The sequence below is a fragment of the Paramormyrops kingsleyae genome, chromosome 4, assembly GCF_048594095.1.
Source record: "Paramormyrops kingsleyae isolate MSU_618 chromosome 4, PKINGS_0.4, whole genome shotgun sequence".
In the NCBI taxonomy this organism is placed as follows: domain Eukaryota; kingdom Metazoa; phylum Chordata; class Actinopteri; order Osteoglossiformes; family Mormyridae; genus Paramormyrops; species Paramormyrops kingsleyae.
In genome coordinates this window covers 20,291,366-20,344,497 of record NC_132800.1, presented here as the reverse complement: position 1 = coordinate 20,344,497, position 53,132 = coordinate 20,291,366, and the positions used below count along the sequence as shown (strand labels likewise).

Here is a 53,132-nt window from a genome sequence, read left to right as displayed (position 1 = left end):
AAATCGAATACTACCAACCAGCTGAAATAAATTAGTAAAGAAAAGGCTACGTAGTTTAAACTAACTGTGAAAGACTCTCCATTTTGGCAAAATTCGCCCAAATACTGATATGCTTCTTTGCAACCATCTGTTTAAAATTGTTTCATTTTTCTACAATTCTTTAAAGCTTAGATTTTCCCTTTCATTAATATTCTAGCATACGTATATTCCCAAATATTTAACTACAGTTTTAACTATGATTTGACATACTGTTTCCTTTGAATGCTCCAGAATAGGTACGTCCATTAGTTTTTAGTATTAAAACGTAATCCTGCAGCCTATGAAAAATCAGGCGTAGCCTTCAAAGCCGTTGGTCATAAAAAAGCCGTGCTGTAGCAACACTACTTTCTGTGCCGTAAAATATTTGCGCATACGCAGTACAGACCGACGTGACGTTATGTGTTGCGGTGTACGCATGCGTGAAGCTGACGTTCACGCTCGGCAGCTGTGTATTGTAGTGTAGCGTACGCATGCGCGAAGACCTTGCGCATGTGTGTTGCAATTTGGGCAGGAGCTGTTGATCGAATGGTGAGAACGCCGGTTGCACGCATTTTCACCAGGGCTGTCATCCGCTTTGAGGGGCTTTTCTCCAAAGGATCTACTTTCAGGTTGGAACCTTACTGAGAATGTCAGTTGCTGAAACGGAACGATTCTAAAACGGGCCAAACTTGTAATTTCAACACTTAAAATGAAATGCTTTTTAAGCTATACTTTCGTTATCTTTCATTTTCACTGCAGATTTATTATTTTTCGTGATACATGCACAATAGCGATAATAAGATATACATGTTATATTTTACACGAATGCGCGATATGCACACGTATAGAATGCATGGAGAATGTGTAGGTATTGTTTATGCATGTATTTACTCAAAAGTTCAGTTTGTACTTGTACCTGTTTTTTAAGTTGAGCATAATAGATCTTGGGAAAACAAGCTGGATCAGCCTTTAACCATTTACATTATGACCCATAGTCGGCGGTTTGCATCTCCTGCTCTTATGGGGGAAAAAATCAAACGTGTACTCGTATAACTGTGAGCAAGACAAAGTTTCTTCCAAACACTTAATGTTTGATGTTTAGCTGTCGAATAACATCGTGCGTACAGTATCTTGCCCCGTCAGTTCCCTTTTTCACTGAGTGCTGTTTTCAGACATGGGGCTGCTGTCAGACCCCAATCGGAGGAGGGCGCTGACCACGCTTCTCACCCGCCTCAACACGCCTCTCTGGTGAGTCTCTGCAATTTTAGTAACTAATGGATACCTCATAGTGTAAAATAAATGATAAATGAAATCTCTAACATGTGTGGCTCTACATGGCTGGGGATGATGTGATGTTTCTCTCCTCCTCTTTGGTTTTTAGTGTAGTGTGCTACCTGGCAGGTGTGGCCTGGTTCATGGGCCTGGCTTTTCAGCCTTTCACGCTGCGCACGTACATGTCTGAGAACGCCATGGGCTCCACCATGGTGGAGGAGCATTTCCCCGCCGGGGAGAGGGCCCTGGCCATGGGCAGAGAATTTTCCGCTCACAAGAAGCAGGCAGGGTGAGTGCCGCTGGGGCCCAGTGTCGAGCTCCGCCTTGCTGGAGTTCCCTGCTGCTCACGTTCCCGTCGCTCTCTCCCCGTCTCTGCTTCACAGCGGGATGCCTGTGGACTGGCTGGTGAAAGCGATGCAGGCTAAGGGCCTGGAGGTGTTCACGCAGAGCTTCTCACGTACTCTGCCCTTCCCAGATGAGAACAAAGAGCGCTACGTGAGTGTAACACTTACTTAGGTCTCAAAGGAGAACAGCATGACATGGCAGTGAGAGGATGTGACAAAGACATTATGGGGAATAGGAATGGAGACAAAAGTGATGTGGATGAACAGAAACAAAATACGGGAGTTGTAGTTTCAGTGTGGGGAAAGCACTCTGCCAGAATGGGCGTCGGCTCCTAGAACGGCTACATCTGTTTGGCATCGTGGTCTGGTTGTGGTTACTATGGGCCAGAGTAAACAAACTCGCGCTATGTACTGATTAAGGAATCAGCGAACATGGAATGGGTAAACTGAGTGGACTGTAACCTGATTTCGGCACCGCCTCCCCTCCATCTTGCAGAGTTGTTACAATGCATGGTCACCCAAGCTTGTGTAGTAAAAATTCCTGTGTTTGTTTCCAGAGGTGGAAAGTTCAGGTCCAAAAAGTTTTGTTTCAACTGACCAGTTGAGTATAAAGAGTCACAGTTACAGAGCACTCAACTGGTTGGTAGAAACAAAATCTTGGTCTTGATTTCTACTTTCTGGACCTGAACGTTCCACCTATTTCATTGCTGTTTAGTCTGTTGCCTTAATCACCGTGTTACTCTCTCCCATCTGTTTTGCAGTACAATGACAGATAGTTTTCTGCTTATTCCTCTTATTGGGTCTATATTTCCTTGTGCTCCCTGTCCAGATGGTACGTGGCACTAATGTCTACGGCATCCTCCGAGCCCCTCGGGCCCCCCGTACAGAGTCCCTGGTGTTTAGTGCCCCCTGCAGTCCACAGGGCAATGACCAGGCTGTGGGTCTCCTGCTGGGCTTGGCGCAGTACTTCAGAGGTGAGGTGCAGGAGACAGGCACACATCCATTCTCTGACACAGGCACACATCCATTCTCTGACACAGGCACACATCCATTCTCCGACACAGGCACACGTCCATTCTCTGACACAGGCACACGTCCATTCTCCGACACAGGCACATGTCCATTCTCCGACACAGGCGCACGTCCGTTCTCCGACACAGGCGCACGTCCATTCTCCGACACAGGCACACGTCCATTCTCTGACACAGGCACACGTCCGTTCTCCGACACAGGCGCACGTCCGTTCTCCGACACAGGCGCACGTCCATTCTCCGACACAGGCACACGTCCATTCTCCGACACAGGCACACGTCCGTTCTCCGACACAGGCGCACGTCCATTCTCCGACACAGGCACACGTCCATTCCCTGATACAGTTCCATATGTATAGAGCTTAGTTTATATGTCACTTATCCATGTGCGCTTTTGGCCCGTGGACAGCCATGTTCTTGTGTTTGTTTCTACATGCAGCAATGATATTCCACCAGACCAGGAGAGGTCAGATGTAGTGTGAGAAACACAAATACAAGCAGTGTAGTGCTACAAGTAAATATTATAAACAGTTTAAAGTTAGGCTTTGGCAAAGTTAAGGTAATACGGCATACTGTGGTATTTTGAATTCCTTACGACAAAATTAGCTGGGACACCCCCACACTATCACGCTAGGTGAATTTTTTTGCCAAGATTTAAAAATGCCGGAATACTGTTGCTTCTGAAAATACCATATGTACCGCAGTATGATGTCTGGACAGTATGCAAAATTAGATATGCGGGTACCTCTGACCCTCCTACAACAATCCTTCTGCTCTTTCTTGGTTGACCTCTGTTCTGTAAGTCGCTGCTGCCACCTACAGCAAATGCCTGGTCAGTTTCCTTACACACGCGCAGTTAATACGCAACGACACACATGTTCTCTGCCAGACATAAAAAGAATCTGGATTATGCACGCATTGTATGGCACAAACCCCTGATGACAAAATTCACAAAAGCGCATGTGGAAAAGTGAAGTATGAATTGGCCTTAAGGGATCTGCAGTATTTAGACAATTTTATACAAAATAAATGCTGTGCTGTGTTTGTCTTTAGTTTTGTTTTTCATTCCCAGTGAAAACACACATAAACATGCGTCCTCCTACACACACTGATACAGCTACGTTGTGATGATCTTGGCCGTATATGCACGCATTCTGTGATCAAAGCATTTATTCCGATTCACACCAGGCAAAGCTTCATTCTTGAGTTTAAATGCTCTGTGTATTTGCTGTTGCCAGGTCAGATCTACTGGGCCAAGGACATCATATTCCTGGTGAATGAGCACGACCTGATTGGCATGCAGGCTTGGCTGGAGGGCTATCATCACACTAACAGCACAGGTAGCCATCCAGGTCGGGCGCCCGGCCAAAGTCCTGCCGATTGCCGGCTCATGCGGTGGCTGATGACTTTCCGTGTGTGTAGGGATGAGCTGGACGCCCCTGCACGGCAGAGGCGGCTCCATCCAGGCCGCCCTCACGCTGGAGCTCAGCAGTGACGTCATCACCAGCCTGGATCTGGTGCTTGAGGGCCTCAATGGTCAGCTGCCCAATTTGGACCTGGCCAACCTCTTTTATGCTTTCTGTCAGAAGATCAATGTGCTGTGCACCATCCAGGGCAAGGTAGGCTCGGGTGGGGAGGCGTCATGCAGAGTGGTATTACGCAGCACAGTGTCATGCAGAGCGGTATTACGCAGCACAGTGTCATGCAGAGCGGTATTACGCAGCACAGTCCACGGCGTAGATCTGGATCCAGGGCTTTGCACTGAGCTGTTATGAGCACCTATAATTCTGTTAGCTATTCTTGGTCTTTGTTCCAGTCTCTCTGGCTCAGGTGTGATATCTTAGCTGGAACTCACGGGAGACCACCAGAGTTTCCTCATAATGTACAGCTCAGATTTTAAAAAGGGATTTTTTAAATCAAATATGACAATCTGAGACACCAGGGCAGAAATCTGTCTCAGAGGACTTCTGCTGTTGCATAGATTTCAGCAGCAACCAGCCCTATAGTTACAGAGAATGTGTTTACACTGTAAGAAGATCGTCTGCACAAACTATGTGAGCTAGGTGCAGGCGAGAAAGTGATGACTTACTGATTCCTGAATAATCTAAGCGGGACTAAATCAGGACATGAATAACTTTCTCAAGATCTGGAGGTGATAAAAAACGATTAACTTTTGAGATTTCTAAGATGAGCGAAAATAAAGATCTACGAAAACTACAGAATTAATTTGCTGATCAGATTTAAAATCAGTCAAAGATGACACCCAGATTTAGTGCACAATCTTTCACAAAAGTAGAAGGTTGACCCACATTCTCAGAGACAGGGTTAATACAAATTTATCTTATTATTATTTAGTTGTAAACAGTTTTGAAACATCCAAGCCTTAATGTCTGCCAGAGTGTGGGCCTCGGGGTTCCAGTGAATGATGAGAGTATGTTGGCTGAACCAGCTGCAGAGGAACGACTGGGACAGTGTGGCAGGATACAGCCACGCAGTGCAGACCATGCTGCTGATGGTGCTGAAGCAGGCTAGCGGGAGGCCCTGGGGAGACCACGGCCTCTTTCTGCGCTACCACGTCGAGGCGGCGACCATCCGGGGGATCAACAGCTTCCGGCAGTACAAGACCGACGCCACCACTGTGGGCAGGTAAGCTGCCCCCCCCCCCTGTAATCCACACCGGTACTGAGGCCATGTACCTGGGTCTCATTTATAACTTTATAAACACATGTCTATATAATAAATACAGACGCTCCTCTGCTTACGAATGAGTTGCGTTCCGAACGGCCGTTCATAACTTGAAATGTTCGTAAGTCAAAAGTCAACATTTTAAGGGTATACTCAAGTACAAAGAACTGGGATGCTGGGAGTTTGCACGCTACGCTGCTGCGCGGCGGGAGTAGCGACCAGGAGTCGTACTAGGCGGAATTGGCGTGCAGAGAAATAAATCGATGTTGCGGACAGGAAACGGGAGGCCAACAAACACAATTTGGACTTACAGTCCTCTTCGTTCGTATGTTTGAAAGTTCGTTAATTGAAAGTTTGTAAGTAGAGGAGCGTCTGTATATCAACTGATAAACAGCTGATGGATTATGCTGATTGGGCAGCCGTGCTTTGGAGGACCAATAGGCAGGGTTGCCAAATCTCACACATCTGGCGTGACGCTTGCGCTTTCAGTCTTTCACTGTCACGGCAAGTCTGTATTATTCCATTATAAACCTAAAATTAGGTACATCAAAAGTGCTGGGGTAGTTTGGAAACCCTGCAGACTATTTACAAGGTAATGAATCTGTTACACACATATAAATGTGTGTGCAGACTTGTTTGTAATTGAAAAGCTCACTCCAGCCAGCAGACCAAAGCTGGCAACCCCGCGTAGGGTCTGGATTGAAAAGTATCTGATGTTGCAATGAAGTATAGCTAATTTTCATCAGAAAAAGGCAGATTAATTTTTTTTTCTACATATATTTTCTATATAAGAATGTACTCCAGTTGGGCTCCTATGAATTATTTATGCAGATCCAGTATCAATCAATCATTCAATCCATCAATTTATTTTTGTATTGCATTGACATATAAAGTTTACATTGTCTCAAAGTGCTTTACAATATCTCTGTCCAATGCCCTGAAAGAGCAAGCTGGAGCAAAACTCCCTCATAGGAAGAAACCTGGGGAAGAATCAGACTCAAAGGGGAAGCCCATCCTCCAGGGACCGGCAGAGGAAGTCCGAAATAACAAAGTCCAGATATAAAGTAGTATTACATAAATGCTGATGGTCCAGTAGTTATGAAATAAAAAATTTCTGCAACGCTTGGGTGTTCGGTATAAAATCAGAGTATTAAAAATAGCTTTAGTAGGATGATTCCAAAAGAAATATCCATATCCAGTAAACCTTGTAATTTATCTGCTTTATTCCCCCCCCCCCAGGCTCATAGAGGGAATGTACCGTAAGCTGAATAATCTCCTGGAACGTCTTCACCAGTCCTATTTCTTTTACCTGCTGCCCTCCCTGTCGCACTTTGTGTCCATCGGATACTACATGCCAGCTTTCGGCCTGCTGATACTCATCCCGTTACTCCGGATATCCTGACGAGGCACTGGGGCGCAATGTTGGTGGTGGGGGGTGCAGGGAAGGAACAGCGGGGAGGGGGGTGGTGCGGCCGCAGGGAGAGACCGGCGGGGATGGGGGTGGTGCGGGCACAGGGAGAGACCGGCGGGGATGGGGGTGGTGCGGGCACAGGGAGAGACCGGCGGGGATGGGGGTGGTGCGGCCGCAGGGAGGGAGCGGCCTTTAGGACTGTGATTGAATTGCCCTGATGTATATAATCATTTATCTGATGTTTTGTAGATGAATTAGGTTTGAAAACAAATGGTGCTAATATGCAAAACTAAGACTTTTTTTTGCTTCAGCCAAGATGCTAACCGTGGAATTTCTATCTTTATGGAACAAACGGGTAATTATGTATGTGGATGTATAATCTGTGTAATTTTTGTTTTGGTTGAAATGTTTACTGGGAAAGTACCTTTAAGAGAGGCAATAACCATGTAAGAGGTCTACATAAAGGGCCAGTCTTCCACTGGGTGGCGCTAGCGAGCAGCTGTTTGCAGGTTGCTTGGTCCTTGACCCCCCCATTTCACGCTCTTGACCTGTGGGTTCAGCTGGAGGGTGCAGCACCAGCAGCCGTGGATGGCTTGGTGGACGGAGAGCAGGTCAGTCTGAATGGCGTCAGCTCCAGCACAAGCTGATCTGTAGCCTGGTCACAGATGCAGGTTTTTGTAGGTGATGATCAGCCCTGACTGTAAGGTCGTCACTGCATCTGATGAACACTAACATTATAACTGCTTTAAGTTCATAGCTGCACACGTTGTATGGTCATTTGCAGGCATCGCGGGCTTTAAATGGTCAGGAATCTCCCCCTGCATATCTAATGACTGTCTGAATTTTTAAAAACAGTTTTACTCTCATGCTCTGTGTAATAACTAAAATATTTCACTTTTTGATGCACAGAAGTAGTCTCCATGCTTCCAGTCCATTTCACAGTGTTGTGGGTTTTGTCTCTCGTCCCCCCAGCCTTCCAGCCCTGGGTTCCTGTCAGTCATGACCCCGGTGGTCATCAGCCACCTCACAGGGGTGGCTTTGTACACGCTGCCTGTTCTGGCCCAGCAGGCTGCTGTGGAGCACTTCCCCGTGTCGGAGACCGAGGCTGTGGTGCTGACGGCCATCGCCATCTACACTGCGGGCCTGGCGCTGCCACACAACACGCACAGGTACACACTCCGCATGCAGAGGAAGCTGGCGTGTCCTGAAGCTGGTTTCTGTGTGTGTGTGTGTGTGTACAGAGCTGGAAACGTAGGCTAGATGGCTGAACTGATAGCCAAATCGCAAGTCTGTGTGTCGGAGTGCTGTCTGGTCAGGGCACAGAGGAAGGCTGGCGTGTGCTGAAGCTGGTTTCTCTGTGTGTGTGTGTGTGTGCGTCAGGGTGCTGTCTGGTCAGGGCACAGAGGAAGGCTGGCGTGTGCTGAAGCTGGTTGCGGTTCTCTACATGGCTGTTCTGTTGGCCTGCACTGCCCTCATCAACTTCTCCCTGGGCTTCATCCTGGCCCTCACGCTAGTTCCTGTAGCAGCCTTCATCACTCCCCACGTGCCCAGGTAAGCCGAGCCATCGCCATGACGCCCTTGACTTTTGTGGTCAAGTATGAAATTGATCCTCCTTCTGACTATGTAAAGCAATACTTGTAACTATCTTTAGTCTGTCATTTTTTATAACTGGAGTATGTGGACAGGGAATGTCGATGCAAATACTGAGAACAGTCCATGCTTATTGCTGATGAATGGTATGTAGCAACTTGTGCTTAATGTAGGTTAAGCAAACAGCATTCATGTCCCATAGTAATTTTAATCAAGGCTCTTGGATAAATTATGAGGTATTTGATGGCATTTAGTTGCTTTATTTTTTTAATCTCTAATTTGAGCCATGCTCCCATCAGGCTCTGTGTGTGTGTGTGTGTGTGTGTGTGTGTGTGTGTGTGTGTGTGTGTGTGTGTGTGTGTGTGTGTGTGTGTGTGTGTGTGTGTGTGTGTGTGTGAGAGCAGGTTTACCTATCCATATGGGGACATAATGTCCCCATAACATGATAAATATCCGTTTTTTTAACTCTATTTTATAAAAATCGGTGACTGCTATGAAAAAACTAAAAATGCAAAGACTTGTATTTTGTTAGGTTACTTATGGTTATGGTTAGGGCTGGGTAGGGGTTAAGGTTGTCATAGTTAGCGTTAGCATTTTTCGCATTGAAATGAATGAGCGGTCCCCATAACGATATGTATACCCTACATGTGTGTGTGTGTGTGTGTGTTGATAATACACACACATACACCGCTTGATTGGGAGCGATTATATATAATATTTTGCTATCCTGACACGTGTGCCTCTCACACAGGATCCCAAGCGCCTTGGCCATGGTTCTGTTGAGCCCCGCCTGCACGCTCCTCTTCTCCGTCTTCGTCTACCAGGAGCTGCAGGAAACGCCGGTTTCCCTGCTGGACGGCTGGAGCCTCTTCCTGTCTGTCATCTCGCAGGGCATCTTGGACCATAACCTGTACGGCTCCCTGGTTTACCCCCTCATCTCCCTCTTAGTCTACCCCTGCTGGCTGCTACTCTGGAACATTCTCTTCTGGAAATAGACCCGAGGGGGGGTGGGGGCGGCCGCGACGTGAGGAGGGTCCGGGGCAGAGCTGAATCGGCTGAGGGATGGTGAGCGGTGGGGGGGAGCCGGCGTGAGGTTTGCGTTTATGTGAAGCTGGGGCTCTTCAGGCATGTTTTTGGCCCTGAGTACCTGTTTCATTTTGTGGTAAAGATGCAAGTTAAGAAAAAAAATGGAGACCTTCCATCAAGATGCCCTATACTGGTATATCACTGAAGATAGGACAGGAAATGAGGGAGCAGAAATGAAATGAGGGAGCGGAAATTAAATGACCACGCGGTGGTGCATCTTAACTGTGACAAGGACGTTTTACTAAAAAAAATAAAGTGGGCTGTTACTCTATTTGGGTTTGTGTGTGTTTAACAATTTAACTTTTAATTACTACCTAACCTTCTACAGATAGTTGAAATGTAAGGAACGTGTGGGCAGAAGGTCTTAATGAACCCAAATTTGAGCTCAAACTAAATGCTCTTTTGGTGTTTGATGAACAGCAAACACTGCACATCACCAAGAGTACACATCTCCATTCTGAAGCAGGGTGGGGGCCACATCACAAAGTGTGTGTGATTCTCAGCAGGGCAAAATAAATGCAAGAAAATGCAGGGAAATTCTGATGAAGCCTGAAGTGCTGAAAGAGGTGAACACTTATGAAAACCATAACCGATTGCCTATTTGGAATTTTGATCACTTTTTGTAGAGCAGGGGTCTCCAACTCCGGTCCTGGAGAGCTACTATCCAGTAGGTTTTCTATCCTACCTGGCTGCTGATGAGCCACACCTGTTCCTGGTATTTACATGAGAACAGGTGTGACTCATCAGAAGCCAGGTAGGATTGAAAACCGACTGGATTGTAGCTCTCCAGGACCGGAGTTGGAGACACCTGTTGTAGAGATTTTTCTCTTAGATGTAGGTGCACCTAATGGTGGCCGCTGAGCGTGTTTGTAACAACATTCAGGAGGTCGGGTCCTCTAGAACAACCAGAAGCCCAGCTTCTACCACAGTGTTTCCCAATCCAGTCCACGTTTTTGTTCCCTCCCAGCTCCCAGCTCCCAGCCAATCAAGAACACAGAATACCTGGAACAGGTGCGCTGGGAGCTGAAAAGAAGCAAAAACATGGACTGTCCAGGGTTCCCCGAGGCCTGGGTTGAGAAACACTGTTCTACCATGTCCGAGGCTTGGGGTAGGGGGGGGGGGGGGCAGTCATAGAACATGATGTGCGTACCCTCACCCCACCCCCCCCTACACACAGAGTATAAAGTCTGCAAGTAGAACAGCAAAAAGCCAGCAGGTCAATTAAATTTATTTATTAGAACTGTTGATTTATGAAATAAAAACAGGATGTAGTTACATTTTGAAATACATGTACATGATGCTTTGGGGGCTGTTTACTTCATGAACAAGCATATGAGTTAAATGGTCCTGGTGTGATGCGATCTGGCACCAGAATAACTGAACAAAATGCTTTATAAAATGTCCATTTTTAAATGCAGAATTAGGTGATCGGTGGTCGTTGTTGACGCACCACAGCACGAAATGTGTCATTTAACCCATATATGAAATTGTGATATAGCAGGGGGCAGCTAATTCAGCGCCCGGGGAGCAGAACCTTGCTGGTCTGGGATTCAAACCAGCAATCTTTCAATTGCACTTCCCTAACCCTAACCCTAACCCTACCTCCTCCAAATATTCCCACCCACCAACTCAAGACATCAAAACAATACAGGATTATGCTGATAAGTAGATATTAAGAACTTTTCACAGTTTAAAATGACAGAATTATAAACATAAAAAGAACATAAGGGTGGACACAAGTAAAACATTCAATGTGTTCAGAAACCACTCCCTGATCATTAACAAATTGTGAAATATACAAGGTCAAAGCGCTTATTTTGTGCTGTGCTGGGCATCTGCGATTGACGTGCATTTCCGTGCCCTCGCGGCTATACAGATCTGCCAAGGACTCTGTACAAAAAAGGGCTTATGAGTGGGCATTGACAATGAGAGTCAAAGTTCATCCAAACATCTGTGTGTGCACATGCTGGTATTGCATACCAGCGTTCGTTGGGTACTGTTTTACAGCTGGTGAGGTACAGACATGCGACAGTCCAGCTGAGTCACTGAGTACCAGTGTGTGCGTCAGTAGTCCCGGACGTGGCCTTGGTTCAAACTGTACAGCAGCAGCGAGCTCTTCTGTCCCGGACCCCCCACCTCCTCGCGTCTCGTGGTCTCCTTGGAAACAATAACAGAGACGAGGCTCAGGAATAGAACGTACAGGTTGGGGAGATGCCTATTCACACAATAATGAAACAGTCATTATATTTATTAACGGTCAAGATTACATATAGATGTGGTCAAACATTCAGATTAGTTCTCAACAGATCGCTTGCAAAAAGCTTTCAATTTATTCCGAAAGATGATAAAATACTGAAATGTGGTTTACTTTTAAGGCAGTATAGTGATAGGCAATATATATCTCAGTATCGTCGGGGAAGTTGGCTGTAAGTTCAGCCACATGCGAGATGTCACCGCCAGAGGTGGAGATTTCAGATCCAGAGAGTACAAATCCAGGCCAGGATTTTGTTTCAACCAACTAGTTGAGTATAAAGAGTCACAGTCACAGAGGACTCAGCTGGTTGGTTGCAGACCTGCTGAGGCTGGGTTTGAACCGGCGACCTTCAATTTGATTTTACTCAATTTGATCTTTTAGCGATCTCTTATTAGCACTTCATAAAAACGTATACATTGATCATTCATATGTACGTGTATAAGAGTGTAAATGGGTTCTATAGCTGCCCTCATAGCTTATTCCGTGGATCTTTTTGCAGACTTCAGAAAGAATGAGGTCAGTCATTCCAGTGTCATGGAGTGCGAGATGATTCGCTGAATATCCTGTAATAAAGTGTGTCTGTGTCTGTAGTGTGACCACACCCTCCTTCTCCCCAAAACCGTATGACCGACTTGCGTGGGGCTGTAGCCCTCAGTCTGGAGCCGTCGTTTCTATCCTAACACCGACATGTAGGTACACAGGCTTAGCCCACTGAGCCACACGCTGCCATAAAATACTGGCTTTCATTCATTTAATCCACACAATTAGAACACAGAATTCTAACTATAAAGTTATCGCGAACAAAGCAGCACTGACATTTCAGATGTCAGTTTATCACACTCTGCTAGCTATACTACACCTTTCATGCAATCGGTGAGAAAGTCACAGAGACACAAGGTAGTTTTAATTGCGCACGTTATGCGGCGTAAGGCACAGGGCGCAGGCTTTACCCGCTGGTACTGGTGCACCACTGCCTCCTCCTGCTGCACACGGCGCAGTTCCAACGGGTCGGGCCGGCGACCTCCAGGTACTGTGTAGCTTGCGGGCCGGTCCGCACTGCAAATCTCACAGCCCGGCCGGGTGGGTCTGTTGATGAAGGTGCAGGAAGGACACGACCATCCTTCCTGTGGGACGGAGAACAAAGGAGACGCAGCTAGAGCAGGAGACGCAGCTAGAGCAGAGGTCATAGGACTGAATCCACCACTTACACTCCTAACCACCGATAAAGGGGTTCAGCAGAATATCTGGCTGTACAAATAAGCAAGACTTGCAGGCTATATGTGCTGGGAAAGACATGAGGCATCCGAGTGCAAATGCGGCATAAAACAATATTACAAAAGACACAATGGAATTCTAAAGTGGACAATTGTTTTTTAACATTGCCTTTTACACAAGCAGCAGCATCAACACAGTATTATGAACTAGTGTTTCCCAAAGTCCACGTTTTTGCTTCCTCTGAGCTCCCAGCGCACCTGTACCAGGTATTCGGTGTTCCTGATTGGCTGGGAGCTGGGAGGGAGCAAAACCGTGGACTATCCGGGGTTCCCCCGAGGACTGGGTTGGGAAGCACTGCTATAAACCATCTGCCCAAGTTACAGAGGTTCATAGCAGCCAGTTCTCTTAGGGCGCTTTTCCACCGCACAAAGTACGGTACCTGGTGCGGTGGAAAAAGGCCTTAGAAGACATTTACAGGGTAATATACAGGTACCTGTGAACTGGTTCTGGAACTCAAAGATTCATTCAAATGCAGCATGTCCAGGCTGAGATGATCTTGGAACTCTCCAACCGCCAGCCTCTGTGCCCCGCCCCCAGCACTGCCTGCACAGCCAATCACAAGAAAGCTGACCTTTTTATCCTTAACCGACACAAATTGCACGTCAATGGTTGTGCCCGTTATAGTGTAACTATGTGCGGTATTCAGCTCAGTGCGGTTCTGTCTGCTTCGTCGGTCTGTGTAACATGATACGCTTTTATTAAGCATGTGCCCAGGTGCTCACCAGCGCCCCCGTGGGACAGCCTCGAGGGCAGCGTACTGTAGCCCCTCCAGTCATGACTGGCAGGCCCGTTGCCAGGCGGCGCTGGCGTGAGCAGAGCACTCTCCTGGTCCTGTTGGCACATCTGCCGGGTCAGTCGTCCCTGCCGTGCCGACAGGAGATAGAGGAACGCAGTGTCGCCATCTTTCTGTATGCCGTAGGACGCCAGGGAGCGGGGCTCCGTGCACAGGCACTGCCCGATCACCCAGCGCTGCACCCGCGGGTGAAAGCCGTACTCCAGGAACACCTGGCAAAGACAAAGGCACTGACCAATCCCCATCGTCCTATCCTGAAGGGCACCCAACCAGATCCTTCCACCCTGAAGGGCACCCAACCACAACCTTCCACCCCAAAGGGCACCCAACCAGATCCTTCCACCCCGAAGGGCACCCAATCACATCCTCCCACCCCGAAGGGCACCCAACCACATCCTCCCACCCCGAAGGGCACCCAACCACATCCTCCCACCCCGAAGGGCACCCAACCAGATCCTCCCACCCCAAAGGGCACCCAATCACATCCTCCCACCCCGAAGGGCACCCAACCAGATCCTCCCACCCCGAAGGGCACCCAACCAGATCCTCCCACCCCGAAGGGCACCCAACCAGATCTTCCCACCCCGAAGGGCACCCAACCAGATCCTCCTACCCTGAAGGGCAACCAACCCACCACTGACTACCGAATACCCGGCAATTTTATTTATTTCTCCTTTTTATTTGTTTCATATCCTTCGTAAATAGTTGCACAGTCAATAGAGTGGTTCAGGATAAATTTCACTGCATGTTGTACCTGTATGACTGTGCATGTGACAATTAAAGGATCTTGAATCTTGACTAGCCTGCTTATGATCTGCCGATTGATCTACGCTTGTTACTGTTACACGGTCATTTCAATATGAAAAAGGAACACATACAGACCTGCTGCTTGAGCGACGCGATGGTCATATGGGGGAAGACCTTCACCGTGACACAACAAGACGAGGCGGCATCCTCCACCCCGACAGCCAAACTGCAACAGACACCGTTGATGAAGTGTGGTATGGATGTTAGAAGAATAGATAAGAACCTTGCTAAAACTAACCATACATTATGTAGAATACAGTAAAGCAGGGTTATAACTTAACGAAATTTCCATAAAATGAAATAAATTGATACAAAAATTAAATAAGAACTATAATAAAGAACTATACCGTTTCTGAAACTAACTGAATTAAAATAACGTTAAATACTTCCCATTACCGTTTTTAAATGATACTTAAAGTAATGATTTATCTGCAATGCATTTGAATAAAGAAATAGCCATCTGCACTACACTGTAACATTCTGTAGCAGCCAGCAAACTGCAACGTTCTGTCTATCCCTAGAAATAAACTACTAAAACCTAAAGAAAAACATAACAAAATAGATTTACATCTTTAAAATTAAAAATGTATCATTATGCTATAAATGGTTGTGTACATGAATCCCTTAATTTTGCGATAAGTAGTAACTTTAACCCAAAAAGGGTTAAATATCCCAAAAAAAATTAATTTCCAAAGGGTCCCCGGCTGATGACAGTTTTCAGCCAGATTCCGTAATGGCCTCCATTGAGTCAGAACACGTGTTCATATGAGCATATCTTACGTAGGTATCTGATTAGCTTGATAAGCTTAATAAGACAATATACTGATTAATACATCAAGTAACAGACAGGGGTTTACTTACCTCAAGCAATAAGATGACAAAGATGACAGTGTGTTTAATGAGTATGTTTAAATATGTTTTACCCTACCCCCCTCTCCTTCTGGCTCACCTGATCTCTGTATTTGGGTAGGTCTTTTCGGTGGGCTGGATCTTCAGCGCCACCTTGTGGCGAGCCAAGTTTATTGCGCACTGTGAAGCAGCTTGAGAGTCCCCCATCTCAACGGCCCGCAACAGTCCCTCACACAGCTCCTCTGCAAAAGCAGAGAGGAGGCAGGAATGTGAGGGCTGAAAAGCATGCTAGATATGGAGACAGCTGGGGCAGGGGGGGGGGGGTGACATACTAACCAATGCGGGGCACGGAAAGGAGGCCTCTTTGTTGGTCAGGCTGCTGCTGTGGCAGTCCTTCATCAGGAGGCAAGGGGGCGCTGTTTGCTACTGCAAGAAGGAGAGAGCTCCTGTCACAACTCTGCAATAAGGAACCCCAATTTCAACAAGATGCACTAGTCATGGGAACCAGGCCTGTACTCTGGGATTTGGAGGGCAGTAACGGAATGCGTCCAGTGCAAAGGTACAAAGCATTATTCATCAATGCGCACGAAAAACAGAACTGCCAAAGTAACATAAACATTATCAGCATAACATTTAACCTCTGCCAGGATCACTGCATCTACCCTAATACCGACCGTGACATACATAGTCTAAAAAGCAGGATTTAAAAAACAGATGTAAAGACATTTCTCCCCCCCCCAACAAGAATAGGACAAAGGAATAGAGCTGCAAAACAAATCGAAAAGCAGTGTTGGGACTGTTCATCTGTGGGATGCAAAAAAAACTTGTGAATCCGACCCACCTCTATGTGCTTCCCTCAGCGATGACATCACCACCGTGGCCCACTCCTGGGCCTCCCGCTCACACCGGAAGGTGAAGCTGATACGATCATTGGGGGGAGTGACCAAGTTCAGCTCGTGGCAGCAAGGGGACTTGACCTCGTATCGCACTGAGCGCAAATCAAACTCTGCAACGGACTGGGAGCAGACAGAGCGCACGGGTGTTTAGAGGAATGAAGTGCCTGGATCCTGCAAACCAGGGGTCTCCAACTCCGGTCCTGGAGAGCTACTATCCAGTAGGTTTTCTACCCTACCCAGCTTCTGATGAGCCACACCTGTTCCTGGTATTTACCTGAGAGCAGCTGTGGTTCATCAGAAGCCGGGTAGGACAGAAAACCGACTGGATAGTAGCTCTCCAGGACCGGAGTTGGAGACTCATGCTCTAAACATTCACGTGACTGATACTGACGGGGTCCCCCATAGTAACTGAATGCAATGACTGCATGTATCTACTGTCCGTAACTTCATCCCCAGCCATGGCTTCTGACAGAGAAAACATGCCGACACTATAGAATGAAGCGGATGTCATCTCTAATTACAGTTATTAATCGTCGGATGAATTAGGCCAGTGTTTCCTGCCCCAGTTCTCGGGAACCTGCAGACGGTCAACATTTCTGCTTCAGGATTTGGGAGGGAACAAAAACGTGGACTGTCTGTAGGTCCCCGGGGACTGGATTGGGAAACAATGAATTAGACATCTGGGGCCATACAATACGACAACTTTTTAAGTTAAATGAGCATGATTCCAGTCTTACACAATGAGTAGCCTAACATCTCCATTGATTAGGGGACCAAATCCTGCCCCCACTGTGTGTGGAGTTTGCATGTTCCTCACGCATCTCAAAGGTTTCCTCTGGGCACTCCGGTACCCCCCCCCCACAGTCCAAAGACACACCAACAGGCATCGACGTCTCCTATAGGACAACTGTGTGTTTACACACATGCCCTGACATTTCTAAATTACTTTATAGAACCTAAATATTTAAACCATGATGTAAATGCTTGATGCTGACATGTGGTGTTTTGTTCAAGAAGTAATAAATGAACATATTATTCCTCATTAGAAACTTCCATTCAGAACTAACCATATTACACCATGCAACTTGTAACCAGTAACCAGGACCCAAGGACACATATCTGGACCATTCTCCCATTGGAATGATTGTTTTAATTTGAAATACCGCAATCCATCCATTCATGTATAAAGATATTTTGGGAAAATATTTAGAATTCCACAGACAATAATGAGCAACAGCACTGTTTTGTGTGTGTTGGTACAGCTGGCGGAAACAAGTCTAAGAGAAGCTTATGCTGCTGCTGTTTATCTTACATTCAGTCTTGCTCATCATTTCAGTGAAATTGATTCTTAATAAAATGTTAAATAGAGAGTGTGTTTTCAGTGCAACACAGGGGACTTTATGACAAGTTACCCAGAATGTAAACTACTAACTTGTCTTTCCCACTAAAGACAGACTAATGGTACATAAGTTCTATTTGGCTATAGTATATTACAGGTTAAACTTTTTTTGTTTTATAAACGTCGCAATATTTAACACAATGTGATTTTCCCCCCTCAATATTTCACCCTAGCTTCAAGACTACTTTTAAAAATATCCTTTTGTAGCAACAAGTGATGCCTCATTTTGTATGGAAATAAATTAATGCGATAGCCTATAAGCCAGAGAAGTGTTAGGATTGTGTTAAAAATAGTCTCTTCACCCAGACTGCCCATGGCACAGAATATTAAACATTATTGTTACGGTACAGTTTCAATTCAATCCAAGAAATAAAAATTCTGACACATTTCACCTGTGTGTATATTGGAAGTGGAGTGGCGGAGAGATTAATCCAACATAATTCAAATAATGACAGGGGAAATTCGACTAGTAATTCTGCCTGAAACACCTGTCCCTTATAGTGACTCACACAGCATGGGGAGAACATGCAAACTCCCCACACACAGAGGGGGTGGGATTAAATCTTACAACCGTGGAGATGTGATGCCACAATGCTACCCACTGACCCAATTAAAAGTATAAGTTTAATTAAAATGTCATTCCTGTTCTTATCAAGTTCATACGCATCTGACTGGGTAATTTAGCCGGCATTCAACAAATTATGGATTTTTTTCCGAAATACTTAAGTATAAGAAGTTATTAATTGATTCACTTGGGCCAGAGAAAGATGCTGATGAGAATAACGCCAAGCGAGGGACACCGACTTGGCAGGTTTATCCTTAATGCATGAATTTCGGGTACTTGTTGAAATCTTACCCTGCACTGGCCACAGAATATTCCTCTTTATCGCCAAAAAAGTACCGACAAAACTGGCATAAGCTTGACACAGCTACATTTACCAGTATAGCAAGCGCCGACGTTTATAATGAGATGTGTGAGGCAGTGACACATGGCCATCGGACCGCCAGCAGGCTTACCGCGCTGCGACCAGCGCCTCCAGCGCCCTTCAGCGCCAGGCGGAACTGCCCCGCTCGCCCGGGGTCCATGCTCAGCTGCAGGCGCAGGGACTCGTCTCCAGCACCGGGAAGGCAGAGCGGGCGGATCCCCGAGTGACACACCGACACCTTCACAGACATCAGCACGGTGCTGCAGCCGGGCTGTGAGTAGGTAGACGCGGACGCCAGTACCGACGGGCTCTGGGCCGGAGGGGGATTGCGCGTCCACCCACCCGAGCTCAGCGCCATGTCGCTGGCCCTGCAGGCTGGGGACTTCACCCTCAGCTGCGCTGTCACTCCACTGGGGACCTCCGTCAACGTAGCTCGGCTGTCGATGCGCCGGTAAATGCAGTTTCATACCCTTTCCCTGCCGTCAGTGCAGGAGCGGCGGACGCAGCAAAACAGGAAATGCGTCCGTCCTGACGGCGCCTCACAGGAAACGCCGCCTCGGAAGAGAGGTTCCGACCTGCGGATGCGAGCGCGAGTGACCGGACGCCTGGGCAGGTCGACGCGGACCAAGTATGATACATACAGTTACCTTTGCTGTTTTCATACCAATATATCGGAGGGTATAAGTATATCACTTATGCAGTAGCAAATGTTACTGCATAAGTTCCCAATTGTGCTTGGGAAAGTAAACATATTCCTATTGACATCCTGACAAAATAAGATATACTTCAATCAGCTATAACATTAAAACCACCTACCTAATATTATGTAGGTCTCCATCGTGCTTCCAAAACTTGTCAAGGCATGAACTCTACAAGACCTCTGAAGGTGTCCTGTGGTATCTGGTGCTAAGACATTAGCATGCTATATCCTGGTGCTATAGTCCCCCCTATTCAAATCTGGCCCTCAATTCCAAATCCAGGCCTTGTTTTCAAGTCTCCCAGGTAGTTAGCTTAATAATTTCTGGCTCTAATTGGCCAGAGGCTTCACAACTGGCTCTCAGGTAAAGGAAAGCTGGAAAAACAGTAGTGTTCGGCCCTTGAGGACCGTGATTTGAATAGCCCTGCTTTAATTCCTGTAATTTGTAAGGTGAAGCCTCTATGGATCGGACTTGTTGGTCCAGCATGCTCTATCGGATTGAAATATGGGAAATTTGGAGGCCAAGTCAACAATTTGAACTTCTTTTCACTTTTCTTAAACCATTCCTGAACTATTTTTGCAGTGTGGTAGGGCACATTGCCCTGCTGAAATACCGTTGCCATAAAGGGGTGTACTTAGTGTTTAGGTAGGTGGTAGGTGTCAAAGTAACATCCACACAAATGCCAGGACCCAAGGTTTCCCAGCAGAACATTCCTCAGACCATCACACTGCATCTGCTGGCATCCCTTCTTTCCAAAGTGCATCCTGCCACCATCTCTTCTCCAGGTAAACGATGCACATGCATCTGGTGGTCCACGTGATGTAGCAGAAGACGTGATACGCCATACCACCTTCCATTGTTCCATGGTCTAGTTCTGACACTCACGTGCCCATTGTAGGCACCTCTGATGGTGGACAGGGGTCAGTATGGGCTACGCAGCCCCATACGCACCAAGCCGCGATACGCCATGTGTTTTGACACCTTTCTATCATAGCCAGCTTTAATTTTTTCAGCTCTCCTGTGGGACTAGACTAGAGGAGCGCCAAATGTGCATCAATGAACCAGAATAAAATCACAAACTGAAAGATGCTACTTGCCTAATAAAGGTTCCCTGCCATATTGCTCATCACAGTTGTTAAATACTAACCAGTGACTATCCAACCTAAGTCAAAAACCAGTCAACACTGCAAGTCTAATTTACACTAAAGGACAATTCTGATCATCCACTCAAGGTGTCTAGCCCATCAGGGCAGTGTGCTTATAAGTAGCATACAGACAATGTCCCTGTCAATCCCTTGGGGTCACCCCCATGATCTTCTTGTAAGATTCCATAAGGGATAAAGCCAAACCATTAATTTCCCCAAATTCATTACACCTGCTCCTTCATACGTCACAATCAAACGATCATTTTAACCACCGCGTTCCGTACCTTTACACGCTTCAAAAGTTTATAACCAGTTTTATTTGACCAAGAAGCTCTAACGCACATGGAGTAAAGCTTGGGTAGCTTTCACAGTGAGGTTTATGGACACCCAGCGCACTTCATCTCGCTCCTCGCTCCATCTTTATTAAGCTCTCGTTAACTTTTCCCAGTAAAAAATATTCTTTCACGGCAAAAAATAAAAATAAAAAATCTACAACTGCATACGATACGTACCAAACTAACGTGATAATGATACGTACGGGACGGACAAATCGGGCAGCATCGTAATATGTAGTGCCCTGCATGGATAGTGACATATTGCACAAAAACTAAAACAAAACTAAAAATTGAGACATTTAGAAAACACTAATAGAAAACGGTTGTTTAACTTTGTTTCGTGTATTCTTGTTCACGTGTGTGTATTTTAAACTTATTTTTGGAAATTAACCATCCTTTTCTGAGAACCGGACAAGTGTTACAACTGGCATTTGTAAAGGCGAGCAGTACCACATTCATGGGAAGATGAAGTCATGCAAATGAAGGTACCTCAAAATATCATACTTAACACACCTCCAATCATTTTTCGAAACATCTATGCAAGTCCCAGTTAAACTTAACAAATCAGTTAAATCGTGGTTTTTAGATACGCAGGACCAATGTGTGATTCTCCTTGCTGTCTAATATAACCTGTCCTGTCAGTCACAAAGTTAATTTGACTCAGTTGAATCAAAGCAGTTTCGATACCAGCAATGAACAGCAGGGAAGCGTGACGTGGCGCTTTCTGCCACCTAGTGGCAAATGCATGTAAACGCACGCTATCGTTCTGCCAATGACAGATATTCTAAAGAAATTCATTCATATTGTACCAGCCTTCATTGATTTTCGTGCTGTATATTTGTTCATAATTGTTTTATGTGTAAGAGGTTAACTTTCCTATATCTGGCAGTCCTTGATTGCTGGTAATAGGAAGTTTAGTATTGCTTAACACTCAGATTAAATGACTATGCAAAGACATACTGGTACTGTATTAGAGTGATTTAATATTTGGGATTCTATGAAATCACAATATCTGTGCACAAAAATTTGATCTTGATTTTTTTAACCTTGCAGAAATGTTTATCAAAACTTCATCACCAATAAACAAAAATAACACTGATAGTGTTTTTAGTTACTTCAGTAGAGATTTGTTTACTAATGACACTTTAAGCATTTAAAATGTCTTTATTAAGGATACTATTTTCTTTAAAAAAAAAAGGTTATGTTTCCTGTATTACGGAGTTTGTCTTTAAAGATGCAACAGTTTGAGAAAGGTAGTTCACAGTAATAAACATCACAATTATTACTTTTGAACAAAGGCTAATAGCCAGACCGCAGCTGTAGCAAATACAGCTATGACACCCTCCCCCCGCCCCACCCGTGAAATGGATACAGGCAAAGGTCATAATTTTAGACGTCTGTTGTGCCAGTTTATAAAGGGCATTACAGAGAGCTTACGTTTTCATGCTGTTTTTGGCTTCAGGTTTCCTGCTGCTTTGTAAGTTAGACATTAATGATACATTTGATTAGAAGTGCAGAAAGGACAAGTCAATTTTGTGGCCGGCTGTTTCGACAAACGTCAGCAAAGGCATTGACCTTGAAGGGGAAAAAAGGACTGGCAAAAATAAACATCTTCTTGTAATGTGAAATTATAGATAAATATAGATTTGTAAGCTTTTTATATTCTTCCTTGCTGGAGAGTCAAAGCTTTCCAGTGGCCCCCGAACATGGATTCATCTGCTTCTCATTTAGACTGCGCTGGACGCCGTCTCTGAGATCTACAACATCTAAACTTGGGGCTGTTTTAGAGGTTTCTTTGAAAGCAAAGTGTTTCACCTGGGCCAAACCATTCAAGCTAGGTTGATTTTGGTTTGTCTGTACTCTCAAAACTATTCCTATCAACTTGTTTTTTTTGACAATTTATTCTACGGTTTGAAGGTTTACCAGAGTTGCTCTTAGCTGTTTTGGTACTGTATCGTTTTTAACCTCTTTACTAAAATTACTGCGCTGTAATAAAAAGAGACTTTATTGAAAAGATATTTACATCGAAATCACAGTCAATGTTACGCTGTTGAAGAGTCTGCACTGATTCAGCACGGACAAACCCCTGCGTTGCTGTGATCTCATCCCCAGCATATTCCCACCACATTCCCAACTACCCCCCCACCGCAATAGCATACACCGCCACCTCCCCATCCTCCCCCCGACCAGCCCCGACACACCCTGCTCTCACTGGCTCTTCAGTCCATCTTGATGCTGCGGTAGATGTAGCGGATGAAGGTGAGGGAGGCGCAGAAGGAGACGGTGCCCAACATGAGGGAGAAGACCAGGGCCGTGAGCAGCGAGTAGCCGAAGAACTCGACGCTCTGCACGGCGCCGCTCATGCTGGAGCGGTTGCTGTAGTAGAATACCGAGTAGGCGAAGATGAAGAGGCCAGTGGAACCCGTGCTCAGCACGCTCCGCCACCACCAGCGGTAGTCCTCTCCGGACAGCAGGAAGTAGGTGAGCGCCACCGAGATGCAGGCGCCCACCGACAGCAGGATGGCGAAGACGCACAGCAGGATGCCGTAAAGGGTGTAGGACTCGCGGCCCCACACAGTCGCGAAGATGTAGTAGAGCTCCACCGAGATGGCGCTGGCAACCGGAAACAAAGGGGTGGGGATATCAGTACAGACGCTCCTCTACTTACGAACTTTCAACTTACGAACTTTCAACTTACGAACTTTCAACTTACGAACTTTCAACTTACGAACTTTCAGACATACGAACGAAGAGGACTGTAAGTCCAAATTGTGTTTGTTGGGCTCCCGTTTCCTGTCCGCAACATCAATTTTTTTTCCCTCTGCGCACCAATTCCGCCTAGTACGACTCCTGGCCGCTACTCCCGCCGCGCAGCAGCGTAGCGTGCGTACTCCCCGCATCCTAGTTCTTTGTACTTGAATATACCCTTAAAATGATGTTGAATAACGACTTACGAACATTTCAAGTTACGAGCAGCTGTTCGGAACGCATCTCGTTCATAAGTAGAGGAGCGTCTGTACTACTGCATGAACTAGGACACGATTCATTACTGCACAGGAGTCACTGGGTTCAGTAACATTATTATCACATGCACAGGAAAATTACCTGTGGTGTTAATTTATTAGTTGAATGTAGGGACACAATGAAATTGCAGGCATCCTATAGGAGGGGCCTAATGAAATTCACTAGGCCACGAGAAGCATGGACAGACGGACGGAAGGATTCCTGATTAAAATGAAGGCTGACCTTGGGGGGGGCGAAGCCAAGCTCACCTGAAGGGCAGGAAGCCCCCGATGGTCATGTGCACCGCCGTGTGCTTGTACCAGGGCTGCGCCGGGATCTGCCGCGGGATGTTGCGCGTGCGGCACGGCGCCTGGAAGGCGCCGGCCCCGTTCTTGCCCACGATGCCGCCGATGACGGTGAGCGGGAAGCCCACCAGCGCCCAGACGGCCAGCAGCAGCAGCACGGTGGAGGCGGGCAGGGCCTGGGTGGAGCCGCTGCACCAGTGCACGGAGTTCACCACGCTCCAGGTGAGGAAGAGCGGCGCTGGGCATTAAAGCCAACACAAAGCCAGCATCAATCCTCGGAAGCTGGCTACTCTCTCCCATCACCAGCACTCAAGGTCTCCAGAATTAGAATTAGCCGATTATTCTGTTCCCATATATTATCTTTACTTAATCCTATATTGCACTTTTACTGCTTTGTTTTGTTTTTGCACTGGTTGCCATATTGTCCTCCCCTCCCACAGCACAAGAATTCCCCTGTTCTTCCAAACACACGTGACAATGAAAGATGAACCTTAAAAATCGATTATTTAAATTTGTTGGTCACTTGTCAGGATAAAACAAGCATGTCTGACTGCTAAGGATCCTCGAAGGGCATTCTGGCACCTCGCCCAGGCCTCAGACGTACCCGAGAAGAGGGATGAGGTGAGGATGATGTTCCAGACCCATCGCTGCCCTTGAATCTGGGTGTAGAAGCGGCAGGAGCAGTACCCAGACACACAGCTGGTCAGGGCGTACAACACAATGGCCGCCGAGTTAATGGCGCCGTGCCGGTGCACGTTAAACATCCCGAATAATGCCATGATGATTATACCTGCGGTAGGCAGAAGAGCGTCAGAGGTTAATAGCACTGGATGTTCACAGTCAGAAGATTACAGATCTCATGGTGGCTTCAGCAGCTCTGCCTCAAACGAACGAGATTCTGAGCTTCCGAGAGAAAATGAAAAGTTCCTTCTCAGGTTTCCTGAGAAAAAGGTTTGGCTGCAGGAAATATCTGGAATTTATTGTTACTTTAAAAGGGAAGACAGTGACAAAAGAAAAGAAAAAAAACTCAGTTTAAGGTAGGGCTGGGCGATATGGACCAAAGCCACAACACCTGTATCTCAGTATTTTCTATGAAGTGAACTAAATATGTCATTTCTAGTTAAAACCACATGCGAGATTCCATGAATACTTTTATTGAAACAGTATGCAAAAACTGGCTTCCCTTCTCTGTTTGCAAATATGCAGCCATGACCATTCAGTACAGACATCTTCCTTATTGCAGACAGAAGGAATTTAAATGATGCCCATATCTGTGCTGCATGGATCCAATTAAGTAGCTTCAACATAAAACCCTTTCATTACACAATGTCTACCAACAGCATTTTTTATCATATTGCTCTTAAACAGATGGTGGATATTTATAAAGACAAAAAAATAAAATCTAAAACTTGTGCGGCAAATGGCTGTAAAAACATTGCATATGCTCTGTAAAGTATGGACTCTAAAGTATGAATTGTAAAGACCCTCATTTTAAGTTACTGCTCTTCGACAGAATAAAACAAATTTTGGAAATGTGAGCTGCTTGAGTCAATGTTTTAAAGCAAAATGAGCCAACGATTTGTCACGTTCTTCCCTGTGGGTGACTGGAGAGCTACTGTCCAGTAGGTTTTCTATCCTTCCCGGCTTCTGATGAGTCACACCTGTTCTCAGGTAAATACCAGGAGCAGGTGTGGCTCATCAGAAGCCAAGCAGGATAGAAAACCTACTGGATAGTAGCTCTCCAGGACAGGAGTTGGAGACCACTGATCTAGGTATTTATATGCAGGAAGACTTCAAATGGAAGATTAATGAAATTAGGAAGGTTACCGAAAACTGAGAATTCATAGTAGTAGTGCAGTGTGCGTTTAGCGTGATTAGTTTAATGACCCTGTGAATAGACATTGAGGAGGAGAGTGGTGGTAAGGTGTGGTCAGTACCTGTGGCCAGGGTGAGAAACTGAGCACCCACCCCTAGGACGGCACAGAGCAGGCTCTTGTAGGGGGGGAATCTAAAGACATCTGTGTGGATGATCTTCCAGCCATTGTCACTTTGGTCCAAGTCATCACAGCTGCCGTCCTCTTCCATGTTATACCTGTGAGAAGGACCAGGCAGGCAAAAAAAAAGTGTCAGCAAGCTCCATCTCCATTGCTGTTCTGTCATTCAGCCCCCCACTACAACCCCCCCCCCCAAACCCTCTGCTTGTCACCTGGCAAAATCATTCTTCAGCACCCTCATGAGGATGATGATGACAAACCCCAGCAGGAGCACCACCAGTACCAAAGAGTTGATGATGGACAACCAGTGGATCTCCAGGGTCTTTGGGAAGAAGAAATAGTCCCTGAGACGCTCCGCCCGCCTCTCGTGGGGGATGGTGCTCTCGAACCAGCGCACGCTGTATGTGTGGGTCACCGTCAGGCCCCCCGAGGCACCTGAAATGGACCCCACTCCAGTGCCCCCTTCCAGGGGCACAGGCTTCACGTCCTTCACGGACACGTTTGCGAAAATCACAGTTTCCCCGTTGTACTCGACATTGAAGTGCAGGTGCGTCCACAAGCCCACCTGAGTGGATAGTTAGAGGTGAAAGATCATGGTGAGAGAATGAGGGCGACTGCTGGACGGAGAGAGAGAAGGAAGCAGAATAAAACACGATCGAAAGGGGGAAACACCCCTGTGAACAGAGACACAAAGGGGTGACACTGGCAGAGACACAACAGTACAGACCTTATGGCTGTGAGGCAGGAAGCCACTTTCCTCCATGTAACCCACAAATCCCCAGATGGGAATCTCATCTAGGACAAACTCAAAATAATAGAGCTCTTCTATCGCCTCACGCAGCTGTTCGACCTGAGAGAGGTGGAGGGCAAGGACAAGGAATCAAAAACAGCAAAAACCAATTCCTCATCTTTCTGATGTCATTATCGATTGCCTCTCTATCCAGCCCTGCATCCCTGCTCTAGCCCTTAACCAGGTCAGGTCACGGAGGGGCTGCAACCTCTCCCAGGCAGCATTGGGCATGAGGTACCCCAAACACACACAGATCATCATACATGATGGGCAATTTAGAGACCATGATTAAGCTAACTGCACTTCTCTGGACTACAGGCAGAAATCTGTGGAGAACACTTGAACTCTACTGAGCTCTCAACTGTCTCTGCGTGGAAATAAATACTTTCATAAGAAATACATTAGTTCCCATTTCTGGAGTTACATTAATTTCAAATACACAGAAAGGTACAATAATAGAGAAATGGCAAAGCACCACATTTCTATAAGTAGAATCTTCTCAAAGCAGTTCCCATTGGTCCAGGCGAAGGAGAAAAGCTTCACCTCGGTTTCGCTGAGCGTCAGCTGACACAGCGTCCGCTTATCGACGTTCTCGAGGAAGCGGATGTCGTACATGGATTCCGCCATCCGATCTCCATCCAGCACCTCGCCCAAGCTCAGCGACTTGTGGCGTATCTGTCGGGGGGGGGGGGGGGGGCACAGCGATACTCAGGACTCCTCAGGATGCACGGGCTCACGCTTCATGCGGCTGCACGCTGGCTACTGACCTCTTTGGGCCTGCAGACTGGCAGGGTGTAGTAATGGTAGGTTTCCTGGGGGTTATGATAGGGGCCAACTTTGTTCACGTAGAGCGTCACGTGATCTCCGTTCTTGTACTTTATCACCCCTTCTGCACAGGGCAGTAGACTGAGAGCTACTATGCCCATTGCCAGGCCCTCTATGAAAATCTGCAGCCTTCCCTTCATGACAGCCCCTATCAACAACACACATAATCAGATCAACACGAGTTTTCATGGTACCAGACAATTAAACAACGACAATAGGAATTACTCAGAATTAGTCTGTTCACCTCCTGATGTACGTAAGCAATAAACAGTTAATCTCCCCAAACAATCAATATGTATAGTTCTTTATTTATTCAGTACCAAGTAGCCGGTTGTATTTATCAGTCCCACAACACTCGTTGATTATAAACATATAATCAGAGTCATGAGGAGGGAAAAAAACATCCTGTAGAAGGCTTAAAGTGTCCAACATCTCGGGCAATGGAGAAATTTGTTTTTCTATCCGTGTGCTAACTCACTATAGTGCCTGAAACCGGACCTTATTGTTATCAACAGTGGGCCTTGATTTTTAAAGTTTATTTGAAAACAACCGATATCACAGCAGTCCAAAAATACGAGCCTGAGAAAAAGAATCAAGGCCACGATGATCAAACCAAGCTTGCCTTCAACTTCCAGCAAGAAAAAAGACCAACTTTGTCATATTCTAAAACAGTGAGCTGAAACATAATTCCGTATATCTCAAGAATGCGTTTTCCAACGAAAGTCTTTAATTAAAACGATCCCATCGTCCCTAAGGCCAAAGCATGTGATGTATCTGTTCAAACTGTTTTTTTCCCCCAAGAAAAACTACTTTAAAACCATAAACTACAGATAAACATAAAGCTCCGACAATCGTGTCCGCTCTGAAATCAGCGTCTAAATACATTTAAAATCTTTGCAAGATAAAGCATCAAGAACATGCAGAATCAGTGCTGCAATTCATCAGCCAGTGGTTGTTACTCTGTTTTAGGATCACAGTGGAAACGGCAGCATCGGACAGGTAATGAGAATGCAACATGACAGGTCTGGCTGTAAAACAGAATGCAACAAAACCTCTCTTTGGCAGCCGACCAAATGCAGATATTGTCAGGAAAACGTTCGAACGTGTCAAAAGCTACCATCAAGACATGCAACGTTTACAGCTATGGATTTTTCTTCTATTTGGCAAACAGTCGGTTACAGTACCGCAGTTTCCTACAGTGTCACACTGATATCTTGCTCGCCGGTGATGTGGATCCGAGGCCCGGAAAGATTCGCGCACAAACCGCGCAGCGATCCCCCCCACCGGGGTCAGCTCGGCCTCAAAACAGATGTTCCGCAGCACCTCGCCGGTTAATTAAATGCATTTATTTATCTAGGACGCGGCGCTAATTTCCCGATTATTGTTATTATTATTTTAGCAGTCGCATTCGGACAACCGCCGATACACGTCATCGGGAAGAGCACATTGCGCCTCGCTTTTCCGGGGTGGGCGGAGCCTCTCGGGTGTGACGTAGACGCGCCGCTGACCACGCCTCCCCGCCGCTTTTTCACTTTAGTGCAAATCCCCTGTGGTATTTTAATTTCTTAGTAGGTATTATAATGTATTATAATGTTATTTAATCTAACAGAAGTCTCAGAGCTGCCTTTAAACGTTCAAAATAAGTATAGTCTTTGTTAAGGTTTTAAAATTATATATTAAAATCAGATATATGTTGACTTACCTTTTATTTCTTTGATTTTTTTTTTTAACCGAAATAGTATTAATAATGTACTGAGTAAAATTATTTTTTAACCATCAGTGTTGCCAAATCTCACGCAACTTTCGTGACACTCACGCTTTCAGACTTAAAAAAAAAATCTTACGGCAAATCTGTATTATTACATCAAAAACCTAAAATCAGCTGCATATCGCAGTTTGCAAACCCTACAGACCATTTGCAACGTAATAAAACTGTTGCATACATGTAAATGCGTGATCATGTGTGCGCTGACTTGTCTCGATTGAGTGAAGTTGGCAATCCTGCATAATGGCGCCGTGGGCTTAGGGTTTTACACACTGAGTTTAATGTGTTTCTGGTTTGTGTGCCTGTGTGTGGATTAGGTTTATATTACATTGTGGGCACCAAATGTCACGCACAATGTAATAAAAGCCTGTTTTTTTGGCATTTGGGGACCATTTTTCAGGTCCCCACAAAGATCTGTGAATGCAATCAAAAAACTAAAAATGCCAAAAGTCTCATATTTTGTTTGGTTACTTATGGTTAAGGTTAGGGCTGGGTAGGAGTTAAGCTCGTCATGTTGTGATTAGTGTTTTCCCCATAGAAATGAATTGGGAATCCCCACAAAAATATAATTACAAACCTGTGTGTGTGTGTTTGCTTGCCTTACCTTACCAGGAAGTAGAATCCTCTTTCAGGTCAAAATATTGCTTCCAGTAGGCCTATACCTCTCATACCAGCATCTGGTTTTTAGCAGTTTTTTCTTCCACACATACGTGTCCTCCTTTTAATTGCATGTGTTCACTTCCAAAGAGATGTTTCAGAGATAAAGCACCTCTTGAAAGTCATTTGTGCTGTTGTCCAGGAAACACTGTCCCCACAAGAGAGGCAGGCGTACTTACACCAATCTTAGACACTCTCTCCTGCTCGGTCGTTCGCTCTCCTTCATCATATATCAACTCACCTGTTTTTTTGCCGCAGTCTCCTTTCAGGCTTTCTTTGATGGAGAAGAAATTTATTTATAAAGCGCCTTTCACAGACAGTCACAAAGCATTGCACATAATAAAAAAAACATTAAAAGACAGCAAACAAGATTAAATACGTAACCTAGCACTCCAATGGACAGTAAGCACTAAAAATGAAATGGCTACCCACAGGCCTGACAACAAATATGCCTGCATGTGGTTTTGAAGACATCAAAAGTGCCAGCAGCCCGCAAAGCAGGAAGAAGGTTGTTCCACCATCTCAGTGCAACAGCCTGGAGGGCATGATCCACATGTGTCTTTAGCCTTGTACGAGGAACAATAAGAAGGTCCTGGTGAGATGACGTAAGTCACTGACTTATGGTATGTTGGTGTAGAAGATGAGAAATATACTGAGGGGTTTGACCATGCAGGACCCTTTGAGTGAGGACTAAAACTTCCTAAATTGTAGCGGAAGCCAATGAGAAAATAAAATCGGGGTGATATGAGGCCACCTACTGGAACAGGTTAACAGTCCAGAAGCAGCATTTAGAATTGACTGAAAATGTACAGTAGCAGTGAGGTCTTTTTATAAACACTCGAACAGATAATTACAATAATCCAAATGTGACACAATAAAGGCACGAACCAACATCTCCATTTGAGCCATTGGCCACTATTGTTCTTAATTTTGCAAAAACAGGAGCGAGAAAGGGACCTAACACAAGAATCCAAATTCAGGAACTGATTGAATGTAACACACAGGATCTGGGCACAAGTTTGAAAATTAAGAGAGAGCACAACCTGAGACTAATCTCTGCATATGTCAGGTGAAGCATTAACTAAAATATCAGTTTTACTAGAGTTAAGCTGTACATAGGTGGCTGTCAGCCATTTGCTAATTTCACACAGGTACTCAACTAAGACAGATTCTCTTCTCACCATATCTTATAGATTTTTATGAAATTCATGAAAAATGTTCCCACAGGGTAAACAGTTACAGGATTTTATCACATTTGGTCCCCACAATGTAATGTAGAATCCCCCCACAAACACACACACTCACATTACAAATAATTTGAGATGCCAATTAACCTAACTGCAGGTGTTTGGACTGCAGGAGGAAGCCCACATGATACAGGGAGGCAATCTCACACACACAGTGGAAGTGGAGAAGCCCAGCACTTTTAACTAAATATTATTGCAGTTACAATGCACTGCTTTTTACCTAAAACCTGTTATGACATGTCAGCAATCAGAATGACTGACTCATCATTCAGCAATCAAACCACCTGCATATGCTGGCTATTTAATTGATCATTACTGGTGAAATTTAAATCTATGGTCCTCCTTGTTTAGCTTTTTTGCTTTTCTATATTAATATTAAAAAAATGTTTTGTATAGATGCACTGGAAAAAAAATCTCTGCAGGTATTCCATCAGTAGTGTTGTGAGTCATTGCAAAATAATTCCAGCCAAGCTGTGCATCATAAATCAGCTTTGTGGGACTGTAAAGAAGCACACAGAGGTTATGGGTAACAGACTTGCACAAGGAAATCCCAACTCATTTCCCATAGAAACTGTTAGGCAATTCAGAATCTTATATAATCTATATTGTATATGTGGATTACATGTATGTGTCATACAGCAATGCCAATTTAATACCATACCATTATATTTCTTACTGTGCCTGTTTTCATTTGACAGAAGTATTTGTCTAATTCCAGCTCTCATTTGTTCTAAATGAATAGATTTATGTACTGCAACTAGATAACTGTAAAACATGCATTTATAAGGCTTTCCATCTGCACATATACAGCCTGCATCATCTTTAAAAAACATAAGCATAAAAACTTACGACACATTTCAATATTTTTATTCGTTCAACATACAAAAAGTCTTCTCCACCATCACATCCAGTTAAAACGTATTACCACTGGTTTGTCATTCTAGTTTTCCAAAAACAAATTTATATATATATATTATATATATATAATTAAAACTTAAATTTGTAAACAATTCAAGCAACCACGTCCTTATACTCATTATATGTGAATATATTGAAATACATAGTGATTTTCTATTTTATTTTTTCCACACTTCAGTGTCCCACATAAAACTTTAAATACTGCACAGCTTGATATGTCACCAACCCCATTCCTTCTTATTAAAACTTCAGGTTTTATCATTCAGAAACACGTCTTTATCTGCACTCCTTCTCTTGATCCATTGCACCTGCCATTATTTTCTCACCCGCTCCTTCAGGGACTTTAGCTCCTCCCATATCTGTGGGGGAAGGTCGGACCCCACTTGTTGACTAAAATACGTTTGGAGTTCCTGCACTTCATTTTCCCAGAAGGCCTTTGGCAGGCTTAACAGGGCATCCATATCCACATTGCTCAGACCCTTCAGGTCAATGGCGCCCTTCTGGGGCAGCCAGCCCACGATGCTCCTCTCGGCCGCGTCGTCCTCCCTCTCCCTACCACAGCGCCTGAAGATCCACTCGAGGACCCGGGCATTCTCGCCGAAGCCGGGCCAGAGGAACGACCCATTTGTGGGATCCTTTCGGAACCAGTTGACATGGAATATCTTGGGGAGATGGAGAGGCTTCGGCCGAGTCTCCATGCTGAGCCAGTGGGCCAGATAGTCCCCAAAGTTGTAGCCAAAGAAAGGCCGCATGGCGAAGGGATCGTGCATGATGACCTTGCCTGTAACAGAACAGCATGGGTCAAACACTTCAGCCTTTTAAGGCAGGCACTCAACATCCACATGTTGAATTCTCAAGTTTGACTCCGCTTTCCTCCATCAGTACCTTTGTGCTCAGCAGCAGCAGTGGACTCAGACCTCATGGAGGCCCCAACAAACACACCATGGCGCCAGCTGTAGGATTCATAAACCAGTGGAACTCCTGTGGAAAGACGTCATGTGACTGAGGATTCAAGATCCAGTGTTTTTTTTTTTGTCACATGCATGAATGTAGTGGTGCACCACCAGGGAAATGAAAATTACTACACTACTCCAGACCGTGCTATAGACAAAGCAGAAGGATAATTTGTGTTACTTAATTTAACAAAGTAAGCATTAAAAAAAAAAATTTAGAAAGGTAAAAAGTAAGAATAAGTAATACACGTTTCTGTAGTGCTAATGCTAACGTTACCATCACTGATTGTGTTAACACTACTAATTTAAGTGTGTAAAAGTTGTTTAGCTCATTTAGATGCCATGGAATGGGGTGGGGACAAAACAGGACCTTCCATTAAGGGACGACTACACATCAAAAACATCATCGGTTTCATTGTTCTTGGCAAGACTTCAAGTGGCTTTGAGTGCATGCCAAATGATACAATACATATATATGTCTTCTCCTATCTCCTCAATGTTAGTGCATCTTGATAAAACTTCCTAGCAATTGTCCATATTCCAAGGTGCTATGCATCACCTTGCATTTCGAATTCAGTTACAAAATTCATCGAATAGTGGAAATACTATTAAATAAAAGAATTATGCCTAAAATGATAGTTACGCAACATGACATTGTTCTTATAAAGGCTTTCACTTTAAAGCTCATCTCTAAGCACTGCAGTGAGCTGATGAAATACGCATGCTGAATTTATAGGTTCATAAAGACATTTTATTGATTAACTACCAGGACACGTGGAGTTGCCAAGCAGCCAAGATAAGGGAATTCTTTTTTTGTACATGGCAAACAGGCATTTTGTTAGAACACCTATTTGCTGAAATAGGCTGACTCCTTCACAGCTGTATGCTTGTAATCTGCCATTTGTCTCACTTGTGTGTCACTCTGGACTTGTCTGGCATCTGGTAAATAAATGCAGCTTTGTGAAATATACAACGTTTTGAAGTTGTGCTTTAAGGACCCCCCTCCCAGCCATGAGCAGGCAGCATTTCCTGGTTAAACCTATGAAAGCCATGCCGGAGCACACGGCCCAGTGAATAGGACCCACCCTCTGGTCGCCTTCCGCCAAAGATGATGGCGTCGATGGGAACCCCTTCCTCACTCTCCCACTTTGGGTCGATGATGGGACACTGTGCGGCTGGGGCACAAAACCTGGAGTTGGGGTGCGCGCAAGGAGTGGGGTTTCCTGAAAGGAGGTAAAGAGGAGACGTAAGGCTAGTTAGCATTATAACGTAATGCTAATATTTGCGATAGAGATTCTTCTGTTCCATCAAGTCATTTTCACCTAGCTTCCATGCTTTGCCGTGCCAGTCGGTCAGTGAGACCCCCGGGGGTGGGGAGTCCAAACCCTCCCACCACACCCCACCATCGCTGGTCTCCCCAACATTGGTGAACACAGTGTTTTTGGAGATGGTTTCCATGGCATATGGGTTGGTCTTCATCGAAGTGCCAGGAGCCACACCAAAAAAGCCGTTCTCCGGATTGATGGCCCTGAGTTTCCCTAATCGAGGAAACAAACCTCAAAATTATCAGTCATAAGTGGGGGAGGAATTCAGATTTAAGGAACAACGTCCTGGCCTCCATCTCTCACCCTGGCTGTCGAACTTCATCCAGGCGATGTCATCTCCCACACATTCCACCTTCCAGCCAGGCAGGGCCGGCTTCATCATGGCCAGGTTCGTCTTCCCGCAGGCACTGGGAAAGGCCGCTGCCACATAACGTTTCACTCCCTGAGGGTTGGTGATTCCTAGAATCTGAGAGACGGCAAACAAGAGAGTCATTCTTCTGGGTACGCGGCTTGACAGAAGCTGAAAGTCGAGACGGTGATGAAAGCGGCGCCCCCGCTGCCCCCCCACACACCAGCATGTGCTCGGCCAGCCAGCCCTCCTCCTTGGCGATGCACGAGGCTATCCTCAGGGCAAAGCACTTCTTTCCCAACAACGAGTTTCCTCCGTAGCCGCTGCCGAAGGAGAGGATCTGCCTGGTGTCTGGCAGGTGGGAAATCAGCACCTTCTCGGGATTACAAGCCCAGGAGCTAATCAATGGAGCTGCAATAATGGGAGGAGAAAAATCCATTGAATCTACATGTGTGCATATACACACACAACGCATCATTAGCTATTCCATAGGCACAGTCTCTTGCAACACTGGATGCTCTTAATTCTGTATTCCTGCTTTGGTTTTGGGACCAGTCCGCCACAGCAACTGCAGGTGCTTTGCTTATTATTAGATGATCTATCAATTTTGTTCATTTTTTCCCCCCCCCCAAACATCATATGAGTGACAAACTGGACTTGGATAAGACACTTAACCTTGTGAACAGGATAACGGTTTGATCATTGATACCACTTCACAAAAACATTATATGGTTGAAAATCTACACCTGAATATATACACCCCATGAACCTGAAACCAGGGAAGATAAAGTCACTTTCCATGTTGTTTTGTGGGAAAGGAAATCGGTATATTCTAAGAGAGAGCTTTGATGTGTAAATAAAGTTTTTGTACCTTATTGCACGTTTATATACTTTAAGTAAAAATGTTCATTTTTAAAATTAATTTCATTTATTGGGCAAAAGGAACTTGCCAGTGTAGTCATGCAGTTAAGACTTTTGGGACATGAGATTTGAGTTTGCACTCATCCTGAATATGGTACAAATGCCCCATATTGAAAAATAAAATGCTGTGTGCAAAGGTGAACCAATATGGAACACTTCACTATTTGACCTGTGTTTTCTGTCCGCATCATTGTGAGCTCACCTATTGTCCTTTCCTCCTCCCCGAAACATTCTGCATGACCATCATTACTCACCCGATTAAATATAAAAATAAATAAAATCTATTACATGCAGAGCACCTCAGTAGGGCTGAAGGTATGAGGTATGTATTTAATTTACAAAAAAAAAAAAAAAAAGTTCTGCTGCTAATCTGTCCCAGCAAGTTTGGCCAGTTTTGTCACTGAAGAATTTGTGAATCAGCTTTCTCTATTGCGCCACTCTGTAACTTACAATGCTATATACAAACCTGTCAGGTGAATTTAAAAGGATACGTTTCATTTTCAAGATCAACAGAACTGAACATATAGTACTTTCTAATTTTACCCGAGTAATATTTCACTGTATGACTTGAGTAACATTTTAGTGTAGTGTCTACGTTTATTAAAATATGAAAACTGAGTACTTTTTCTACCAGGGCTTGAACGCAGAAGCATGAACAGTTCTGTGTGCGTGTTGTACGTGCAGATACACGAACACAGCCTGCCTGTGTTGAAGTATGTCCCGGCCTTTGTAACTGATGCTTACATACATAGCTGTCTGTGTGTGTGTGTGTGTGTGTGTGTGTGTGTGTGTGTGTGTGTGTGTGTGTGTGTGTGTGTGTGTGTGTGTGTGTGTGTGTGTACACACAGAGCTGGAAACGTAGGTTAGATGGCTGAACTGATAGCCAAATCGCAAGTCTTTGTAATCTTTCTTTGTCTGTAGCCTAACCCTACCTCACCGGCAAAGGCAATGACAGCCAACTAGTCATGGTCAGATAGACACCGAATAACTTAATCGACGGCCATATCTCCCAGTCTATTACATCTATACCATTGCTATGTCTGTTATAGTTCTTAGTGTTACGTCACAGGGAAAAAAAATGGTCATAGTGGAAATGAGAAAAAGAATGTAAATATTCAGACATAAACATGAATGATATAAATGGCACCAAGACAGAGACATTAAAACACAGAAAGAAATACAAGTAACTGCCTAATTGGTGGGGAAAGATTGCGCAAATCGGTAGATGTGGAATGAACAAGTTACGCGTCACAATTAGGATTCAGAGCATTGGAATAAAAACACATTTATTGGCTTTCACATTTCCAGTTGATCCATTCAGTACTTCTGCACATTGCGGTGTGTGGCTGGAGTAAGGAATAGGGGTGATGGGGCTGTCCGGCGAATACAATGCAGACGTCTCAGCAGCCCCGCCCTTTCTAGTTTTATTTTCCCCTCGTCTAGGAAGAACCCAGTTCTGATGGTAATTTGATTTGACCAGCATTTCCTTAAGTTAGCGGCAAACATTGTGGAATCTTTCTCCAAGGCAAACTTACACTCGTTATTGGTCCCTCACTGCAAGCTTAAGACGGATTTATACTTTATTGTTGGGCCTGCGCCGTGACCTACACTAGTGGCCTACGCCGCTGCGAGCATTTATACTTTTATACTTGTGTGCTGGTGTGTCTGTGATACTCAGCAATTACACCGTCAAAACACTAGGCGATACATAATTTTGGATGTTGCATTTATTGTCTTCCCAACCTGTATGATTGTTGATCACACAAATGAAATAAGGAAAAAAGAAAAGAAAAAAACATTTATTGAGGCCTGGTTATATTTGTGCTGCTCCACTTCCCGTAGACAAACCTGGGAAAACGTTGAGCGGCTATAAAGTCCCTCTGTATGCTTTTCCCCTTCTAAACCTAGTGTCTATACTAGTTTTTACTTTAAGTCTTGTAAACTTAATGGAGGGAAGTGAAATTGGCACAGTCACCATCAGTGTTTTGTAGACCTGTTGCTATGACGCCTAGGGTGGGATATTAAAAGCTAGATAAAAACAGCACTTCAGTTTCAATCAGCGATATACAAGCACCTGGGATGTATTTAGATTTCGGGGGAGGTACAGGTTACGGAATAGGGTCCAAGGCTACGTCGTACTTACAGCGTCTGGTCGACATAGCGTATGAATCAGCTTTTAGTCTGACAGTAAATAACTTGGCTTATTGGCAGTGTGTGATGTATTATCAGCTTCACTTGTATGTCGCTTTGGACAAAAGCATCCACTAAATAAATGGAATTGTAATCATTTATTGATCTATATCTACACTTAAACTGTAGAAGACGTAGGGGAGCAGGGTGACTGGATGCAGTGTAAGTGACAAGCATACCTTTGAGAGGTAGGGGCCTTCCCAGGGAGTGCTGACAGCGGACAAACTCGGCCCCCTGGGCGAGCTTCTCCATCACCGCGGAGCCCATGCGCGTCATGATTCCCATGCTGGCCACCACATAGGGCGAGTCTGTCACCTGCACGCCGAACTTGGCCAGCGAAGAGCCCACCGGACCCATGCTGAACGGGATCACGTACATCTTCCGGCCTTTCGGAAAAACAGATCTTAACTTTAATTTCCATTATATACCATTTTGTCTGGGTTCATTATTACAGCTTAAAAGTAACTGGAGAGAGAGCCAGTGAGCAGGACAGTTCATAGTCCCTCATAACAGTGTCAAAGGCAGACGGACTTGCGTCATCTGGACTGAAGCTAATTGAACAGAGAGCAAATGTCACACAAATATCTGCTACTGCAGTCACTGGCTGTTCAGTTATATCAGCAAGACAAGACGACAAACAGAAACAGATCCCTTCCAAGCAATGGCAACAGCTTTTTCATTTGTTTCCCTCTTGCTCTGCTTTTACTTTTCCCTTAGTTCTACACTCCAATATTAAGTCATTATCTGGAGAGTAAATCACGGCACACGTATAACACTGGTGCTTATAGACATTGAAATCTGTCCACCTAAACATAGTGTCAATGACTTAACAGCCTGATAGACACAAAGCCTATAATAATTCAAATAAACATTGTAATGTCGCAATGGAGATCTTAAAGCATTCTATAAAGCAAGGCTTTTTCGAGGGGTTCTCCCACAGGCTTGCAGACCTTTCATGGAGCCGGGAAAGCGGTCCTTCCTGGCCTTCTGGAAGTCACTCTCACTCATCCAGCTGCCCAGCTGGCTCTTCACTCCAGCGGCAGGAACGGGCATAGTGTCCCTTTGCTGCCTCGTCACGATCACGGTCTTACTCTCCACACGTGCCACGTCCTTAGGGTCTGTGCGTGCTAACCAGCTACATACAATGAACAACATTAGGGCATTTTTAATTCAAATTTGCAGCAGGCTTATACAGTACTGGGCAAAAGTCTTAGACAGTCAAAAGAAATGTTTAAGGCTATTTGTCTGGGTAGTAAGTGCAGTTTTGCTCAAAAAAAAAAACCAAAACATTAGAACTTGTGAAAAAACTAGTACAATTTTTTTCTTTTCTCAAAAAAAAGTTACTGATATCTTGCTGAACGGCTAGATGAACACGGCTTCAGTTCCCAAACCTCTCCTCAGGGCACCTCAGTCGTTCCATGTAGGTATTGGTGAAATGTAATTGATTAAATTTTCAAAAGTCAATGAGATACTGATTAGCTATACGAGCTGTGCTAGTGGTTGAGTCAAAAAAGCCTATTCCAGATAGCAAAGAGCAGAATACAGTTATATCCTGGACTATCATAGGGAACACACACACACACACACACACACACACACACACACACACACACACACACCTCTCATTATGCAATTTGACTGCTATACCTCCATCCTGACCACTAGAGGTCCTCTTTTTGCAGATTTTCGATCAACTTGACAGCATAACAAGTTATCCTGGTCTTTCCAGTTAGGGTGCACAGAAGGCCACACACTGAAGTCTGGACGGGATGGACGGAGAGCGACCCAGGCGAGGCCGAAAGAGCAGGCGGTGGAAAGAGGGAAACTTGTTGAAAAGAAAGAGAGAAAGTGAAGACATGAAAATCACCCTGCATAAAAGAGGGGGGAAAAGAGCACAGGAAAGTAGGAAGGCAGTGCGGTAGTGGGGGGGGGCGGGGGGTTGGAGCCCACTGCGTTTCTTACCAGTTCTGGTACTTGGGAAGGCGCTTCACCATGCCGTCTCTCTCCAGCCCAGCAAAGATGTCCGCAATTTCTTCCTGGGTGCCGCTCACAACGTGCACCTTTGCCGGCTGGCATTCATCCACTGCCTCCGAAACAAACCTGGCTACTGCCGGTGGCATTGAAGGCAGCGAGGAGGCAGAGCGGGTCCATGCCACAATCCCCACTCTGCTCTGCCTGCAAAAGGTTTTTTGGGATGTTAAGTTGACAAAACAAAAAAACAAAAAAAAAACAAATGCTCCTTAGCCAAAGACTTAAAGAGCTCCAAACTTAATACTGCACCACATTAAAAACGGATGTTTTGTGTTGTTTTTCCATTTGACCTAAAGCTTCATAACATGAACTACCCAAAAGGATGATATTTTGACCTATCATAGCTAACTGATGAACCTCAAGGAAAAAAAATAAATATTAGGTTCAACCACCACTTTCCAGATTCATTTTATAGGTGTAACCACACACACACGCACGAAGCACACGCACGAAGCACACGCACGAAGCACACGCACGAAGCACACGCACGAAGCACACGCACGAAGCACTTCATGTTGCAAAATAAGATCAGCAGAAAAATAATCAGTACAGCTGAGAAATGACCTTTTGCCCAGGAAAGCGCATGTAATGACAAAATGAACAAAGACCACAGTTCAGCAAGTTTAACAGCCCCCATTAATGAATGATTACCACCTTCACAGAAGCACCCATTCACAGAAGTCTTATTCATCCAATTTACTGTCCTGCTGTCTTTATTCTCTTAATCACCATTACTGATCCTTCCACTTATTCTTTTCACTAGCAGCATTTATACTACCTTCACCCAGCTTGTTGAGTGAAATTAAAGCAGGTAATACTTTATGCACACTGGTCACCGTTCATCTGCACCACAGAACTTCGGCCTAAACACAACTGGTTGCAACCGCTATGCCAAGTAGGCAGTATTTACAGGGGTACTTCCAGTGAAACACCACATGAGAAAACACACTATCCCTTCTCACTGGATGGATAAAGAAAAAAAAACAAAAAAAAAAACAAAACAAAAGATAAGCCATCAGAATATACTCCCTTTCTAAACTGAGCTTTGCTCCTGTGTTCCTTTTTTTGTTTTTTTCCAGGGAAGTGCATGGATTAGATAACTCACTCCCAGAAGGTGACCAATTACAGCTCTCCACTAGTAGCCACACCCACAATCTGACTCCTGTGGTCCGTACTACGAAGCGGGGTTACTGGCATATCGGGGTAACTTGTCAGATTTAAGGTACCACAGTTTAAATGGACTTCATATTCGTTTACTTACATTTTGCCTGGACTACCTTAAAATTAGTTAATAAGTTACCCCGATAAGCCAGTAACCCCGCTTCGTAGTACAGGCCCCTGATCTTACAACATTGGCATGAATTATCCACATCCCAGTCCAATTTCTTATTAGTATACATCAATCTTCATAATACACACACTGAAAAACATGTCACAGCTTTTGGCAACAACATGATTTTGCCTAAATCAAAACAGATCTGAAATTCAATTTAATCAATTGTCCTTTACAAGATTTTACTTCCTGTGGTTATTATTAATAATGACAATTCTAAACTGAGCGATAAAAGTGGAGATCTTCGTGTTTTAAGTGCCACCTGAAAGGCCCGAAAGCTAAATGTAAAACAAAAAAGGTTAGCATCTACAATTACAACAGTAGAATAACTCAAATAGCCAAAGCCACGATAGAGCAGACATAACCATTCCAGCCTGTAACCCGACACCTTCCGTTCGCACTCTCCTAGACACCAACACGTGTCTCATGAGGGCTAGAAGTAATAGGTGAGGTAGTGATTGAGAATTAAAGAGAGAGAGAGAGAGAGCGGGAGAGCAAAAGCAAGGAAGAGACCCAGCACAGCATATTACATCATCTTTATGCAGGGCAGGCAGAAACTGCAAAATAAGAGAACTCCATTTCAATGTGGGTGGGTGGGGTCTGTAATTGGTGGGGTTTGTTTTGAAGATGCACAGCATAGCTGATTACATCAATTTAAAATGTGTTGTTAAAAGCAAAAAACAGATAAGACTGACCAATAGCACAGAAACAACAGAAGCTGTACAACTTCACAACACTATTCAAAAAGTGCACCCTCTCAACCCATCAATGCAATCCATTCCGAAGACAGATAATCAGAACTGCTCATTTGACTCTTACTCAGCAGTTACACAACATTTTAATACATTTTAAGCCATTACATTAACACAGTTAAAGAAAATGTGGAAAGTAACAGGTTTACATAGTATATAATGTTATAAACAAGGGCGCTTGTTGTCATAACGCAAAAAGACAAGGGATTCAAACGGTGATGTTCCGAAGCCAGTTCTAAATAAATTGCCATGTATACACTAAATAGTTAAAGATGGATTAAGGAAAATCCACCAGATAAGATAGTATAGTTATATAGATATATTTATTTTAGTATACACTTCGACAAATACCTGCAAGAGAAATTCTCTCTCTCTCAAACACACACACACACATTTATATACAACAAACATATATACATATAAACCATGACGTCAGAGTTCAATCACTATATACAAATCAAAAAGTAATATTTACGTTTTCGACGATGTGCGCCATTCAGGACATATCACAATAAAGACACTCACCTTCTTAGAACTCCCATTAAACGGAACGACATTTTTATTATTATTATTTAGGCGTTAGGTAAATTTTTTGACTCCTAAAGGGATCCAAATGGTGGTCTTCTCGCACGTATTAAAACATAAAAAAATAAAATAAAATGACGAGTCTGAGGAGCGGAATCTCGCCGTTAAAAACACGTGTAAAAACGCCTCCGAAATAAAATATTATTCACAGCTTTGTAGAAACCGCAGAATTCGCCTAAAACGTAGTGCTACAGAACGGGCTGTGAAAGAAATTCCCTGAGCAGGCACAACGAAACAGAAATATTAAATAGAGTTATTACAAAGTGAGTAGGTTACAGCTTACTAGAAGGGAACACAAAGACAGAGGTAAGGCACACGGCTCATTTACTCATGCAGCGCAGCCTGATGCCGGCCGCGTTCCCCGTCCTCCTGCCGGAACCGGTTTCCCTCTTGCCCTGTTATATCTCGCAACCCGAACTTTGACACCGTGTCTTTGAGCTCCATGCAGTCATAATGTAGTTCCCGTGTCAATGCGATCATATATTCAATAACATCATGGAATTGAAAGTTTCCCCAGAAACCACTACTGCGGAAGTAAGGGTGACACTCGCGGGTCAAACCTACTAATGCGGTAAACGCTGAATTACTATGACGGAGGCGATTAATAAAAAATGCGGAAGAATATCCTCAAACTGTCGCTTCATGACCCGCCTCTTACTGTGAAGGAATATACCAATGCCACTATAGCCGGAGCACCTTTTCAAATTTAAATAATGGGCGGGAAAAGGGTGTGTACTTCGTGCACTACGACTATTTGTGTATTGAGCAATTTGGAAATGACTGGACACAGCTTACTAATTCTCTGTGTATGGCAGTTTTTTGTTGTATTTTGGAGAAACGTATATTTACCTTGTGAAAAAGTTGCCTAGAGACATAAAACAAGGAAGTTACGTCTGAAATGATTAAAGGCAAACTACGTAAAACTCTTTTGTTAATCGCATACCAGAGTCCGTAAAACCTGGATGACTTATGGTACTGCGAGAAAGACTAGCTTGTCAACATGTCAGACGTAAGTAACAGGTAACATATACGCTATGCTTTTGGAAAACATTTTCAGATAAATTCATTCCCAGCTTTGGCATGAGGTTTAAGATGTGGGTAACACAATATAGTATTATACTGCTACTTACGTATTAATCAACCACAAAGTCTTAGGTACATGTTAATTCATCATTAATGAATTGTGATGCATATTTAATTTCAAGCATCTACTATATTTGATATTATATCTGTCAATTCTTTTGTGAACTACTATAGGAACAAGTCATGAATAACGAGTTAAATAGTGATCTTACATTTGTTCATTATTAATGAATCAAGGTTCATCTATCATCCCGAGCAGTTAATAGTTGTATATCTAATTCTGTAAACCTTTGTGAACTACTGCAGGAATTACTGAAGAAATTACCAAGAAACTCCTGAAGGAACAATTAATGAAAAATACAGGAGATACTGATCTCATGTTTGTTCATTAATGAATCATGATGCATCTTTTATGTCGTACCAACTATATTTGTTCATGATTTGTTCAGTAGTAAATAATTTTTTACTAAGTATTTGTGCCCTATCAAGTAAAGTGTTACTGAAAAATGTAAATAACTGATAAAAGTAACTAATAAAGGCATGTGTGTTATCATTGTTGTAACAATGTATTCTTTGAATGAGTAATCCCAAAATATTCCAAATTGTAGTCATTGTCAGTAGCATATGATTAACAAACTCAGACTTCAGTAATGTTCTGGGGAGTATTCCACAAAGCAGGACTTAATCATTAGCCAGATAAGCTAAATGTAAAGATTGCCCAATAGGAATGTCACCTCTGTTGCTTTTGGACAGTTTTCACGTTTGGCTTAAGTTACCCAGCTAACTGGGAAATCTTGCTTTGAGGAACACCCCACGGTCTACCTACTCTACAGCAACTTATAGCAACTTTCTATCACTTTGTGCCCAGGGGTCAGAGGTCAGTGACTGACAATCAAATTAATACAAGCATCCCAACATGAGTTCAGGAAATATTCTAAGCCGCGTGTTTTGCCAACTATGTATGATCCATGGTATGTTCATGTTCATTTCAAAATGTTCTTTCATGGAACCCTATATCATCTTAAGGGTATTATAACGTTTGATTAGTACTTTATTATCATTTTCCATATATTTAACAGCAGCACTTTTCATTTTTTTCATAAATTTTCTGTTTGTGGTTTTACAAAAGTCAGAAAATATATAGATTTTTTTTCCCCCAAGAAACTAGACTGCACCGGGCTGTCTTTTTACATGCCAGCCATCAGAAGGATCGCTGTAAGTAGGCTCTGCTGACGTGCTAAATATTATGGCAAGTTTTGCAGAAAAGGTTCTTTTCAGAAGCTCAGCCTGTTTTCTAATCCCCTTAATGACACTTGGCTTTCAATTACAGCCGCATTACTCAAACATGACCCACGTCATTAAAGACACACTCTTTTATGTTGAGCAGATCTTTACATTCCTCTGAATAATTTCAATGTTCTTTGTTGAATAATAGATCATTTTAGTTATTAAAGGCACATATTTGGATGAACCTCTGATTGAAACTTACAAACCTGAGACCTGACTATTCCAGTAACAAACTGCTCTTTAATTGATGAATGCAGGTTCAAATGGGTTCACTGCATTTAAATTTATTGTTTAAATGTATTGTATTTAAATTATTACGTTTCTCTGCCATGCTCTGTGTGTGTAAAATGTTTACTAGACTGTAACCTGTAAACAGAAAGATAGAAATATCTAAATTTCTAGATATTTTAAGCAGATGAACATTCAGGTTCAAGGAAATGCCAACAAGGACAGAAGAAAAAGAGAGAGAGGTGAATAGACACATTCATTAAAAACACAACACTATAGCAACAGAGAGAAGTATTTCCAGGCACATGGATTACAAGGTCCCCTCTCCATCAATGACTCTGGGTATAATCAAGCACCCTCTTCTTCAGTACAGGGTCGTGGGCAGCCTGGAGATCATCCGACGAAGTACAGGGAGTGGTCAGGATAGACGTCACACCAATATCATTTAGTCAAATGCTGGAATTCTCAATTTTTCTGCCTGAGGTAAGTTTTGTGTGCATCTATAGGTGACCTATGAAATGAGTCAAATTTTCCATTAATTATTATTTAAAACTTTGAAAGTATAAAAACCATTAAACATACATGACAAACATGTAAAAAACAAGGAAACAGGAATGGATAAAAAAAAATAAAAAATAGATTTTGTGCTGTCGGAAATAACAGCATTGTATTATCCAGACAGCCCTGCCATTAGACTATCTAAGCCATACTTGTTCCACACTCACTAACTTGCATGATTTCTAGGAGCACTGGATGGATCAGTCATGACCAATCGCACGAACAGTGTGAAGTATTCTTGCTTTCATGTGCACTTCTGAGCGTTCATTCTTGCTTTCCTGTGCACTCCTGAGCGTTCATTCTTGCTTTCCTGTGCACTTCTGAGCGTTCATTCTTGCTTTCCTGTGCACTTCTGAGCGTTCTCTTCTCCCTGCCTCTCATTCTCCCCTGCCTGCCCTGCCTGATCCCGTCCTGCTCACCTGCCTGTTCTGCCCCGTACTCCAGCCCTGCGTCTCCTGTCTGCCTGTAGGATTGACTTCTCCAGATACCGACCTGTCTTGCACTGTGTCCCTGACTACACCTCTGCCTCCTGGTTGCCTCTTCCCTCCAATGAACTCCCCTGTCTTCAGCATGCGGGTCTCCTGTCCTTCCTGTATTCCTGTCATGACAATCACCTGGAATTGGGAAAACGAAATACAATTTCTACAATGACTGGATGCGTGACCTGAAAATGTGAAAGTTAATAAATGTGTTTTTACCTGAATCTTTGTATTTGTATCATTTATAGTTTATATATGTTTAAATATTTATATTATATCTATTAGGGGTGGTATGGTGTTGCACTGGTCAGCACTGTTGCCTCACATCTGGATTCAAGTTTCCACCATGGTTCCATGTGTGCAGTGTCTGCAAGTTCTCTCTGTGTCGTTTTGGGGTTTCCTCTGGGTACTCTGGTTACCCCCCACAGTCCCAAAACATGCTGAGGCTAATTGGAGTTATCAAGTTGTGCATGTGTGTGAGTGTGCCCTCTACGGTGGGTTGATGCCCCATCCTGGGTTGTTCCCTGCCTTGTGCCCATAGAGTCTGGACCCCCCATGATCCTGATTAGGATAATTAGTTTTAGAAAATGGATGGATTATATTCATTTCTGTTATGCAATATGGGGCATTCGTGCATTATATGGGATGGGTGCAAACTAATCCTCACATAGTTGCACAACTACAGTGACGTGTTCATTTTGCACAATAAAAAACTGAATAAAAATGAATGTGTTTATTGACAGAATATACAGTCAACAAGGACAGTATTTACAATTCAAAACACTTTATTTGTCCCCAGATGTGCAATTCAAGGCAAGCAGGTAAGCAATTAAATGTGAGAAATTTCATCAATGCACACACACTTACATGCTAACTATATATATATATATATATATATATATATATATATATGTATGACAATATACTGACAATCTAAAACAATCTTTAAAAACATACATACATACACAAGTTGAGTACATACACACACTGAGCTAGGTGGAGTATCAAAACAATGGGAAGGTTTATTTAATTTGTGTGGCAAGGTCTCATCTTTTACATTCTGTATGTGGATAACTGTAGTGCCTATGTTAGTGTTGGCCATCCATCCATCCATCCATCCATCCATTATCTGCTGCTTATCCGGGGTCGGGTTGTGGGGGCTGCAGTCTAAGCGGGGATGCCCAGACCTTCCTCTCACCAACCACCTCCTCCAGCTCCACTTGGGAAATACCAAGACGTTCCAAGGCCAGCTGAGAGATATAATCTGTCCAGCATGTCCTGGATCTGTCCTGGGGCCCTGACATGCCCTGAAACACCTCCCCAGGGAGCCATCCAGGAGGCGTCCTAAATAGATCCCCGAACCACCTCAACTGGCTCCTTTAGCTACGGAGGAACAGCAGCTGTACTCTAATTTTGTAGAAAACTGTTTTCTAATCCATGATCTCATTCTTTCAGTCACTACCTAGAGCCCATGATCACAGGTCAGAGTAGGAACTTAGATCAACTGGTAAATCAAAAGCTTCACCTTCCATCTCAGCTCCTTCTTCGCCACAACAGAACAGTACAGCGTCTGCATTACAGCTGATGCTGCACTGACCTCTCTTTCGATCTCCCGCTCCCTGATTCCCTCACTCCTGAACAAGACCCTGAGATACTTAAACTGCTCCGCTTGGGCCAGCAACTCATTCCCCTCCAGGAGAGGGCAATGCACCTTTTCATGGTCAAGAACCATAGCCTCAGACTTGGAGATGCTGATGCATTTCGGCAGCCTCATGCTCAGCTACAAACCACCCTAGTGCATGCATGATGAGGTCACCAGCCTACGATGCTAGTAGGATCACTTCATCTAGAAAAAGCAAACACTCAAATCCTGAGGCCCCCCAAACTGGACCCCCTTCACCCCTTGGCTATGCCTAGAAATTCTGTCCATAAAAGGTATGAACAGAATTAGTGACAATGGGTCCAACACCCAAAGGGAGCAAGTCTGACTAATGGGCAAACTGTCATGAACCCTCCAGTATCCTTGCGAGGGTAAAGAGTTGGTCTAGTGATCCATGGCCTGAACAGAAGAGTTCATCATGGATACTGTCGTTTTAGTAGGATTCTCAGTTTGTGTGAATGGCTTCTGACACAAAGTAAAGTGTTGAATTTTTGTTTTATCGACAGTTTTAACTTTTTTGAGGGAATGTAGTACATCTTTTAAACATTACCTCCAGAAGTTTCAGCCAGTGCCACCTGCCCAGCTCTCAGAGTTGGTCTCTCAAATGAATGTCACTTACTGCCCCTTAGACATTAAACCATCTTGTCTTTTTAAGGAAGTTTTCATTACAATCTGTCCCCTTATTTTGGCCATAATTAATAGCTCATTAACTAGTGGAGTTGTTCCTTCCAGTTTTAAGCATGCAATCGTGCAGCCTCTATTAACATAACCTAGCTCAGACCCTAATAACCATAAAAACTACAGGCCCATCTCCAAGCTAACATTCATCTCCAAGATACTGAAATAAGTTGTGTTCTCACAGATCACCTCTTACTTGAACAAGTCTAAAATCTTTGATAAATTCCAGTCTGGCTTTAGAGCTCTGCATAGCACAGAATGTGCCCTGCTGAAGGTAGCGAACAACATTTTTCAGGTTCTTGTGCAGTTTTAGCCCTGCCTAATCTTAGCGTGGCTTTTGACACAATTTACCATGACATTCTTTTAAAACGCTTGGAGGCAGAAGTTGGTTTGCAGGCCCCAGTGTTCAAATGGTTTACTTCCTACCTGAGAGAATGAAGCTTCTCAGTCAGAATAGGTAACTGCTCCTCATCCCCCACCCCCATGAAATGTGGCGTTCCCCAAGGTTCGGTCTTAGGACCTTTTATTCTTTCTATACATGCTCCCCCTTGGCTCTATCTTCGAAAAATACATTTTTGTGTATCATTGTTATGCAGACAACACACAGTTCCAGCTGATAGCACCTGTTCTCTGAAGAACCTGCTCAACTGCTTGGATGATATTAAATACTGGATGGCTTCCTTCAACTAAATGAGAAAAAAAACTGTATTATAAAGTAATTATATTTGGCCTCCCAAACTCTGTCAGTAACCTTAGCAGCGCACTTGGTCCCCTGTCCGTATATTTGCATAATGAAGTTAAAAACCTCGGTCTATTTTTGGATACGTCATTGAATTTTAACAAACAACTCAGCAGTGTTGTAAGGTGCAGTTTTTATCATCTCAGAACTTAAAGCCAAGTTAAAGCTGATTTTATCTCATACGGACCTGGAAATAGTTATCCATGCTTTTATCGCCTCTCAGCTTAACTGCTGTAATTCCCTGTATAAGGGGTCATCCCGTTTTGCAATTTCTAGACTCCAAATGATTCAAAATGCAGCTGCTAGACTCTTAACTGGAACAAAGAAAGGACAGCATATCACTCCTGTTCTAGCTCATTTGCATTGGCTACCTGTGAAATACAAAGTAAATTTTTAAATGTTGCTGTTTGTTTTTAAAGCACTGAATGGATTAGCCCCACAATACATTTCAGATCTATTAGTTCCGTATTCAGCCCACCGGTCACTTAGGTCATCCTCAGAACAGCTCCCCTCAGTTCCTCATTCACGCCTCAAAACCAAAGGTACCCAGCCTTTCTCTGTTGCTGCCCCTAGTGTCACGTCCAGCTCCGTCCGATCCTCGTGTGTGCCACGCCCACCTCGTAACCTCCTGTTTCTGCCTGATTGTTTTCACCTGTTGCTCGTTACCCTCAGCTTGTCTTGTGTATTTAGTCCACGTCTCGGTTAGTTTCCCCAGTTCTATCATTGATGTTGTCCTGCGTAGTGCATGATCCTGTCCTGTCTGCCCGTCTGTGACCAATAAAACCACGTTTATTGGACTTCACGGCTCCGCTGGCCTGCTTCCCCGTTCGCCTGCACGCCTTACGTGACACCTAGACTTTAGAATAGTCTCCCGTTCTACATAAACTCCTGCTTTTCTATTGATGAGTTTAAGTCTAAATTAAAGACCCACCTATTTTTTTCTTGCTTTCAACTCAGTCTGAGGTTCTCCCCGTATTTTGTCAAGTCCACTATTGTTACTTTTAATGTCTTTTTAGTAACTTTAGTATTTTTTTCTAATTACCCTCTTACTGTTTTTCTGTTGCTTGTTTTACATTTCCTTAATTAGAATTTTTATTTTCATCTTATTTATTTACTTAATCTTCTTATTTCATGTATGCACATTTTCATGTTATTTTATTTTAATATTTTATATTTCATCGCTACTCATGTTATTTTATTTCTGCATTTTACTATGCATGCACTATTTGTCAATTAGCTCTTTCTAAACTGGAAAGCGCTTTGGGTCAACTCCTGTTGCTTATAAATGTGCTATATAAATAAATGACTTGACTTGACTTCCTGCTTATTGGTGATGTTGCTGACTCTGCTGAGTCGGATCAACGAACCAAATCCATGAATATGCAGATCTGAATCAGGAATCTGTCTCCGTAAAGGGTGTGATAAATGCATTGGTATACTCCTGCAGGTGCTACACATTAGCCTGTAGTTCAGCTAGTTTATTCCACAGTGAACACACATTTCCAAGGATAACTGATGGAAGGGATCTCCTTCTTGTGTTTTTTTTTTAGTTGATGCCTCAAACCGACTTTCCTCCTTCTCCTCCTCTTAGTTTGCTTGTTTGTGTCAGCTGTATACAGCTTTTCCCCTTGTAATATCTCAGATGGTATATCGAAGTTCATATTTGCAGTACAGTATGTCTCCAAAACCGCTGTATTGCAAGCTTAGAATGAAATCACGGTTTAACATCCGTGGCCATGTTCTTTGGTGTTGGTCATTTTCCCATTTGAACTGTGGGTACAGCCAGGTCCACACAATGAGTGTAATGAGGCGCAGTTTGAAGACATCCATCATCTTCAGTTACACCTAGACCAAAGTCTCGCGGGCCATTAAACGCATTGAATAAACATGTAATCACTCGCACAACATCACAGCAGGACAGTAACAGTAAAACTTGCAAAACATAAAACAGCAAAATGTCAAGGAATAGTCCATTAAAGTCCAAAAATGAGACGTGTGCAAATCAAAGCAGTTTTGACTCTGGGTTCTTTGACTTAAAGTAAACCAAGTCCTTGTCCACAAAAAAGAAATAATAATAATAACACATTATTGATCCTTGTGGGCAGATTCTTTTTGCGCCTCCCCCATCTTGCTCTCTATGATACACAGACACATACAGTATACAGGTGAGAACAAGCTTGGCAGTGAAGGGCAGCCACCTATAGCAGCGCAGATGGAGCTGGGGGATAAGGGCCTTGCTCAAAGGCCCACAGATGTGACTATTTTGCTGAGGTCAGGCCCAAACTGGCGACAAAGGCTTAGCCCGCTGAACCACACACTCTCCCCAATACTGGCGAACAAGTGACTTATCTTGCCTGATGGTTGAACTCACATTTTAAATGGTTAAACACGGTTAATCACTCTCCTTTGCATACTGTCTCACACACACACAGTTGAGAGTAAAGCTTGTGGTCCCAGTGCACAGTAAAGTCATTTATGCTGCAACCCTGAAGCAGTACGTGTGATAAAATTCGCCAAATGAAAATACCACAGTTAAAAGAAAATATTATTACGAGCCCACCGTACACACTCTCCCCATGTCCACAAAAAATGATACAATTAAATTCTCCCACAGTAAATTTTGTCGAGCTCCCCATGATACGTATCACTGACTGCCTACTGCTCTGCTACAGATAAATGGGGAAGCTAGTGACCAACAATCAATATTAACTTTATCACAGAATATTCAGAGAATCATCTTGCATCCCACAGTTTTAAAATTACCCACCTGTACAGAGATCCATGAAATAAGATCAAATGGCAGATCAGTGTGTACAAGATGGGGGCTGCAGGTTCTGTTTTCACTCTCAACTGCCTTCTGCTGTAGTTCCAATTTTGTTGCCCTCTGTCATTACAAGTACAATTTTGGATCTGATCGCGTGTACATTTTTAGGTGTAGATTTTCATCCTGCTGCAATGAGTTGGTACCCCATCCTGGGTTGTTCCCAGGAGGGGCCCCAGAAACCCTACGACCCTGAATAAGACAAGCGGTTTCAGAAAAAGCATGGATGGCAAAAATTTTTGTGACGTGGTAATAAGATTCATCAAAAATCAAACAGGATAAATTATGAAATATTGACAAATAGATCGATCCTGTTCATCTCATACAGTACTTCTCTTTTCTGTCACTAAGTTCTGATGCTTCAATTTTGGTGCAATTTGTCTTAACATTTCAACAAATCCAGATCTTCACCCATACAATGTGAATGCAAAAGGTCGGCCAAATAACTTGTGCATTGTCATGCTAAAATAATCAAGTGTGTGAGCTGGCCTTCTCTTTGCTATCACTATGCAATGCTGCTCCAATCTTGGTGTGATTTGTCTCAAAATATGATTAGGGCAGATCTTCAACATTACAACATGTCTGGAAAGGTTGAAAAATATCTGTCAAATAATTTTTGAGTTATCGTGCTAACAGGATCAAATATCTGAAACCCTTTTCACTAAGCAGTGCTCCTTAAGTTTTGAGCTGATCGGTCTCAAAATTTGATAACTTCTGGTTTGTAATGCCTACAGTGTGCCTGCAGACTTTAAAAAATTCATACAATACTTTTAGTGTTACAGTGTTCACAAAACTAAATGTCTTCTATTGCTGTCATTTCCATCCTTTAATACCACACAGTG

The 53,132-nt window shown here is 43.9% G+C and overlaps 4 protein-coding genes and 1 long non-coding RNA gene across 8 annotated transcripts; 1 reads left to right on the top strand and 4 right to left on the bottom strand.

The window, feature by feature from the left end:
* The first annotated feature begins 458 nt into the window (after nucleotides 1–458).
* gpaa1 (glycosylphosphatidylinositol anchor attachment 1) lies at nucleotides 459–9,708 on the top strand. Of its 2 annotated transcripts, none has more exons than XM_072710824.1 (13): nucleotides 459–567; nucleotides 1,191–1,266; nucleotides 1,400–1,579; nucleotides 1,674–1,785; nucleotides 2,464–2,608; nucleotides 3,904–4,005; nucleotides 4,088–4,284; nucleotides 5,115–5,311; nucleotides 6,590–6,743; nucleotides 7,301–7,372; nucleotides 7,734–7,930; nucleotides 8,142–8,312; nucleotides 9,103–9,708. In XM_072710824.1, the coding sequence occupies exons 2-13, from the start codon at nucleotides 1,193–1,195 to the stop codon at nucleotides 9,344–9,346; spliced, it is 1,845 nt and encodes a 614-aa protein (XP_072566925.1). In that variant the 5' UTR covers nucleotides 459–567; nucleotides 1,191–1,192; the 3' UTR covers nucleotides 9,347–9,708. The 2 variants fall into 2 exon arrangements, with proteins under 2 accessions (XP_072566925.1, XP_072566924.1); XM_072710823.1 differs by having other exon boundaries at nucleotides 501–647.
* A 946-nt stretch (nucleotides 9,709–10,654) lies between these two features.
* LOC111835617 (ranBP-type and C3HC4-type zinc finger-containing protein 1) lies at nucleotides 10,655–19,185 on the bottom strand. The gene is made up of 9 exons (XM_023796119.2): nucleotides 18,728–19,185; nucleotides 16,257–16,431; nucleotides 15,752–15,841; nucleotides 15,516–15,657; nucleotides 14,642–14,732; nucleotides 13,689–13,971; nucleotides 13,400–13,509; nucleotides 12,642–12,815; nucleotides 10,655–11,594 (listed from the first exon to the last, which is right to left on the bottom strand). Exons 1-9 carry the CDS (start codon nucleotides 18,992–18,994, stop codon nucleotides 11,502–11,504), a joined length of 1,425 nt encoding a protein of 474 aa, XP_023651887.2. The 5' UTR covers nucleotides 18,995–19,185; the 3' UTR covers nucleotides 10,655–11,501.
* Nucleotides 19,186–21,777: 2,592 nt separating this feature from the next.
* Nucleotides 21,778–29,203, bottom strand: tm9sf1 (transmembrane 9 superfamily member 1). Of its 2 annotated transcripts, none has more exons than XM_023796108.2 (9): nucleotides 28,916–29,203; nucleotides 27,674–27,879; nucleotides 27,450–27,581; nucleotides 26,844–26,966; nucleotides 26,329–26,681; nucleotides 26,060–26,214; nucleotides 24,727–24,912; nucleotides 24,087–24,360; nucleotides 21,778–23,427 (listed from the first exon to the last, which is right to left on the bottom strand). In XM_023796108.2, the coding sequence occupies exons 2-9, from the start codon at nucleotides 27,869–27,871 to the stop codon at nucleotides 23,034–23,036; spliced, it is 1,815 nt and encodes a 604-aa protein (XP_023651876.1). In that variant the 5' UTR covers nucleotides 27,872–27,879; nucleotides 28,916–29,203; the 3' UTR covers nucleotides 21,778–23,033. The 2 variants fall into 2 exon arrangements, with proteins under 2 accessions (XP_023651876.1, XP_072566923.1); XM_072710822.1 differs by lacking the exon at nucleotides 28,916–29,203 and adding an exon at nucleotides 28,784–28,902.
* Nucleotides 29,204–32,251: 3,048 nt separating this feature from the next.
* On the bottom strand, nucleotides 32,252–43,400 carry pck2 (phosphoenolpyruvate carboxykinase 2 (mitochondrial)). Of its 2 annotated transcripts, none has more exons than XM_023796106.2 (10): nucleotides 42,698–43,400; nucleotides 40,019–40,231; nucleotides 39,007–39,191; nucleotides 38,236–38,442; nucleotides 35,169–35,356; nucleotides 34,900–35,062; nucleotides 34,594–34,809; nucleotides 34,357–34,494; nucleotides 33,204–33,299; nucleotides 32,252–33,099 (listed from the first exon to the last, which is right to left on the bottom strand). In XM_023796106.2, exons 1-10 carry the CDS (start codon nucleotides 42,727–42,729, stop codon nucleotides 32,633–32,635), a joined length of 1,905 nt encoding a protein of 634 aa, XP_023651874.2. In that variant the 5' UTR covers nucleotides 42,730–43,400; the 3' UTR covers nucleotides 32,252–32,632. The 2 variants fall into 2 exon arrangements, with proteins under 2 accessions (XP_023651874.2, XP_023651875.2); XM_023796107.2 differs by lacking the exon at nucleotides 42,698–43,400 and adding an exon at nucleotides 39,704–39,881 and having other exon boundaries at nucleotides 40,019–40,157.
* Nucleotides 43,401–45,373: 1,973 nt separating this feature from the next.
* LOC111835612 (uncharacterized) lies at nucleotides 45,374–52,358 on the bottom strand. The gene is made up of 3 exons (XR_002836263.2): nucleotides 52,237–52,358; nucleotides 46,406–46,527; nucleotides 45,374–45,866 (listed from the first exon to the last, which is right to left on the bottom strand). It is a non-coding gene; the product is annotated as an uncharacterized lncRNA (long non-coding RNA).
* Between the last annotated feature and the right edge of the window lie 774 nt (nucleotides 52,359–53,132).

Bases quoted from the DNA above. Each gene is read 5' to 3' on its own strand.
- gpaa1 (XM_072710824.1), top strand. From the start codon at position 1,193: ATGGGGCTGCTGTCAGACCCCAATCGGAGGAGGGCGCTGACCACGCTT. The intron at 1,786-2,463 runs GTGAGTGTAACA...CTCCCTGTCCAG, and splicing joins ATGAGAACAAAGAGCGCTAC to ATGGTACGTGGCACTAATGT. The intron at 6,744-7,300 runs ATATCCTGACGA...CCCCCATTTCAC, and splicing joins TACTCATCCCGTTACTCCGG to GCTCTTGACCTGTGGGTTCA.
- LOC111835617 (XM_023796119.2), bottom strand. From the start codon at position 18,994: ATGGCGCTGAGCTCGGGTGGGTGGACGCGCAATCCCCCTCCGGCCCAG. The intron at 15,658-15,751 runs GTTAGTATGTCA...CTGCTTTTGCAG, and splicing joins CCTTTCCGTGCCCCGCATTG to AGGAGCTGTGTGAGGGACTG. The intron at 13,972-14,641 runs GTCTGTATGTGT...TGTCTTTGCCAG, and splicing joins TCGCGTCGCTCAAGCAGCAG to GTGTTCCTGGAGTACGGCTT.
- tm9sf1 (XM_023796108.2), bottom strand. From the start codon at position 27,871: ATGAAGGGAAGGCTGCAGATTTTCATAGAGGGCCTGGCAATGGGCATA. The intron at 26,682-26,843 runs GTCTGTACTGTT...CTATCCACTCAG, and splicing joins TCCTGCCTCACAGCCATAAG to GTGGGCTTGTGGACGCACCT. The intron at 24,361-24,726 runs GTACGTCTGAGG...TTTAATGCCCAG, and splicing joins CACCTCATCCCTCTTCTCGG to CGCCGCTCTTCCTCACCTGG.
- pck2 (XM_023796106.2), bottom strand. From the start codon at position 42,729: ATGTCGTTCCGTTTAATGGGAGTTCTAAGAAG. The intron at 35,357-38,235 runs GTATGCTTGTCA...CCATTATTGCAG, and splicing joins AAGGCCCCTACCTCTCAAAG to CTCCATTGATTAGCTCCTGG. The intron at 33,300-34,356 runs GTGGGTCCTATT...GTCTTTCCACAG, and splicing joins TGGCGGAAGGCGACCAGAGG to GAGTTCCACTGGTTTATGAA.